Genomic DNA, 72089 nt, shown 5'->3' with positions numbered 1-72089 from the left:
CTTTATAGACTTCAGTCCTGGGCCTCCTTTCTGTCTGGGCGTGTGACTGGAGTCCCCACAGTCCCCCCATGATGGCTGCCCTGATTGCATCATCATAGCCCTGGCCTTTCAATGTTCAATGCCTGTAATATTGGCATTGTAAAGTGGAGGGCAGGGTTGCGATGATATGATTGTATATCCACGACCCTGGGCCGGGTATGGGCCATAGGGTTGACACTATGAAGGGCAACATATATTATGCTCTCATATGCTAGATCTGTTGTCTGTGAGTTCAACAATATCGTACCTAGCTATACATGTACAACGTGGGGAAATGATACAGTGACCTTATTGCTCTGTGCTTGCCCAGAACACTGGCCAACCCTTGCATGGAAACTTTAAGGGAGGTATTCAAGTGTGTGTTATAAACCTTGCTTAAATCAGTCCCAATTTTGGATTACTGCCCGTGTGTGCACTCCTGATACCTGTAGTATCCCATAAAAAACCAGTCATATAAAAAAAAAAACTCACCTCAAGTAATACCCCTTTTCCACTAGTATAAAGAACCCGTGTTGATGCGCAGGGACTAGAAATGCAAAATCCTGGGTCAACTAACTCGGGACTCCAACCCGGGTCCAGGGGCAGTGGAAACGGGTAACCCGAGTCGATGCGACCCGGGTCCAGTTCACTGCAATACAGAAGCCGATGCTTGGAGATGCTCTCATCTCCCAGCACCACCTTGGTCCTGCCTCCTGATGACATCACACACCGAGCCTTATGCTACGTGTGGGGCGCCAGTGGGAAAGGGTTTGCAAGCCTGGTCTCATCCAGGTACAAAAATTTTGGGTGCGACCCGGCTTGTCTAATGGAAAAGGCATATAAGTTTCAATTTCCCTGGTGGGAATGAGGGTGTACACTGGGGTCCCAGAGCAAGTACCGCTGTTTTTTCCTAAATGTAACAATTTTCGTAAAACTCAGACTTGGTCGGGTGGTGCATAAAAAAGACTTGGTGATTTTATAGAGATCACTAGGTCCCATCTTCAGTCCTGTAATTGAATACTAAACTCCCTTGGCTACAGGAAAAAACTGCAGTTACAAATTTTGGCAGCTGAATCTGACCCTAAATGTTAATTGTTTAATTGCAGTAAATAAGGAATGGAAAGCTGATGCTGTGTACACACGGGTGAGATATATTGCTCAGCCAAATATTGCTGAGCAATATATGGCTGAGCAATATATTGCTCAGTTTCTACTTTACATCAGCGACCAGAGATGGTCGCTGATGGAAAAGAAACTGCCGGGAGGATCCCGGCAGTGGTAATCAGCTGGTCGCAGGAGCATGTTCCTGCGACCAGCGATCACCACAGGGGCAAAAACGGGAGCGCGCACCCGGCGATATATCGCCGGTGCACACTCCCATTGCGGGCAATATGGTCGCTCAGCGACCATATTTCCCGCGATTTTGCACAAAATCGCCCCTGTGTGTACGCACCTTAAGTGACAGCTTTGACTAGAAGCTTTTTAAACTGAGCCAAAACATGTCAACTAAAACATACAGTAATGCTCACAAGAAGAAACAACTGTATGCTCATGTTCTCCTTAACTAATTTTCCTACCAGAAAACACCAATAAGTATATATCAGTTTGCACAGTCTTAATAACAATTACAGGATAGTGATTTTTTTGAAGAGTTCTCATTATTTTATATAATGCCTCCTGTCAAATTACCTGTTTTAGAAGCTTTAGGACTCTACTTACCAAAAAGGGGTGATGATATAGTATTTTCTATCACTGCATACTATACGCAATAGAAAATGTCGCCAATCAGTCAAGGTTCTGTGAATGCATGTCCCTGGTCACATCACACTGCACTGGAAACCATTTTCCTAAAAATAAAAAAAAGGAAATAAAATAGGTACAAAAAAACCCAGAATAAAATAATATTAACTTTAGTCAGTTTAAATTGGGAAAGAATTGTAATAATGTTGGGAAAGAATTGTAATAATGTTTCTTTATCACACCCTTCTGTCAATATCCTGAGATGGAGGTAGTTTTAAAGGATTACTACAGATCTACCAACAAAATATTTGTTAAATAAACATACCCATGGATTTAGTGGGGACACTAACATCTGAGGCAGCCGGTAATCTATCGCTACATGCTTTGGCAGTTTTGGGTCTTTTATAAATAATGGGAAGCCCTATCTATATATATCCCCAATGATCCCCAATGATAAGTAGGCACCATAGATTTGCTGTTTGACAACTCAATGACATCTATCTCTTCATTACCTTTCCACCCAAGTGCACCATTAACTGAGTGTTTCATAATGAACTAGCCAGGACGGACCGATAGTAGAGTTTATCAAAATGTGAATCAATAGTGTGCATGCACAGATGGAGGCTAATTAACTTGGTGCTTAATTGTGAAGGTGATTGGTTATTCTGTGGCTAATTAAGGTTTGTAAATACATAAGGGAGCATCTGAGTATTATTTCAGATGTGTTTTTCATAGTAATTAAATCTAAAAACCATTTTCACTTGAGAGCAGTGAAACAGAAAAGGCATACAGTATAATACTTATATATATTTTGGCATGCTACATAATTTTGGAAGTTATGCAGGCCCTATATATATTGCACATGTAAATAAATAAACACACATAAATAAAAACTTAGTAAAATTATCTACAGCAGGCAGGGCCCTACATTAATACACATGTAGCTCTCCTTGTAATGTTTATAAACACATGTGTATGGGCGCTCAGGGACTCAGCGTTAATACTGCCCATGCGCATGTAACAAAGGTTGTACAGCTGGCATGTAGGATCTAATGCTTGGGGCGTGTGCTAGAAGGCTAAGCCTGCCGGCTGGGGTTATAGCACACTGTACATAATGTAATGGTTCCAGCAGTAAGTTACATTGGCAAAGTCACCTTAAGATCTTTACCCCCACAGGACATCGGGAGGGGTGATAGCTAAGAAGCATGGAATAAATTAGGCATCTGCTGTCAAGGTGATCCCCCAGTCCTGCCGCCCTAGGCTGCTAGCCTAATTAGCCGAATTAGCCGATTGGTTTATCAGGCACTGATAGCAGGTACTATATGTTGGACAGCTTAATATGTCTTTGTGCATTCATTAGGAAACCCACATAGGGGCATGTGCAATAGCTAGAGACTGCGGGCACCTGCATATTTGGCACACACCGGAGGTCATTCTGGTTCATACTCCGTGTTGAGAATTCTCAACGGAGAGCGGCAGCCTGAAGCGTGGCGAGCGATGCGTGCCCCGCGAGGGGACACGTTATGCATCCTCCTGACCTTTTCATACCCCCACTATACATGTCAGCGAGGAGTTGATTACATAGTGTGGCGAGCGCAGCGAGCCACCGAGCCCGAAGCGTGGCGAGCCCTGCGAGGGGACACGGATTACATGTAAGGTAATCCACGTCCCCTCACTGCGCTCACCACACTATATAAAATCAACTCCACGCCGAAGTGGATAGTGGGGGTATAAAAAGGTTGGAAGGACGTGTACCACGTCCGCTCGCGACGCTTCGGGCTGCCGTGGATAGTGGGGGTGTTTCAGAAACACATTCACACCAGCCATATCATACATCTGAGACGGGAACACTACGCTACTTCTGACTGACTACGCTAACTACGCTGGCCGTGGGAACACTACGCTACTTCTGATTGACTACGCTAACTACGCTGGCCGCGGGAACACTAAGCTGATTCTGACAAGGACGCTACGCTGACGCTACGTAACTGCCGCCGTGAAACTACACAAGTTCCACTTAGACCAGGGCTGGGCAACCCCGGCCCTCCAGATGTTAATGAACTACACATCCCAGGATGCTTTGCATTAGTTTTGCTATGTGGCCATGCTGAAACTGATGCAAGGCATGCTGGGATGTGTAGTTCATCAACATCTGGAGGGCTGGTGTTGCCCAGCCCTGACATAGACCATTAAAAGGGGATACCCCTTAAATCTTTATCTTTTGCCCCTAAGTGTATTCAACTTTGAATGTGCTTCTTTATGTATAATAAACAGTATGTAGGCCTACATCATTATACAGAAATGTATTGAAATTTCATCATACCTCCCAACTGTCCGGATAATCATGGGACCATACCTTATTCCCAGAGACAGAGGGGCTGTGGACATGGCCAGCAGAACACAGAGCTGCTGGCCATGCCCCACAGCCATGGAAATAGGGCTGGTGTGATGCATTTTGCATGCCATGCGTTAGCGTCCCTACATATGTTTTGAAGAAGTTGGGAGGTATGCTTTTATAGAATAATTTTTGGTACTTGTGTATTATCACGGCGCCCACATTTTCCATCGTAGGGCATTGTACAACCAAAAGATTGCGTCGCATCGGATCGCATGCGATATGATTGCATGTGATGCGATGCGACGCGATTGGACCCGATCTTTAATTGTACAGGCACCCAGATGCCTGATTCCTATGTTAAATGCCCCCCCAGAACCGATTTTTGATTGTATACCCACCCTGATGGGTAATGACTATGTTAAATTCCCCCCACCCCCCCCCCCATTGTTAATGGCACCCCACTCAACGCCAACCCGAAGCGTGGCGAGCGCAGCGAGCCCGCGAGGGGTGGCGGTACGGGTCCTCCGACCTTTTCATACCCCCACTATCCACGTCGGCGTGGAGTTGATTTTATATAGTGTGGCGAGCGCAGCGAGCCACTGAGCCCTAAGTGTGGTGAGCGCAGCGAGCCCCACGAGTGGACGCGGATGACTTCACATATATTCTGCGTCCGCTCGCCACACTTCGGGCTCAGTGGCTTGCTGCGCTCGCCAGACTATATAAGTTCAACTCCACGCCGACTTGGATAGTGGGGGTATGAAAAGGTCGGAGGACGCGTACCGCCGCCCCTCGCGGGCTCGCTGCGCTCACCACGCTTCGAGTTGGCGTTGATAGTGGGTATACAATAAAAATTGGGTCTGGGGGGGGGCATTTAACATGGGATCGCATGCCATTATAATGCCATGCAATGCGACGCAATATTAAAATTGTATACTCAGCCTGTGGAAAGGCTCAAATCGGGTCCCATCGCATGTCATCGCATACCTTAATTAGTGGTATGCGATGCGATGGGTGCCGTGATAATACACAAGTACCTAAATTTTTTTAAATGTTGTAAATAATTGGCAAACTGAACTCATTGCTGATCTATTCTTGGGCAAAAAGCAATGTAAATGCGTGTTGGCATTTTTTTTTTTTTTTATCGAGCAGTAACATTAATTTTTTTTTTCTAATAGTACATTTACTTAGGGAAAATCGATAATGTGCAATTTATGCAATACGTGTATATATATATATATATATATATATATATATATATATATATATATATATATATATATATATACAGTATATATCACAGCCAGAAACTTATAGTTCCCTACATGCAGAGGACACAGTTTTCTATTTTTACTACTAATTTGCAGATTACTGGTTTATAAATCTCTCTAACGATCTGCAGAACAGCAGCGTGTTACATTTATAGTAGGTACATAAAATATATTTTGCAGATTATTGCATATATAGAAAAGGTAGTAATAGCGTGAAATCTACAGATCTCACTGGGCTTGATTCTCAGTTGGGAAAAAGACTAAAAGCAAGTAACTTTCGGCCTGATTCAGGCTTGATCGGAAGTTTACGGCCCCGTTTACGATGGTGGGGGTCTGCACAAGTGCAAACCCGCTGAGCGAACACCTTCCCAGGGCATTAGTACTTACAGAGGGCAGGCAGGGGGCGGCATCAGGGGAACACCCCTGGGAACACAGGCGTGGCTTTGCCTGCTTGGAGCCGGTGGTTGACTTCACATGACGTCAGCGCCCGCCCCATATTCTTCGCTCTAAATTTTTATGTTTTTAATTTTCTTATTTCCGAAGGGGAGAGAAATCATTTAATGGTCGTCATCCATCAAATTATTTCCCTTCCCTCCGGCTGCGTTCAGCAGGGTGGCAAATATATGCATTCAGATAGTGGTAGATGCTCAAATTAGTTCAGTAAAACTTTTCAGGTGCATGCAAGGGAGGGGTTAATACTTAGTAAGTAACAAGACATTGGTTCCCCTGGCACACTGAATAGTTTTAGCAACCAATCTTGAACACTACATGATAATAGAATTCAGAGATATTGGTTACATATACCTGCGCAGGTAGAATACACATATACCTGTGCCGGGGGAACCAATGTCTTGGCAAATATATGCAGCCTAGCAAACAGGTCTGAATCAGGCCCTTTGAAGCTTGGTGAAACCATGTCATACTTAGGGCAGGAATGAACTCCGGGCCTAATTCAGACCTGTTAGCAAGGCTGCAATTTTTGCAGATAGACAAAACTGTGCTGCACTGCAGGTGGGTCAGATGTAACATGTGCAGTATGTTACATATAATGTAACATGTGAAGCATTCTGACATTGGAAATTTGTTCGGTCTGACTGAGATAGTAACACAACTGCTTTGCTTTCTTTGTGTTCATTGTACATCAACTTTGAAAAATGAATGCACTACTGAGCAGACTCCAGTCTTCCTGCTCTCCAGTTAGGCTTCATGCCCTATCCCAAGATGGCCACCTAAATCTCTGCTGAGCATGTGTAAAGCCATCTTCAGACTGTGTATAGTGACATAGTGGGATACAGAAGTTCCTAATTAGCTCCTGGGCGAGATGTACTAAGCTTGAGAAGTGATAAAATGGAGAGTGATAAACAACCAGCCAATCAGCTGCTACCTGACATTTTTCAAACACAGTCTGTGAGATCACATGTAGGAGGTGATTGGCTGGGTGTTTATCACTCTGCATTTTATCACTTTTCAAGCTTAGTACATCTGGCCCTCTATGAGAGATCTGCTTATTATCTATTATAAAGCTATGTCAGCATCCCGGGTTTGGCTTAGTTTGAATTCACAAAATTCAGGTGGATGTCTGGAAAACTGAACTGCACATCTGTATTTCCAAGTGATAGGTAAATGGTTTCTTGGTATCTCTAACTATGCTAGACATATACTCCATGGTATGACCATTCTGCTGAGTGACCAAACAAATGGCTGTTGAACAGATTGATATAATTTGTATATTAAAATATATTAAGACATGATCTCTAAGTAGGTACACTTTAAAGACTTTTAAGAGTCTCAGCTTTGGGGGGAGATTCTCTAAGCTAAAAATGCTGTAAAAACCCCGTTATCGGGGTTTTTACCGCATTTTGGGATGCTGTAAGCATCCCCCGCCGGGTTACCGCGCCGGGGGGCATCGCCAGAAAAATCTGGCGAAGCCCCATAGAAGCCAATGGGCTTCTATCGCAACCCTCCGCCGCCCCGCCCCCTCCCCCCTCACCTGTGTCCGGGCAGCACAGCGCAGTGCTGCCCGGACCTGTGACCTCCTCCCTGCACTGATCCTCTTCCGGGTGGAGGGAGGAGGAGAGTCCGGCGCAGCAGCAGCAGCACGGGAGGGAGGGGAGAGCCGCCGGGACCTGCTGGGACCCGGCGACTCTCACCGCAAAGGACAGCTCTTAATGCAAGAGCTGTCCTTTGCCTTAATTATTGCATATGTTACAGCATATGCGATAATTAAATATGCGATGGGCGGCGAAGGGGGGCGGAGATTCTTAGAGAATCTCCCCCTTGGACATGAACACATATAAATATAGTATGAACCAAAAAGCACGTATTTAAGTGCAGGTCCACCAAATGTGTCTGACAGCATCTGTTTAGCCACAGTTTCTCCAGCAGACTTGAGACGATGAAGTATAGCTTATGTGTGACCTAGAGTGGAAAACCAGCGGCAATACATTTTATAGACATTTCCTTTATGTGAATGTACAGTATATTGATGATTTAGCTAGGCCACCTAATCTCAGCCCAGTAATCATAAATCATAGAGCTCTTAAGACTAGAGCAGGGTTGTTGCAGAGTCCGGAGTTGTTGATTGCTGTGTACATGAATTTCTATAAAGGAGGACAGGACAGTGAACAAAAGTTTATTTGAGTTTTTTTTTTTACATTTTTTCATGTTCATGTCTACTTATCCCAAACCTATAACAATATCTCCAAATATAGGGCCCATGTGCACAGACGCAAATGGTGAGTTTGGTTCTGGTTACTTTACAATCCATGTGGACTGCTATTGTGAATGGTGAAGTGCGCCAAGTGAAGCAGAGCACGGTGAGGCACCATGCCAGAAGTATGGCAAGCAAAGTGAGCCATGTGAGGTTACGCGTTACACTAATTGGGGTTCCATGTTGACAGATGTCGATGATAGACACAAAATAATTAGAAAAACTCATATCAACCTTTTCTAACTCCCAATTTCATGTCAACCTATTGCTTGTGTTAACCTTTTGTCAATGTCGACATACTGTATGTTGACCTTTTCATGTGTTAACCTTTTCACTGGTCACCCTAATGACTGTTGACCTATTAATCCACACCTTGGTGAGTTTTAGCATCTCTTCACCTGTCATAGACTTTTTACTCCAGAGTTTTGACTATAAAAATTATTAGAATAATAAAAATAAGATTTTTTTTAATATTTTGTTTGTATTTTTGACATATTTTAAGAATTCAAAACTCTGGCATATACGTTAGTATAGCCCCATACACACGGGGGAGATATATTGCTCAGCCATATATTGCTGAGCAATATATGGCTGAGCAATATATTGATCAGTTTCTCCTTTTCATCAGCGACCAGAGATGGTCACTCATGAAAGAGAACCTCTGCCGGCGGTGCCGCAGAGGTAATCAGCTGGTTGCAGGAGCAAGCTCCTGCGACCAGCGATTAGAATGGGGCTGAAAATGGGAGCGCACACCCGGCGATTTATTGCCGGGGCACACTCCCATCACTGGCAATATGGTCGCCTGCGACCATATTTCCAGCGATTTCAGCCCCTATCGCCCCCTTGTGTACACAGCTTTAGACAGGAAATGCTTTGCCTCACCTGCCTCACCCCACCACATTCCACTCTTTACATATTTTGGGCAAAATTTAATAAGATGAGAGATTCAGAAAGTGAGAGATTTGGGAAGAAATCTCCAGTTTTTTTAAAGTAGCAATGATTTATACTGCAAAATCAAACGGGTTTTGCAGGGTAAGATTGCCGCTTTAAAAAAACTGGAGATTTCTTACCAAATCTCTCACTTTCTGAAACTCTCATCCTATTAGATTTCTCCCTTTAAGTACAGATGAAATGACAATTGCTACACAAGTCGCAGTTACCATTCAAGTTTGTTGCATCTATGTCGTTTTGGGAATTGATGGCTTGTACAGCTGAGATGGCAAGTAAACAGTCGCTATTGTATCTTAAACATAGCTATACTGGCTTTGTATAGGAGCACATAATAATCCATCATTTTACCTTTTAAACACCTTCAACTCTCTCTGTTAGGCGAGTGCTCATACCACAGCTGTTGTAGGTGGCTGATAGTAGGTGGGTGGGGGAGGCAATAACAGCTGGAATCCCATTCAGTGATTCAAAGGAAATTGCTATTTCTGCTCTCATAAAGAAAAAAAATAGTAATTCTGTCCTTTGTGAAGTTTGAGTTGAAATTGAGTGTTTTTCTGCAAACGTAATCCTTCCCGATATTCCCTCAGCCTCATATTTACTATAACACTGCATTTGTACACGGTAGAAGTGTGGATTGTTTGTGATTTGCAAAACTAGGTGGAGCAAGAAATATATGTATACTTTCAAATGTATTTGACAGACAAGTAAGCACACTCGCAAAAAATACAGCATTACAGGTCCATGAATTTTGCAGTTCATAAATTATGTTTCGTAACACAATAATGTATATGTGCAGCAAAGGTTGAAAATGTTAACTGTTGTACTTTACAGTAGCAGCATACACATTTGATGCCCCTTTCAGACCGCATATATTACCCGGTATTTTGCCATTTTTTTATTGTTTCAAACCGGTAACATGTGCGGTCTGAAAGGTCCACAGTGAATTTACTGTTTCCAAAAAAATGGTATTTGGAAATGGTAAAAAAGCAGGGCCCTACCCGTTTCAGACCCTTTTTTTGCAGTCTGAGCGGGTCTGAAACGGTATTTAGGACCCAGCCAATAGTGAGCACAAGCTGGTCCTGCTCTGTGCATGTCTAATGAGTGGGACCCAGCGCATTCCATATTCAGGGGGCAGGGACCCGCTCATTAAAATTCACTGCACAAAGTGGGTCCTGCTCATTCCATATTCAGGGGGCGGGGACCCGCTCATTAAATATTCAATGCACAGAGTGGGTCCCGCTCATTATATATGCACAGAGCAGGCCCTCAGTGGCAGTGCTCAACATGCCATGTAAAAAAGGTTTATGCTGCTTTCACACCGCAAAACCTGCTTAAACCCGGTATAATACTGGGTCTGAAAGGGGCATAACCTGCTTGTACCCATTTTAAGAAACATTTTAAATACCGGGTCTAAGCAGGTTTTGTGGTGTGAAAGCAGCATAAGTTATGCAGCTGCACTCAACACTGGACTGGCAAAAATGTTATTTTATCTTTATCACTGCATAAAGTGGAAAAAATTATTTATCTAATCATTTTTGCCTCTATCAATAATTGTCTGTGTCACACTGAGGATGCCGCATGTTTTAGTTTGCAGTAATTTTGTTGTTGCAGTGGTAAAAGTATTTTAGAATTTATCTTCCATTTCTTTGCAGTGTATTTTTCCCATTTTCTATTTTGCTAATCTGATTGTCCTTTTACAAACAGTTACATCCATTTCTCTCCAAACTCCAGCATAGTCAACTTTTTTTTTCTAAGCTGTCAATAATTTCACCTCTTCCTAGCAACGGATGTTTCATATCAATGGGTGGTCATATTTTCATTAATTTTGACACATCTACCAAGCAATGCTTACACCACTCACGAGCTATGTAGCTTGATAGCAGCATGTGTGCCCCAAATGAGGCCACAATGCCTGATAATGATTCAAACAAAATCAATAGGACCATCTTTAATCTTGCTAGTAAATGCAATTTTTTGTTTATTTAACTAAACAATACTTTGTTCTAGCTTTACTAATGTCAGTTTATTTGCAGTTCAGAAGAACATATTACACCTGATTCAGGAATGGAAGAAAACCCAAGTTTGGAGCGCTAAGTTGAAAAAAAGCAGTTGCTGCGATTAAATAGTTGCTGCTCAGAAAGTAAGAAAAAATGGCCATTGCAGAAATTGCAAATGCATCGCAAAACGCCTTGGCACGCCTGCATTTTGACAAACACACCCACAAAACACCATGTTTCCTCTCTGTAATCACTCACTTCCGGACAATAAAAATGCAAATGCATTGAAAACAAAATGCGTACGCACAAATAACATACTTGCCTACTTTTGAAAACTAGTTTTAGGGAGATTATAGTTGGTAGTAGAATTTTGCACAGCCCCCCATTGAGGGGGCGTGTCATGCTCCACCCAAAGGGCTTGTCTAGTTCCATACATGGAGAGATTGTGAAAAGAGATTGTGAACATGGCACCTAGAAGCGTGGCTGTGTACTGCTACATCTGAGAGGAATCTTTTAAAATGACATATACAAATGTAGATGAGCCCCAAAGCAGTTAGTAAGAGTTACTATATTTGGTACTGATGATTCAATGTAAATGTATCTATCTCTCATTCTTTCCCAAAATAAATGTAACAGTGTAATGTGGGCAAGGTGAAATGAGGGAGATTGCTGCTATTTCAGGGAGTCAGAATGCAGGAGGGTAGGCAGCTATGGCAAATAATATGCAAACTGCAAGTGCTCCTCCGCAATGGGAATGATGCGCAGTCATTTGATAATCAACTGAATTGCGTTTTCTCAACTGTGATCCATGCAAAATTAGGCCCAATATCAGCTGTATATGCATTCAAGTCCCACCGTACATGTACTGCAATGGGGCATTTGTGGGTGGTATCACAATTGTTTTGGGGGCATGTTTGAGGCTGAAATTGCCTACTTGCAAATGCTTGGGGTATCTTACTTCCTGTGCCCATGCTGCATAACCATAATGCTACACAGAACTTTTTTTTTTTTTTTTTTTTTTATATATCTTTTTATTGAAATTTTCCAGGTATCACAAGAGAAAAAAACAAGCATAACAGGAATTACATCCATATCAAGAAAAAGAAAAAGAAATCTGTGGAAGACTTTTCAGGACATACAATGAGAGCCTTGGTTTCTTCTAACTGACCTATCAAACACAGGACAATGTTTATACTATGCTTGAATGCATTTTATATATATATGACTAAGTTTCTGTACATGCTCACCAATGTTGATACGCCATCTCATGAGAATTTAATTAATTATATTACTGCTATATTTTTCTAAGTACAGGTTGAGTATCCGGTATCCGGACATCCCTTATCCGAATTATTCCAAAAACCGTGGTTTTTGGAAACATTCAATTTTTTTTTTTTTAACCCCTAACCCTCTTTTCATACTTACCAAGTCCCCGGGCGTCCACAGCAGGCCTCCGGCATCTTCTCCAGGGTCTCCAGCGGTCCCAGGAATGCATTGCGCGAGTGTGCGCGCGCACCGGTGACGTCACCGGTGCGCGCGCACACTCGCGCAATGCATTCCTGGGACCGCTGGAGACCAGGAGAAGATGCCGGAGGCCTGCTGTGGACGCCCGGGGACTGCGCGGACGCCGAGGGACGCCCGGGGACCATCAGGGGACAGGTAAGTATGGCTGCAAAAAAAATATTCCAAAAACCGGAAAATTCCCCTATCCGAAATGCTCGCGATCCCGAGCATTTCGGATAGGGGATACTCAACCTGTATTAGATGTATTGTCTTAAACCTTGAAAATATATTTGTATTTCTTTAATGATCCGATACTAATAAAGCTGGACCTCTGGAGAGCATGACAGTCCTGATCATTTTGTCCTTCATCACCCAATAAAAGTTAACGGTTCTGTTACACTTATTTCGCTATATGATATTCTTAACTCTAAACCACAAAGAACGACACACGAGGTGGGGGGGGGGGTGTCGGAAAAAGATTATTCTTTCCTCGCCGGTAACCTGTATGCAACCTTCTGAGTGCTGGTTACCATAGAGTCTGCTGCTCTACTATCGCCAGATAAACCATTAACAGCCAAGAATCATTCATACATTGGTACAACCATAGGCATACTTTACAGAATCCTCTAAGTTGGCAGAATAATTTGAAGTGAGGAGTATCCTGCTCGCTAGTTCTCTAAGACTCGTATGTATCCGGATGTTCACTAAGTGGTTCGACTATGGGTCTTACTCTAGGCCACAGTTTTCTATCAAAGAAATCCAAAACTCGTTGTTTCGAAGTCTCATCCAATGAGGAGATGAATAATGACCATTTAGCCTGAAATGATCTGGTGGATTGAGGTTCATCCGATATCAGTAGTCTAATGTCGAAATATAGTAACTGTATGAGCTTTAGTGTAAGTTCTTGAATAGAAGGAGCAGTTTTCTTGATCCAATGACAAATGATCAACTTTTTTGCTAAGGTGAAAGTAGTAACCAAAAAGGGTACAAAGGAGTAGGCCTTTGGACCTAGGTTCCATTTTTCGAATGACAGCAGTAGGCAAACTTCCATCTGGGGTAACTTTTATATTCAGGATAGCATTCAAATAACCCACCACTTTATTCCAAAATCTCTGAATTTTAGTGCATCTCCAGAAACAGTGTTAGACATTGAGCATTTATAACACGACCCTGTTTCCTCTGCCACCATATATTTTCTTTGGGCGGGTGCTATGTACAATCTATGTATAAAGCGAACATGAGTCTCTTGTAGGTATGTTGAAGGTAGGTATTTCAGGTAAGAGCAATATTGTCAACTGCGGAGTCAGGAATCGGTTTTTGGTCAGACGTATCATCAGTCCACCTGACAGAGATCTGGTTCGCTTGAATTTTAGGGTTACATTTGGTTTCCATCAAAATTTGATAAAACTGGTTTAATTTATATTTTTTCGTTTTTCTGGAGTTTACTTGTGCGAGAATGTGGTTGGTGCCTGATTCTATTATTGCCTGCGATGGGATGCTCCGAACATAATGTCTGGTCTGAAGGTAGTAGTAAAAATGCCTTTTTGGGATTCCGTAGTCTTTACTGATTCAAAATATTGGACTGCCCCTCCTGGATCAAAAATCTTGCAAATCAGGTCAAGACCTTTAGTTTTCCAGACTTTGGATATTGGGTTTTCTTTTGAAGGAATAAATTTCGGATTGCCCCACAAAGGTAGATAAGGCGAGTATTGGAAGTCCTTTTGTATGAGCTTGTGAAGATTTATCCAATAAACATAGGTGTCTCTGAAAATAATATTGGACATTATGTGACTTGGAATATCCTGTTTTTTCATGTGGAGCAGAGCTGAGGGTGAGAACGGAACAAACAAGGCTGTTTCTACCTTATGGTCTGTGTAGACCGAACTCTCCAGCAACCAGTCGCTCGCATATCTAAAAAATATAGTGTTAGAATAAATTTTAAAATATGGAATTCTAAGGCCCCCCTGTGACCTCGGTAACATGAGTTTTGAGATTTTTATTCTAGGTCTATGTCCTTTCCATAGAAATTTTGACATTAAGGAGTTAAGGGTGTCTATGTCTTTATTTTTCAAAATTATGGGCAGCATTTGGATGAAGTAGAATAATTTTGGGAAAATTATGGATTTAATCGCTGCTGTCCTTCCTAAGAGTGATAGCGGTAGGGGAGTCCATGTTGTTAGGAGTGTGGACAGTTTGGTTATAGTGTGTGAAAAATTGGCCTTATACAGGTGTTCTAATTTCCTTGTAATATTTAGACCTAAATACTTTATTTGCGATTGGGCTATTTTTAATTTATTTATAGTAGGATTGGAAGATAAGTCATGGTTACTAATTCCCAGAGGCATTATTTCCGATTTTTCTACATTTATTTTGTACCAAGATTCTTTTCCAAATAGGTGTATAATGTTTAGTATATTTGGAATCAATGTTTGGGGTTTTGTGATGAACAGTATCATGTCATCCGCGAAGAGTGACAATTTTATTTCCTGTTGGGCTATTTTTATCCCCTGAAAATCATTAGATTGGCGAAGTAGCATGGCTAGGGGTTCTATCGCAATGGCAAATAGAAGTGGGGACAGGGGGCAACCCTGTCTTGTTCCCTTTTGCAGGGGGAAATATTCTGAGGTATGACCATTACAGACAATTTGGGATGAAGGTTTATGATATAGTCATTTTATATAGGCTATAAATTTGGGGGGAAAATTGAACTTTGCCATAGTTTTAAAAAGGCGGGGCCAAAGCACAAGGTCAAAGGCCTTTTCTGCGTCTAAGGTGAGGAGGTATCCTGGGGGTGTGGTGTCTGGAATATTTTGTAGGTGCTGGATGGCAGCTATTACTTTCCGTACATTGGTGACAGATTGTCTTCCTATTATGAAGCCCGTCTGGTCTGGGTGAATAATTGTGGGCATGAGAGGTTTTATTCTTTCCGTGAGGATTTTTGTTAATATCTTGTAGTCCGAATTTAACAAAGATATCGGCCTATAAGATGCCGGTGATGTCAGATCTCTACCTGGTTTGGGCAGTGTTTTTATGTGTGCAGTATTGAAATGAGTAGGGATTACATTCTGGTGGAGCATATGATTGAAAGCCTTAGTTAGGGGGTCTATAAGGTGAGGACTCATAAATTTATAAAAATTATTTCCGAAACCATCGGGTCCTGTGGCCTTTCCCTTTTTCAGGGATTTTATAGTCCTGGAGACTTCCTCTACAGTGATTGGGGTAATGAGTTTTTCTGTTGTGTCTTGGTTTAGTTTAGGGAATGTTACTTTAGAATACATTTGTTCAATATTCGATTGTAAGGGTTCCTCGCTTTTATTCATATCTGTTGGGTGTGAATAGAGTGTCGAGTAGAAGTCCCTCATCACCTCCGCTATTTGTTTATTTGAAGTAGTAAAGGATCCGTCCTTCTTTTTTAGTGGATGAATGACAGCTGAGGGTCTAGTCCCATTCAGAATATTAGTGAGTACTTTTCCAGTTTTATTCCCGAACCGATAATACCTATAATCTGTATTTTTCTTATATTTATGGGCTTTATTATTTAGGTATTCATTATAATGTGTCTGTATTGTTAGATATTTTTGTCTGTTTAGTTGTGTAGGAACTTGGATATATTGGGAGTATGCCTGGGAAAGAGATTTCTGTAAATCAAGAAATGAGTTGGAGTATCTCTTGTTTAATTGCGCCACATAAGAAACAATGTCGCCTCGCAGGACCGCCTTCGCGGCCTGGCAAAAAAGAGAGGGATATGAGGACGCGTGCGACTGGTTGCTGGAGCAGTACATCTCCCACCTTTCCACCACATATTTCTTAAAGTCAGAGGAAGTAAGAATATAATCAGGAAAACGCCAATGTGGAATCTGCGATCTCTCTTCAGATATAGTCAATTTGAACCATACTAGGGCATGATCCGAGACAGAGATAGGTTCTATCTCTGTCTCAGTGACCCCCGAGAACAATGTCTCGGAGATTAGTTGGTAGTCTATTCTTGATAAACTATGGTGGGCCGCTGTAATGGTTGAAGAGTGAATTTTGGTTTGTGTTATAGTGAATCTACCCTCTGGGTCCGTTATTGATTTTATAATCTCTACAGGTATTGTTTTTCTAATGAGGGTGGTTACTCCTCTAGCTTTAGAATTAAAAGCTGCAAAATCTGATAATTTCCACCCCAGCATTTGTAATTTGGCATATTCTCCCGGGACCAAGGAGGTTATTCTGATCGGTGCGGCCAAACGTGCGTACGTTCACTATTAACGTACGCTATCCGTACGCGGCCGTTGGGGTTAAGTCCACCCACAACTCAGCCGCATACGTACGGCCAGAAACAACGTCAAAGGGGAGTGGCGTACAATTGAGCGTACGCCAACGTACACGGACGGCCCAGCCCTTACACTCCGACAACTGGCGTACAACAGAGCGTACGCCGCCGTTTACGGACGTCTCTCGGCCGTCTTCCCACCGACTTCTTGCGGAGATCTGAGCATACGCCAGCTTGCACGGACGGGTCCCTATTGTTTTCAATGGAAAACTCAGCTTATGTCACCGCTCGTGAGAGTGAGCGTACGTCCGTGTACGCTGGCATACCCTTCACATATACTGTATGGACCTGCAAATCTTGCCTTTCAACTAGAATTCTGACAATTGATTAATTAATCTATTTGTTATTCAATTATTGTTTTCTATTAACTCAATTGTCTACCTTAATAAAGACCCTAATAAAACAACATTTTAACCCTCAATACATGTATATTTGTTATGTTCTAATGTGGCATTTTAATCACTATCTATGTGTCCCCATATTGCTGTTACTTTTAAATCAAGTTATGTTGGTGTTTCTGTATATGTACTAAATTATGTCCATAATTAGTTTGTCCAAAATGTGTAACATGTATACCTACCCTGATGTTATGTGTGATGTTTTAATCGAAAAACATTAAACATTCATGCATTTTCACTATGTGTTATTTTACTCAAAAACACACACATTTACACATCAATCATTACCCCTCACCTCAAATTACTAATATAACTTACATTACACATCTGTATGTACCTACCCTTACAAGCCCTCTAACATATTTATTATTAAAAACACAGGCAATTTATAACACAATATAAACTTTTATTTATAACAAACATAATAAGGGGGGGGGGGGATAAAAATAAATTAAATGCGGGCCTCCAGTAGGCCAAAAAGAAGTTGCAAATAAAAAAGGGTCAGGAAGATCTCCCGAATAAGGGCTGCCACCTCCTCCTGCTGCTGTTCAGTGTCTGTAGTGAAGGGATAAAAAAAAAAAATTAATATATAACATACACAAATGTTTGTTGTATTTGTACATAATAAAAAGTTGTGAGTTATGTGTGAAGGCCACATACATTTTTAAACTACATTGAAGATGGGTCTGCTGTAAACACAGTACTAAAAAAAAATATGTTAACACACACATACTGTACATAGTAAATAACATTAATTAAATTACTCCTTCTTGGATGAATGTATGCTGTATCCCAATTGGTACTTTGGTTTTGGGGGACTCTCCTCTAACCTCACAATTAGGCTGTGCTATTTAAGGGTTATGACATTGTTGTGGCTTAAGCACTCCTTACTATTTTAAATTTAGGATATTGCTGTACAAATTATAGGCCTACAGCTATGTTTGTAAAGCATGCATCCGCATGGCCTCACACACTATTAACAAAACAATCTCTACATTTATGTTGCACATCATGCTGGGAACTGGAGTTACCCAACACCTGGAGCCACATAACTACCACACCACTAATGTCGGATATCTCATTGGATGTACTGTTATGTCAATTATTCAAGGGGTGAGGCATGGCCACACTCAAAAAAACCACCAAGGGGACCCTTGTTCCTTGAGAAGGACAGGACACACCTCATGGTCGCCCTGCAGTGATATGTTGCAACTAATGTTGATGTTGGATACACATATGTGGTTGTTGTGATTGTTTATGTGTAGAAATGTGTAGGTAAACATTAGACACATTATTTACTTACGGCTACTTGAGCCATCCTGGTCGCCGCTGGTTGGGTGTGCAGTGGTTGGGGGGGTCAGGAGCAAGGGGGATGGGATTGGAATTTGGATGCTGGTAGTGGGTGTGAGTGGGGATTGGAGAGGTTTGGGGGTGGGTGGTGGAGAGGTGTAGGGGGGTTGGAAATGGGGTGGGGAGGGGGTGGGGGTAGGGGTGTGGGTGGGGGTAGGGGTGTGGGTGGGGGTAGGGTAGGGGGTGGGGGTGGGGGTGGGGGTTGGGGAGGGGTGGGGGTAGGGGTGTGGGTGGGGGTAGGGGTGTGGGTGGGGGTAGGGGAGGGGGTGGGGGTGGGGGTTGGGGAGGGGGTGGGGGTTGGGGAGGGGGTGGGGGAGGGGGTGGGGGAGGGGGTTGGGGAGGGGGTGGGGGTTGGGGAGGGGGTGGGGGTGGGGGTTGGGTGAGGGGGTTGGGGAAGGGGATGGGGAAATTGTGTGGGCCCCAGCTTGACCCATTGTCTCCTCCTCCTCTTCCTCCTCCTCTTCTTCCTCCTCCTCTTCCTCCTCCTCTTCCTCCTCCTCTTCTTCCTCCTCCTCTTCCTCCTCCTCTTCCTCCTCCTCTTCCTCCTCCTCTTCCGGCTGCTCCTGGGCTGCCTGGTCCCGGGCTGCCTGCTCCCGGGCTTCTATGCGGGCTCTTGCCCGTGCTGAAATGTTCATGTTGATGGCATAGAAATCGAAGATTGGGTTTCATAAAAAAGGGGGAAAGAAAAATTCACATTAGTCATGCTCATAACCTTCCAAATTATCATTGCTGTTATATTTCAGACATTTATCATGCAAACTAATTGATATGCTACACCCAAAAACTGAGCAACTACTTAAACCCCCCCCCTATACACCCATATACACCCCCTATACACCCCATATACACCCATATACACCCCCTATACACCCATATACACCCCCTATACACCCCATATACACCCCATTCACACCCCATATACACCCCATATACACCCCATATACACCCATATACACCCCATATACACCCCATATACACCCATATACACCCCCTATACACCCACATACTCAGGAACATATTTATAAAAAGTACAGAAAACATTTGCAAAAAAACGCAGACATACTAGTAATAAAAACTTACATCGGGCAATATGGCGGCGAAGTGTGCAAAGCAACACTGGCTGCCGCCGGCGCAGGTCAGACCAGCGCCGCTCAACTTGCCCCAGGCTTCTGCGGACGCCGGTCGTGGAGTATATTAGGCGGCGGGCAGCAGTATACGCCCGCCGCTTGTCCATATTTGAGACATATGGGCCCCTGGGCCCCAGGTGACGGTCCATGACCTCAACCAAGGCCAACAGCTCCTGGGTCGAAAACGGCCTAGCCCTGGTTGAAGTCATAGTGGCAATGGCGCAGTTAATAATTGCAGGTACATATATCACTTTTGGTGCTTGCTGATTGGTCTAAAAAATTGTTTGTTTGGTATTAACTTTATTAATCCTTCTTACATTAACAAACTGGATGCGAATAGAAACTTACGCGGACCGTTCCGATATACACAGACCAAAACCAACAGCATGCATTCAATGTATAGTGAGGAACTGTATATACAGTGTGCTGTACTGTACTATATAAAAGAATACACGCAACCGTCTACTAATAAATACGCTGCTAAAAGGGGCACAATACACCGATTTCCATGGAGAGACGTACTGTATATACAGTGTGCGGAAAATAATACACGCAACCGTCTACTTATAAATACGCTGCTTAAAGGGGCACAATGCAACATGTTGGTGTATGACAATTTCATACTCATTACATATGCAAGGAAAGCATTATAACGTGATGTTTTGAAATGTGACTCACAAAGCATACACGAACTCCAACAGATACCAGCTGACAACACTCATCATTGGAATGACAGGTGCACACATTTCACGATGTAGCACACAATGCTCCACAACCTGTGTATGTGCATATACAGGTGATTGATCAGGTGCGTTGAGACCTGCGTAATTTAAGCGGCATTTATCGGCGGGAAATATCGGCGTAAATGAGCAAATACATTGCGGGGAAAAATATACGCCCCCTTGTTCATGGCGGGAGATTAACATATAAATATTCAGTCAGATGCAGGCCACAATTGCTGCAAACATGTCTAGTTTAGACGATTCCGCAGCTGAGGACGCTCTCCAGAGAGCAAGAGCAGAATCCTTGCTTGAAAGGTTGAGGCAGAGGGAGCAGGAGAGGACAAGGAGGACCCAAGACCAAGCGGGCCCCTCAGTAACAGGCCCTGTTCAACCTCCACCAGCTCCACAAGGGCCAAGCAACCAGCCAGAACAACAGGTTGCATCTCTCCAAACAGGTGTGACCCAGCAGGTGCATGGTGAGAGAACTGGGGCCACCAGAAAACAAGCTGCAACATCGAGGGTGAGGACTGAGCAGGATACCACCACCAGAAAGAGAAACCCTGCATTTGTAGAGGCCGAATTGCGAATTCTAGTGCCCAGGGCACGCAAATGGATAGATCTGGCACCCAGGAAGCCGGGTGCCAGTGCAAGGAGAAACCTTTGGGACAAGATCACAGAGGAAGTGAAAGTTCCAGCAGGAACTGAGGCCCTTATTCTAGTTCACTCAGACAAAATATTTCTTAGATGGACAAAACCATGTGCACTGCAGGTGAGGCAGGTGTTACTTGTGCAGAAATAATCAGATTTGGGTGGGCTTTTACATCTGCCTCACCTGCAGTGCACATGGTTTTGTCCATCTAAGAAATATTTGGCCAGAAAGAGTGAACTAGAATAAGGGCCTCAGTTCCTGCTGGAGCCAGCTGAAAAATAGCCCTGGTGTTTGTCCCCCTGATAATGTCATATGTGTGTACATATGTTACATGTATGTTTTGAGAATAATAGAAAGGTGTGTTTGGAGATAGTGCTACACTTCAATGTCACATGTGAACACAACCATGTCTAATAACCCACATTGATATATGAAACATGCACCATTGGTGTGATGTGAGGTTATGGGCACAGTAAGTATGTGATGGGACAAGAGAAAGTGTGTTTTTGAAAGAGTTGTTGTAACATGTTCCATATGATGCTACTGAAACAAGAATGACCAAACTGTGCACATGTAGCTGGTGAGAAACTACACATCCCAGTATGCCATCACATAGTTAAATTACTCCATAATAACCACATTGTCAAGCTATGGTGGAATGTGTAGTTTTACAACAGGTGGAGGTGCATAATTTGGCCATGGTTGATGTCATTTCTGCATAGTGATGTATGTATGTGCATTTAGTGGCCTAATGAATGAGATGAGACACTGAAATGCCTCCTAATGGAGACATTAATGTGTGTGTGGGACACATATGGCTAAAAAACATAAGATCACCCACACTAGGAAATGTCACGTAGCTAGGGGTACCACAGTGGTGCACATATCTCATGGTGATATTTGTATTTTTAAACTTGTAGGTGGACTGACTTCAAAACGGCAATGAAGAGGAAGATGACTGACCGGTACAACCACAGCATGTCCACCGGGAGAGGGCCTATGCCCGATCATTTGGAGTATACCCCCCTGGAGCAGGACGCCTTGGACGTCATTGATGTGGCCGAGGTCAGGGGGATCTCCAATATGGACAGTGAGCTCCCGGCGGAGGTCTTTGATGCTGCTTTTGATGGTAAGTCACAGTAATGCATTGTATTTTGAAAGATATTTTTTAGTGCGTATGTGATGGTGACATTGTTTTCAATTATTATCCTAGCAGAAGCAGAAACCCAGGATGTACCGGCAGCATCTTCCTCTGCAGAGCCACAGGTGGAGCAAGTGGTCCAGCCTCCACCAAGAAGACACCCCCAGCCCCAGCCACAGGAGACATGGGATGAGAGCGTGTTGGTGATGCTGGAGAGGATCGAGCAGCAAGGGGTGGATGCTGCGATCCGTCAACAGCAGGTGGCGGAATTTCTGGCGGAGTGGAAGGCCACAAACAGGCTGCAGTGTGAGGCCTTGAACCGCATTAATGACACTCTGGCGGCTGGCATGCAAAGCATTGGCCAACACCTCAGCCGCCAGAATGAACTTCGTGCGGAGCAGCTGACCACCGCCAGGTCCCTAAGGGACAATCCCCCATCTGCTGGCCCACCCCAAGCTGCTCCCCAACCTTCCACCTCTGCTGACCCTCCTGTGTCCACTAGGGGAAGACGCCGCAAGCCAGCTGAGCCAAAGGCCCCTGTCCCCAAGGCCCCATCTAAAAGGGGGAAAAAAGGGCCAAAATAATGAGACCTGGTTCACTTCCTCTGTGGTTGGACCCCAAATGTTTAAATTGCACTGGACATCCACTTCCTGAGTTGGCCATCTATCCATTTGCGTGCCATGGGCATTAAAGTTCGTATTTTGACCTCTACAAATGCAGGATAAATTTGTGGTGGTGTGTATCTTGCTTAGTATTCACCCTGGTTGTTGCAGTACGTATTCTGGTGTCCCCATTTCTTTCACCATTGCATTTGCAGGGTAACACATGTTTGGAGATATGCAACCTCTTGTTCTGGCTGTTTTTTTATTTTTGTGTCTATTTTATTTGTTTATTTGATTTCTGACATTAAAGTGTGAAATAAGCTGTGATGCTGAACAGCAAATACATTTATTTTACAAATTAAATCAAAATTGTGGTATGTGTCATTTCTTGTGTGAAAAAAATACTAGATTTATGTGTACTTACTGACCAGGGTATTTTTGAACATTTGTTGAAGTGTGGTCGAAGTTTCCCATGTGTAACCCTCTCCATGGCCATTCCCATGTTCCTATCCAACTTTTCCCTGCTAATTAGTTTGTGTCAGCACATGTGCAGAGCAACTTAATAGGTGAGAAAGCAGTTTGTGTGCAGGTGAGGTAGCTCCTACAGTAGTAGGTAAAAGCAGCTCCAGAACAATGCTTTCCTCATGGAGTGGGTGAGGCAGACAAACAAGGGTGAAAAGGTAAATTTGTGTAGGAATGCATATGTGTCCTCCCTAAAAAAAGATGTGTGAATGGGCCAAACATGATAAAATTGCTTGTGAACAAACATGTATAAGTTTTTAAATATATATGATTTTACAGTATCATAAGCAGATGTAGGAATCCTTTGTTAGAGAGATGTGAGTGCAATAATGTGATTGGTGGCATCTTACATCCAGAGTGTAGTCAAATCCAATTCATAGCAGATGAGATAGTGGTACAGTTCTGTATTTTGGGTACTATACAAAGATTGTGTGCTAAATAGTGGGCATGGGCTTAAAACATTGCTGAAACATCCTTTGTAGGTGTTAGATGTGGTTTATGTTATTGTATCCTAAATACAAAACCTATGTTTGTATTAGAGTGAACACGTTGACACATGTCGACTTGTGTAGATTGAGTGTGCTACTGTGTAAAGTCTATGAAAGCACGTAGTGAATGTGTCTAACTGTTTAGCAAATACCTACCTTAGCATATATAAGCAGGTCTTAAAAAGATTCTTACCTTAAATTAAACAAACCTTTAAATGTCGAGAAGTATAGAAAGATAAGCTTCCAATGTGTTTGAGTGCTGTGTGTGGCTTGCAGGTAGTGAAATCATGGTTTGGACTTAATAGACTGCAGCATTGCTTATTACATTCAGGTGTATGTGTTTGAGTAGGAATCAGCGTTAATTAGCAAACTCAGGCGCACGCTGGCATGCGGTATCTGTAGGGGTGGTCTGAGCTGGCGGTTGGCGGCCGCCTGTCTGGTGTCCGAAATGAACGGTGCTTTAGGCGATCGTGCGGTAGTAGCACCGCTCATTTTTGGTGCACACACCCGTGTACGCCCATATTTACGCCCATTTTCCCTCATTATTTCGGCCGCTCCCCTCAACACGCCCCTATGCCGCCCCCAATACCCGTACACTCGCGTACAGGTTTTTTCGCACGTAGAGACCCGTCCGTAAGCGTTGGTGAGTGGTCGCGCCTGCGCATTAGCGAATCTGCGCATGCGCAGATCATGAAAAACCCCGGAACGTACGCGTACGGCCCGGCCGCACCAACCAGAATAAGGCCCCAAGTGAGCCTCCTGAATAAAAATTATATCTAATTTTAACTTGTTACAATAAGTAAGAATCTTCCTTCGTTTTATTGGTGAATTGAATCCCCCAACATTCAGGGTACCAATTTTAAGACTAGCCATAGTTTACCTTACACCTGTAGTATAGTTGCATACATTTACCTTGATATAATTTAGTTGAAACAAAGATTGAATAATCTATATGGGAGGGAGACACATTAGGAAGGGGGGGACACATACAACAAACATCAAGTAATATGAACATTTTAGCGCTCTGCGCTACATATTGACATACTGGGTGACATTCTATGCTTTGCGCTAAATGCGCATGTTTTATTCGCGCACCACATCGCCGCAAATCGCATTTTTCTAAATCGCACTTTTCAGTCACAATTCGATTATTTAATGTGATGCGCATTTGAGGCTGAAAAGTGCGAAGAGGTGCGAATTGCGGCGAAGAGGTGCGATTTTTAGTAACAAAAAAGTGCGATTTAAAGTAACAAAAAAATGCGAGTTCTTCCGCCGGTCATGTGCGAGTTTTGGACCAACCGGAGTGCGATTTACAAAACTGTCTCCGCATGACTAAGAACCCCCAAACCTATTGGCCCACCTATGTCCCCTCCATTATGCATCACACCCCCTATATAAAGGGGCATTGGCGCCATTTCACTCTTTGATAGGAAGTAAGGAGCATGGAGAGGAGCAGTGGAAGCGTGAGTTCAGGAAGAGGTGTTGGTGGCAGAGTGATGAGTGGCAGAGGGAGCAGTGGCAGAGGAAGCAGTGGCAGAGGGAGCAGTGGCAGAGGAAGCAGTGGCAGAGGGAGCAGTGGCAGAGGGAGCAGTGGCAGCAGCCAGTCAAGTGTGAGAGGCAGCAGTGTGGCAGGCAGCATGGCCACAGCAAGGCCAGCCTCAGCCCAGACCCTGGCCGTCCAGCCCCAGCAGGAGGAGGTGGAGGATCCGCTGGCATCCCCATCCTACAGCCAAGCCCTAGACCATACCCCACACCAGCTGCAGGAGGGCCACATGTCAGAGGTGGAGGAAGATGCTGGTGAGGAGGAGGAAGACACTGGCATGGAGGAGGAGGAGGGCGACATGGCTGGTGGTGAAAATGAGGAGGAGGAGGAGGTGGTAGCTGGTCGCACCAAAAGTGGCCGCATGGTCAGGTTTTCCTATGAAGAAAATGTGGCACTTGTCCGGGCTATCATGCCAGTGTGTAACGCTGTCTTCAGCACTGAGTATGTATAAGCGAGTTTATGTGCCTCCACCCCAAGCTTTGATGGTATAAAGATAGGTTATATCAATATGTATATATTTCTATGAGGGCGAGCTTGGGGAAACACCCTTTGAACTATCCAGCAACCAATAAAGTTAACAAGTTAATTTACATAACAATAATATTATTTACATAGGTAATTTCAGACAACAAAAATAGGTGAAATAATGGCATTAATCATCACAACCAATTTTATTTGACTGGAACTTAAGACGTGTAGTCGTGTTCAGTAATATTTCTGGAATGCCTTCTTCAAGTAAAAAAGATTATACAAGCCTACCTTAGTCGGCTGAAACAAATAAACATATTATACGTCACATGCAAGTGAATTAATATCTTCACCGTTTAAACAACAATTTCAATCAACAATAAAAAAAAACATATAGTAATAAACCTTAAACTATTATTGCGCAATAATATGTATTTTAGTTAGTGTACACTAGTCTTGGTGTTACTATAAGCGCTGTTGTATTTTATGCCAGGTTCCTTTGTTAACCATATACTGCAGTTCCTGAGCAAACTAAAGTTCCCACCTGAGTCCTGTAAGGTGAGTTTGTAAGTAATAGGAGTTGAACTTATATGAAGTATTTGTAATCCAATATAGGAATAGACTGCAAGATATTTACTGAAGGATTCAAGAAATGAGTTCCCGCTATGAAGGATCCGTTCTCTCCTAACCGGCTGTACTTTCCTGAATGGAATTTGTGTTATTAACAATCCACACTTGTATTCAATGTTATATAGTTCTACTATATTGGTTTGAATGAACTGTTGCTGCTGTATGCAAAAAGGAGTATATTCTCTTAGATGCTAGATAGAATTATGTTCTGTTAATGAAACAATATCAGCTGATACTAGTGTAATAACAATGTCAGACACTTTTCCAGTCCGCAAAGTGTCAGTTTCATAGCTGTTTGGAGTGAAAACTTTAATAATGCTCTAAGAAGAAACTTTTGTATCCTGCTAGTAACACTGCACTGTTACGTTCCCAAAGATCTACTGTATGCAGCTGTCTATTATTAAATACACCATTTTTATTCCGCATGTAATTTATCTGCAGTCTCTGGAAAGGTTTTCCCCAAGATCATCTGTAGTGTAGTCTTTCTGTATAAAAGCCCACAGTGGTATCCTTTATATCTATATCTTAGCACCTTGTGCTCCTTACAAATAGGACTTCTGTACTTTCTCAAATGTTCCCTGTATACAGCTTAAACCTTAGTCTGTCATTCACAATTTCTCTGCTGCTGAAGTATAAGTAGCTGCTCTCTTTATACCCAAATACAATGTCTCGGTATTGTACTTAAACTCCTTTTCCCTCTCACTCTCCTTCTCTCACTTTTGTGCCATTGGAGCTGTAATGATCTTGTAAACTATTGACTGTCAGGATGCCTTTATTATTACTTCACTGTGAGCACTGAAGGGGTTAATAGTTCTTTATTCAGGGGTTGCTGATATAAAGATTTGCTGAAAACCTGTGCAATGTTTATGATACTCTAACTTAGAGTAGTAGCCATCTTTCCCGTGCTGTAATGCAGCTGCAGTGAGGTGTCATATATCACCTGTCAGTCTGCACTTAGGAATCTTTCCCTGTGTAGCTATGAGAGATGCAGGGGTTTGGACAGCACTCACCAATCCCCGTTCTTTACTCTTTAGGCCTCCGCCCAATCTCCTCCCAGATGCCACCTCCAGTGATGATGTGCAGCACCTCTGGTACCTCTCACCGGAATGTACACTATCTGCCCAGCCAGAGATTTAGGCCACCTGTCAGCATCTGGTCAGCTGTAGAAGCTGCCATCACACGGAGCCTCTGGTAGTAGTCTTTTCTCCCTCACAGGTCAGTTCTCCTATCTGCCAGGGCTGCACACTTCTGCCCTCCTCAATCTCCTCAGGAGAATTTCTTCCTCACTCTCTCCTGCTCCCCCTTTTTATACATTCAGTTTGAATCTACAACAACTTTATTTAACTGTTTACCTGGGGTACAATAAGTTCAATCCAACGTCTCTCCCCCAACTGCCAGGAAGAATAGAACAGTCCTTTTACCAACTGCTATGCATATACTGGAAGGGCAATACCACCTCATTATAATGGAGGGGGGTTTGTTCCACATGCATTTTCCAACAAGTACTAACTATTTCACATCATTTTCTGTGAAAAGTTCTGGTTATAGGTTGCTCCCTCATGAGGGATAATTAATAATCAAGCCATGAAAGAAGTTCATATTAACAGCATAACCATGTACAGTAACAGAGTGTACAAAATCCTAACACAGAGGTCATGTATCTTGTCCAATGTTTGGTAGATATTATAAAACTGTAAACAGTTATTTTTTTTCAATATTTATACACCTCCAAAATACACCATACACATATTTTTATGTATTATTCAATATCCCTAGTTGGGACCCTGACAATATGGGGTCACACTACTCCCCCTGGAGGTCAAGTTTGCAATTCCTTTTAAAACTTGCAAATCAGATCTCCACTTACCGATACATGAATACAGTCATGACATATAACAGATTCATAACATTGTAAATACTGTACATCAAATGTTTACTGGCAGACTCCCAAAATATGGCCAAGAATATACAATATTCGGGTGTACCACCCTATTAACAACAGTAGGACATCCCAATTGGTCATATGTTAGTATTCGTGGTGGTCTACGTACTCGGGCTGGTAGAGGAAGTTCACTTAGACAATCAGTTACAGAAATGTCACTCCCCCAACTCTCATCCGGAAATACGTAGTTCTCAATTAATTCTGGCTCTCTGTTTATGGCCTGCGGAGTTCCTGTATCTGTTTTTTGGTTAAAGTTCAATTCCCACGTGGATGCTGGATTTGTATTTCCATCTTGGTAGAAATATCCCATTTCTGTGTCAGTCTCATCCTCTCTGGCCTCTTCAGTTACCGGACCAATAGAAGAGGTAATTTTATTTTCTTTAGCAGGAATTGGTGCTGATTCAAGACTCTATTTATCCACACTGGAAGGAAACACAATATCCTGGGTAATAGGTAATAGATGTTGACGATGGTAGGTGAGTATAGGTCCATCTGCATTTTCAGGGGCAATTTGATAAACTGGGATATCAGGCAATTTCTTTAATACTCTATAAGGAGTTTCTCTCCATCTGTTGGCCAATTTTTGTTTGCGAGGACTGCCCAGTCTCTTGAGAAGGACTCGATCCCCCGGCTTTAATACTTGTTCCTTTACTTTTCTGTCATACAGGGCTTTATTCTTTTCATTTTGTTTTCGGGTGGAGTCTTTTGCTAGATTATACGCGTTATTGAGTGCTTTTCTCAAATTGGCGACATACTTTGAATGGGATGGTGCTTTGACAGTGGTGGGAGAGGTGCCAAGGCTAATGTCAATAGGAAGTCTGGCCTCTCGTCCAAACATCAACAAGTAGGGTGAATACCCAGTAGCTTCATTTCGGGTACAATTGTAGGCATGGACTAAATGACAGATGTACTTTTTCCATTTAAATTTCTGAGTGTGGTCAAGGGTTCCTAGCATATTCAATAGGGTTCGATTGAATCGCTCAGGTTGTGGGTCTCCTTGGGGATGATATGGTGTAGTTCTCGATTTCTTTATCCCACAAAGCTGGCACAACTCCTTAATTAGATGGCTCTCAAAATCAGGTCCTCTATCAGTGTGGATGCGAGCAGGTAGGCCATAATGCACAAAAAACTTCTCCCATAATGTATTGGCCACTGTAAGAGATTTCTGGTCGGTGGTTACAAAGGCTTGTGCATATCTAGTGAAATGGTCAGTGATGACAAGTATGTTGCTATCTTGTCCCGTAGGACTTTCTAAGGATAAGAAGTCAATGCATACTAGATCCATTGGGCCGGAACTCTGTAGACTGACCATACCAGCAGCATGTTGGGGCAAGGTTTTTCTCAGGATACAATTTCTGCAATTTTGGCAATAATTTTCAATGTCCTTGTTCATTAACGGCCAATATACCCTTTCAGCAATCAAATGTTGAGTTTTATCATAACCCAGGTGTCCATGTTGGTCATGAAGTGCTTTCAACACTATAGATACCAGTTCAGAAGGCAACACTAATTGGTCTTTAAACATACCAGTGGGTTTTAAAATTCTTCGGTACAGTATTCCCTGTTTGACTACTAAGTTTTTCCTTTGTCTACACAACACTTTGTACTTCAAGGTCACTGGAAATGGGCCTGACGACAAGTTCGGCTTTTGATATAGTCTCAACATTGCCCCTATCTCAGTGTCAGCATTCTGTAATTGACGCATCTGTTCTTTGGACCACTTGGGTAAGTCTCTCATCTCGTCCTTGGTGATCCAACAATACATCAGGGGTAGGGCCTTTCCAGAAGCTCCAAGTGCACTAACCTGTTCTGGTGAGTGCTGTTGCATGTAGGACACTTGATGACATAATCCTTGTAAGGCAGGAGCTGGTAATTCTATCCAGTCATCATTTTCGCTGATAGTGCCTCGTTGAGGTAACCGAGATAACGCATCGGCATCAACGTTATTGATACCAGGTTTGTATTTCAGACTAAAATTGTAATTGGATAAAGCAGCAAGCCACCTATGTCCAGTAGCATCAAGTTTAGCAGTGGAGTTTATGTACGTTAACGGGTTATTGTCCGTATGCACTGTGAAGGTAACTCCATATAAATAGTCATGGAACTTTTCCACCACTGCCCACTTAAGAGCAAGAAATTCAAGTTTATGCACTGCATAGTTCTTCTCACTAGACGACAGACTTCGACTAACATAGGCTACTGGTCGTAGGAGCTGGTCTTGCCACTGGTAAAGAACTCCTCCAATACCCTCCATGGACGCATCTATGTGGACTTCGTATGGTAACTCTGGATTTGCATAGGCTAATACTGGGGAGTGAGTCAGAAGATGTTTCAAGTTGTTAAAAGCCTCTTCACATGAAGCCGTCCAGCGTTCCCCAAATTCTTCTCGGGGCTTATAATAATTTTCCTGGTGCTTTCGTTGTTTTCCCACTGGAGGGTATCCCTTTGTTAGCTCCGTGAGGGGACGGGCAATCTTGGAATACTGTGGAACAAAACGCCGGTAATATCCACTGAATCCCAGAAAGGAACGTAGATCCTTCAATTTCACTGGTCTAGGCCACTCTTGCACTGCCACTATTTTATCAGGGTCCGTGGCGACGCCTTCTCTGCTGACTACATGCCCCAAATACTTGACGGTGGTCTGGCATAGCCGGCACTTGTCGATGGAAAGTTTCAATCCCTTTCGTTGTAGTCGCTCTAATACTTTCAGTAGCCGGAAGTTGTGCTCTTCCAATGTTTTTCCAAATACAATAACGTCATCAAGGTACACCAGCACTTCCCTATAGCACATGTCACCAATAACTTTCTCCATAGTTCGTTGGAAAGTGGCTGGAGCGCCTTTGATGCCTTGGGGCATCTTGAGGAACTCAAAAAACCCAATTGGACATATAAATGCGGTCTTCGCGCAGTCTTCAGGATGCATGGGAATTTGATAATATCCAGATCTCAAATCGAGCACCGAGAACCATTGGCTCCCTTGAAGGCAATCAAGGGCTTCTTCAACTTTTGGCACTGTATACTGGTCTTCAATTGTGCGATTATTAAGAGTCCGGTAGTCTATGCATAGTCGTATATCTCCATTCTTTTTCCTAGCCACTACAATAGGAGACGCATAAGGACTCTGTGATTCTGCGATGACATGGTTCTCAAGGAGATATTTTAGATGGAGACGTACATCTTCAAAATCGGCTGGGGCCAGCCTTCTGGACCTCTCTCTAAACGGTGTATCATCATTCAATCGGATCCGGTGCTCTACTCCCGTAACTGCTCCTAGATCCCACTCACTTAATGAGAAAACCGACTCCAGTGCTTTCAATTTGTTGATAAGCTGCTCTCTGTCTTGATAAGAGATGTCGCTTCCATCAAAGCATTCGACTATTCTTTCTTGGAAGGTAACTCTGCGATCTTCAGACTGACTGATGTTTTCTTGATAGGCCGTAGAGTTAAAGGAGTTGGCATCTCTTTCTGAGGAAAGGGAAGTCACTTTATCTTGATTTAGACACCAATTAGACAAGGTTTTGTATAGGTGAGAATTTGTGCCCACAATCACAGAAACTACGTCTTGCCCAGATGGAGAGTCAGGACACACTAATGCCAAAAAAGGTACTGGAGGTTGGGGTTCTGTGGTGTTGTCCAGGAATTGAATATGAGTGGTCACATACCCCAAATATGGGTATTTTTGATTACTTAGCCCCCAAATCACTAGGCCATCGATAGGATTTATTGGTATTTTAGTCAGGTGTTTATAATACCAACTCTCAAAGATGATCGATACTTGTGACCCACTATCCAATAAGACGTTACAATAATGTCCATTAACTAATGCTGGGACCATGGGGGCTTCTCCAACAATACCTCCTTGACACAGCTTAGTCCATTGAATACTCCCCATTGCTACCATCTCAGTTAATTGGGAGTCCGTGCGGGGTTCACCGACGTCCCTTGCAAGTTTTCCGAATGAGTAGATGTCCTGGGTTCAGTAGGATTCATCCTTCTATTGTATCCTCCCCTTTGAGGGCATTCAAAACTACGATGGCCTAACTGTCCACAACTGTAGCAAGTGAACTGTCCTTGGTTATCAGATCTCCTATGGTACCCTCGTCCACGATTCATAGATAACCCTGACGTCATAGGAGGGCTTTGCGCATGTATTGCAATGAGTTGATCTAGCTTTTTATTTTGTTCTTCCATGAGTTTATATAGTCTATCATTCATTGGGGGTTCTTCCGGGGTTGGCAGTACGACTTTGACCCTCTTGAGACTTTTATCTCTATTTTCAATTTGTACTTCCTCGAGTTTCACCTCTTTAATTAATTCACTGAGGGTAGGAACTGGAACTTTGGACAGACTACATCGAAGCCTCTGGGCTACTGGGTTAGAGGTCAGTGCTCCCCTCAACACATATTTCATTCTCCTCCCATCGATCTCCTCTTCCTTAATGCCTCCTTTTTCTAGTAATTTATACAGGATTTTATCAATTCTGTAAATATATGTAGTGAGAGTTTCGTTTGGCTCTTGGTATGTGTGGTTCAATCTGGATAGGATGTCTCCTACATCCTCTAGGGTGCCAAAAGAATAGTCAAGTGCTTCAAAATAGTCTTTCAGGGTTGCTTGACTGTTGCTCCTTCGGGTAGCTTGAATGATGCCCATGGCGGGACCCCGAAGGCTTTCCACAATACGTTGTTTTTTTACATGTTCTGGGCATCTCCATTCCTCCGAATGTTGAGTAGCAGCCTCTCTCCAAGCCTCATATCCCTCCTCTCCAGTAGGTATAGGAAATATCCCAGAAAAAATTCGTAATCTTCGATATCCACCCTCATAGTGCCATCTTTCCATCTGACTAACAACTCTATCCATCATAGCATCTACCGGGGGCTCCAGCACCTGCTCCATGGTACTATTGGTCTCAGAGTTAGGTTCCTTATTCCTTAATCCATCTCCAGTGGCACTTCCTACACGGTCTACAGTTATCTCTCGCTGATATTCAACGGGAACATCGGGCCATAGTAGCTTCCACCGCCTTTCAGGTAGTTGCGATATGATAATATGGGCAGGGATCAAGTTTCGGTCCAACTTATTTAAATTGGTGATCAATACTGTAATCACTTCCCCCGTATCTCCGGTCTGTTTATCAATTAACTTGGGTCTCTTTAACCCATATATTTTATCCACTCCCGTCAATATTTCTTCATCAGACATGTCATCAAAAGAACCCTCAATCCCAAAGCTGCATTCCATATCTAGTCCATAATCTTGACTCCACCTCTGTATATCGTGTTTGCTGGCGCTTTCCATTGTCGCAGCTGGATCTCAGCAGTGCCTCCAGAAATGTAACGCTGTCTTCAGCACTGAGTATGTATAAGCGAGTTTATGTGCCTCCACCCCAAGCTTTGATGGTATAAAGATAGGTTATATCAATATGTATATATTTCTATGAGGGCGAGCTTGGGGAAACACCCTTTGAACTATCCAGCAACCAATAAAGTTAACAAGTTAATTTACATAACAATAATATTATTTACATAGGTAATTTCAGACAACAAAAATAGGTGAAATAATGGCATTAATCATCACAACCAATTTTATTTGACTGGAACTTAAGACGTGTAGTCGTGTTCAGTAATATTTCTGGAATGCCTTCTTCAAGTAAAAAAGATTATACAAGCCTACCTTAGTCGGCTGAAACAAATAAACATATTATACGTCACATGCAAGTGAATTAATATCTTCACCGTTTAAACAACAATTTCAATCAACAATAAAAAAAAACATATAGTAATAAACCTTAAACTATTATTGCGCAATAATATGTATTTTAGTTAGTGTACACTAGTCTTGGTGTTACTATAAGCGCTGTTGTATTTTATGCCAGGTTCCTTTGTTAACCATATACTGCAGTTCCTGAGCAAACTAAAGTTCCCACCTGAGTCCTGTAAGGTGAGTTTGTAAGTAATAGGAGTTGAACTTATATGAAGTATTTGTAATCCAATATAGGAATAGACTGCAAGATATTTACTGAAGGATTCAAGAAATGAGTTCCCGCTATGAAGGATCCGTTCTCTCCTAACCGGCTGTACTTTCCTGAATGGAATTTGTGTTATTAACAATCCACACTTGTATTCAATGTTATATAGTTCTACTATATTGGTTTGAATGAACTGTTGCTGCTGTATGCAAAAAGGAGTATATTCTCTTAGATGCTAGATAGAATTATGTTCTGTTAATGAAACAATATCAGCTGATACTAGTGTAATAACAATGTCAGACACTTTTCCAGTCCGCAAAGTGTCAGTTTCATAGCTGTTTGGAGTGAAAACTTTAATAATGCTCTAAGAAGAAACTTTTGTATCCTGCTAGTAACACTGCACTGTTACGTTCCCAAAGATCTACTGTATGCAGCTGTCTATTATTAAATACACCATTTTTATTCCGCATGTAATTTATCTGCAGTCTCTGGAAAGGTTTTCCCCAAGATCATCTGTAGTGTAGTCTTTCTGTATAAAAGCCCACAGTGGTATCCTTTATATCTATATCTTAGCACCTTGTGCTCCTTACAAATAGGACTTCTGTACTTTCTCAAATGTTCCCTGTATACAGCTTAAACCTTAGTCTGTCATTCACAATTTCTCTGCTGCTGAAGTATAAGTAGCTGCTCTCTTTATACCCAAATACAATGTCTCGGTATTGTACTTAAACTCCTTTTCCCTCTCACTCTCCTTCTCTCACTTTTGTGCCATTGGAGCTGTAATGATCTTGTAAACTATTGACTGTCAGGATGCCTTTATTATTACTTCACTGTGAGCACTGAAGGGGTTAATAGTTCTTTATTCAGGGGTTGCTGATATAAAGATTTGCTGAAAACCTGTGCAATGTTTATGATACTCTAACTTAGAGTAGTAGCCATCTTTCCCGTGCTGTAATGCAGCTGCAGTGAGGTGTCATATATCACCTGTCAGTCTGCACTTAGGAATCTTTCCCTGTGTAGCTATGAGAGATGCAGGGGTTTGGACAGCACTCACCAATCCCCGTTCTTTACTCTTTAGGCCTCCGCCCAATCTCCTCCCAGATGCCACCTCCAGTGATGATGTGCAGCACCTCTGGTACCTCTCACCGGAATGTACACTATCTGCCCAGCCAGAGATTTAGGCCACCTGTCAGCATCTGGTCAGCTGTAGAAGCTGCCATCACACGGAGCCTCTGGTAGTAGTCTTTTCTCCCTCACAGGTCAGTTCTCCTATCTGCCAGGGCTGCACACTTCTGCCCTCCTCAATCTCCTCAGGAGAATTTCTTCCTCACTCTCTCCTGCTCCCCCTTTTTATACATTCAGTTTGAATCTACAACAACTTTATTTAACTGTTTACCTGGGGTACAATAAGTTCAATCCAACGTCTCTCCCCCAACTGCCAGGAAGAATAGAACAGTCCTTTTACCAACTGCTATGCATATACTGGAAGGGCAATACCACCTCATTATAATGGAGGGGGGTTTGTTCCACATGCATTTTCCAACAAGTACTAACTATTTCACATCATTTTCTGTGAAAAGTTCTGGTTATAGGTTGCTCCCTCATGAGGGATAATTAATAATCAAGCCATGAAAGAAGTTCATATTAACAGCATAACCATGTACAGTAACAGAGTGTACAAAATCCTAACACAGAGGTCATGTATCTTGTCCAATGTTTGGTAGATATTATAAAACTGTAAACAGTTATTTTTTTTCAATATTTATACACCTCCAAAATACACCATACACATATTTTTATGTATTATTCAATATCCCTAGTTGGGACCCTGACAATATGGGGTCACAAGTGTTCGAGCGTCTGCTTGGCAAAAGTAATTACAAGACCACTGCCCAGCGCAAGCGGGCTATATGGAAGGACATCACCCAGGCGGTGAACACTGTCATTAATCACAAGCGGCTGGTCCGCAATGTGAAAAAGCGCTTTAATGATATAAAACGCCAGTTAAAGCATAAAATGGCCCTGGAGATGGAGGAGGCCACCAGGACTGGAGGAGGAAGCCCCACCACTGTCAGCTACAATGCTTATGAGGTGAAGCTGAAGCGCATCATCCCCCCTGAGGTCCTGCCTGGCATGCATGTGGCGGATTCCGACAGGCCACAAACGCCACCGCGAGCTGGTAAGTGTGACCCCATGCAAACTTTAACATACATGCCAATGTATTATACCTGTAATGTGCACTTGTATTGTTATGCTTTGTAAAGTGCTGCTGTGGAACTACATAGCCCAGCAAGGTCATGTACAAGAAAATGGCTGCTCCTACTTTGAATTGCTGATAATGCTGGGCCTTGTAGTTCCACAACTAATCTGATTGATTAACAGTGTACCATTCTTTGCAGCAGACTAACATGTATGTGTACAAAAACCCTGTGGTGTACTGGTGGTTTAGCTGCCATGCCAACATACCACCGATTATCCCATAGTTGTCATGTGTACACTAGTTTACTACTAAGTTTTAAATTAAATATTTAACTTAAAACCAAAAAAGGTGGTCCAGATATAATGCAGTCCTTTTCCATTGGGTATTGTCCATTATTGTCATTTCAATGCATGTTTTCTGAAAATGCTTATCCATTGCAAGGTCCATAATGCCTGCCCGTCTTTCCTTGTACAGATTGTCCGTCCCGAAGTGCTGCGGCATCCAAGAAAAGAAGGCCAGTTGCTGCGGAATCTGCGGAAGCAGGTAAATGACTAAACAACACCCCATTACACATACAGTACACACACCCATGTCACATCAACAATATCTCACACTACATTCTGCTCCTGCTGCTACATTGCAACGGAAATGAATGTAATCTGAGCTAGGCATGTGACATATTATTACTGTCAATGTTGCATGCTGTATCGGGGTACATGTGTAAGTGCATAACACCCCTAGGTATGGGCGTCAGCCATCTATAGCCCTATGTAAAAAAGTGTAGACGACAGTGTGGCCTATATATGCATCAATACTTACCTCTTCATCTGTATCCACAGGTGCTATACAACTAGGGAGCAACACAACAGATTCTTCAATAGTGGTGCTAGACGAAATGGACATCATTCTTGATCCGGTCGACACCTTTGCGGCAGAGGAAGAAATGCAGACCTCATCCCAGAGTGATCTTCCCCCAAGTGGGGTGTCTCCCAACCCACCCCCAACCACCCAGCAACCCCATACACCAGCTACAGCTTCCCAAGTAGCTAACTCCTTGGTTAATTTCAAGGACAAACAGCTAGAATTCATGGCCTCCCAAAGCCTCCAAATTGGTAATATACAGGGGTACATGCGTGACACCTTCCTTCAGTTACGAAAAATTGCACGTAGTGTACGGGTAGGTGTAGGCACTCAAGTGCGCATTGCCAACAGTATTGACACCCGTTTTGCAGAACTAACTGCTGCAATAAGGGAGCAGAATAGCCATATTGGGAGCCTGGCCCAAAGTCTCACAGCACTAACCCAAACATGCACAGCGCAGACCAATGCCCTACTAGCTATGCAGGCCCAAATACAGCAGCAGCAGGAAGGCATTGTGGGAGGTGGCACTACCTCAACCCTCAGCAGTGTATCCAGCACCCCAATAAGTGTCTCCCCCACTTCCCCACCCCGTCGTAGTGTGAGGACCCGTGGTGGGCATAGTGCCGGCTCTAGAAGTGGTGTAGGGCTGCCTGATGCTGGCCGAAGGTAGCTGCTACATCAGTGTTTATACTTATTAAAATGCCAAAGATCTTTGTACATGGCCCCACAGTTGGTATTTTGCACATGTAAAAATGCAGAATGCTTTACACCAAAAAAAGTAAAAGTTGCTAACCGCATACCATTGTTTTTGTGTCTTTTTCTCAATATAAATTAATGTGTGAATTATAACATATTGTAATGGTATATGACTATGGGATTGCAGTAAAGTCGTGTGGTATAACTCCTTGCCTGCCAAAGGTTGTGGATCTACATTTTCCAGCAGGCTCTGACACTCATGGTTTGGACTGTAATCAGTGGCGTAAGTTCATCCAAGATGCCCGGAGGCAAGATATAAGCTGGTGCCCCCCCCCCCCCAACATATATACATAGCTATAGAGAGGGAGAATGAGATAGGGGGAGCAATGGAGAGAAAGAGAGGAGAATGATAGATACGGAATCATGGAGAGAGAGAGAAACAAGTGTCAGAGATGGGTGAGAGGGGTGTCAGGCAGAGACAGAGGGGGGTTAGGTAGAGAAAGGGGAGTCAGGCAGAGAGAGAGAGGGGGCTAAGGCAGAGATAGAGGGATGATGGCTCAGGCATATAGAGAGGAGGGTGAGGCAAAGAATGAAGGGGTTCAGGCAGAGAGAGGTGGTTCAGGCAGAGAGAAAGACAGAGAGGGGCTAAGGCAGAGAGAGAGGAATGAGGGGTCAGGCACATTGAGAGGGGGTGAGGCAGAGAACGAGTGGGGGTCAGGAGAGAGGGTTGAGAGAGAAGGGTCAGTTAGGTAACATGTAACGCATGTATAGCTCAGGGTTGCCCACTTTTGAAAAACCATTTCAGGGAGAAAAGTCAAAGCCAGGGAGCGCGCCTTGCGTCCCCAGGGGTGGGGCTTGTGAAACCAGGGGGTGTTGGAGGCGCCATTGCCGTTAACTAACGCATGCGCGGCAGCTGTGGGAGAAAGGGGTCCTCTAAAGGGAATCCGTGAGATGTCCCAGTATTCATAGAGAGTCAGCATTTATTAAGAAATAACATTTATTTATAAACTACCAATAATTTTAGGTCATATGCCTGAAAAAGTGCAATAAATGGTCTATATGAACTTGAGACCTGACAATCTATATGCAGCAAAGTGACAGGAAAAACAAGGCATGGACTAGAACCTTACCCCACTCCCTAAATGTAACCCCCCCCCCCTCCCCTTGGAAGTACCAAACCCTAAACCCCCCTTTTCACTGCCTAACCCTAACCTTCCCTTATACATGTGTGTGTGTATAGCTACAATTAAGCTGCCCTGGTGGCTGAGGTTTCTGCCCAGCATCCAGTGTGGCAGAACTGCCTTAATGAGGAGAGAGGTGGCCAGTAAATACATGAAACAGGAACCAGCCATTGTACAAATGATATAGGCAGCTATAACTCTTCTTCTCCATTCACCTTACCTAAGCCTGACACACGTGGCATCCCCTCCATCTTGCAGCCACCCGGCAGCAGTCTCTCCCCGGGCCGTGCTGCACTCTGCTAGTTGGCCTGGTCACCGCACCACCAGCCAGCAGCAGCAGTATATAGCCGGGACCGGGCGCCGGTGTATGGGGACAGGGCGGCGCAGATCACGCAAGGACAGCAGTACAGCCTGCAGCCCCATGACCTTAGCCACACCGCTGGAGCCGAGGTGCCGGGAGCCGCAGTACCAACCGTGCCTCTGCTAGCCGCCATCTCGTCATGGAGCCCGGGGCTGCAGGTTTGAAGTTTCTCTAGACAGCCGCTAGCTCTGCAGCGTCGGCGGCTGTCTATCACCGCCTGCTTAGGCGGTGATAGACACTCGCCGGCGCTGCAGAGCTAGCGGCTGTCAGGAGGCTGTCGCAGACGGGGGGGGGCAGTGATCGAGGGATGTGCCGGGTGAAAGAGCGATGTGCCCCTTCAGTGCTTAGCGCCCGGCGGCTGGAGCCTCCGTTGTCTCCCGGAGTTCCGCCACTGACTGTAATGGTTGTAGTGTGTCTGGGCATGCTGGCACATGTAGTTCCACAACACCAGTGAGCCATGTTTCACTGCAAACTTCATTCATACATGTACCAAGAGTACTTACAAGGTAGATATCAGCAAGGGATAGGTCAGCACCACCATGTGCATCCGTTGTGGACTGGTGTTGGGTTAAATGTGGGTGGAAACAGATGATATTGGTCAATAATTTGTTAATGAGGATACTTACAACACTGGTACATTTTGGAGTACAGGCCACATGTGCTTACCAGATAAGTTACGCCTGCTGATGTATGTCCGCAACAACTTCTTTATAGCAAGTAACAGTTGAGTCAAATGCTTGGACAAAGTGGCCTGTGATACCACCAAGGCCCATGAGGTCACAGACTGAGTGGAGGCTGTGGACAAATAGGAGAGGGCACACATTAATTAGTGCTGGCCAGACACTACATAGTTGGCACCCACAAAATGGGACAAATCATATCTCACCTGCTCATATAACTCCTACAGGGTAATGGGGTTCAGCGTAACCATCCCCACAACCTGTTGATCCGACAGGTAGTCCAGGTACAGGTGAGCACCATACATACGTGGGGTACCCAGTAGTGGGGGGGCTACCAGCATCTTTTGCCCACCTTCCTCCCTCCTGCGTTGCTCCTCCAAATGGGACACATCACAGATAAGCAACTTTAAAATAGTCATAAAAATCTACATGATTTAAACCCTCACAGGTGTCCTTACTGATGTTGGGGTTAATGTAGGGGGGTTTGTGAGTGATAATGAAGGCACCTGTGTTGAAATTAACCATGTGTGCACTTGACCAAAATGAGTTCTGTGCAAATGCGCCAAACAGAACCAGGTCTGAAATAAGTGCGATAAATAGACACCTAAAAAGTGCGAATTGCAAATGCGCATAGCATTAAATAAGCGGTTTGTATACTTTTGCATTGGAAAACATCTGGATGCGCTAAAAGTGCGAATTAATCTCGCACTTTTGGTCCGCATACCTTTACGCACATAATATGCGATTTCAGTCCCTTAGCGCATCACATTAAATTTGCGATTTCTATGAAAAATGCGATATCGCCATTTTGTGGTCTAAATAACGCCAAAAAACGGAAATCGCATCCCATAGAATGTCACCCACTGCTTCTTTAGTGAACTTTCGGGGGTTAATATATAGGGAAATCATCCCTTAAGTCTTGCTTAAAACGTATAAGAATTTGAATATGTCCGGATTAGTACTCCATCCGGTACCGGACTTGGAAAAACTGGAGCGAGCCAATATAAAGGAAATCTATAACAGATTTTCAACTACTCATAATCGTGGGTTGGGCAGATGATTTCACGGGTCTGTTATGTCCTCACTTCTATGGGATTCCACATCTCTGAGAAACTCAGTAGCATCAGTTGGAGCTGAGAAGTAATAATATTTATCGTTTCTGAAAATCCTCAATCTCGCCGGATAAATTAGGCCGAATTTAAGCTTCTTTTCAATCAGACTGGTACAAACAGGTGAAAAAGCTCTACGTGCCTTAGTGACAGAGGCTGAGAAATCCTGGAATAATCTCAGGTTGTTGCCCTCCCATTTAATTACTGGCATTTTCCTGGATGCTTTCCATATGGCCAATTTGTGTGTGTAGCTTAAGGTTTTAAATATTGTGACTCTCGGGCGGGAGTCATTGGGTTTGGGAGTCGGGCCAATTCTATGGACCCTCTCAACCGTCATGTTGTTGCAGTCCTTTTGAATGCCCAGAAGCTGCGGCAAGGTATGTGTCACAAATCTCTCCAAGGCTACACCGTTAATAGTTTCAGGCAGTCCTACTATCCTTATATTATTTCTTCTGGAATTATTTTCCAGTTCCTCCATTTTGTTAATTAAGGTATAGTTTTCTTTCTCTAGCCTTTTGACTTCCCCCTGTGTTGTAGCCAGGTTATGAGCTAGTGCCCCGATTCTGTTTTCAGCAGTGTCCATGCGTAAAGTGAGATTTTGTATTTGCATAGAGATGTCACTCACCGCTTTTGCTAGAAGGGGCGCCATCGTGGCAGTTATCGCGTCAACCATGTCATCATAAGTTAGGGGTCCTGTTTGTCTCAATTGCAGGGTGCTTAAATCCTTTCCCTGCGCTGTCTCAGAGCCTCTCCTCGACGCTGGATTGTGAGGTGCGTCTCCGGTGGGCACCGCCATGTCCTGGGACGGGCCGCGCTTCACTTGTCTCCCCTGTTGTTGCTGGGAGCGTGGCGGCTGTTCTGTCCATCCTCAATGCGCTTATCTGTCAGAGGGTGTCGGCTGTGGCTCTTGGAGGCTGATAAAGCCGTGTAAAAAGATTTGAGATGCCGGTTACCGAGCGGAGCTGCGGGGCTAGGCTGCACTCCCCATGAAACCGGAACCGCTACACAGAACTTTAAAATTGACTGATTTGCAATGAATGCTAAATTAATGCTAAACCACTGTACGCATCTTAAAAAGCAATAATGACTAGGAGTGTGTTAACGATGCCGCTACACAAAGCACAAAGGCTCTTAAGATGGCACCTTTGTTGCACCTTGGCCTTTGTTTCTGGCTAGAAGGGTGCTGTATCTAAGATATCTGTTGCTGCCCCATAGAATCCTATAGGCCTGCCTGACAGAACATCCTCAGAATACCCTGGTTAGCGATGCACTTGCTGGGGCTGCCAATCCCGCCTCTTCTGCACAACATAATAACATCATGTGCTCAGGGGGTAGGCTTGCATATGGCACATCTTTGCCCTGGTACAGCTCTGACAGGTGCTGTGATTTGTAAAGTCACTGCTGGTCGTCTCTATATAATTCAGCAGAGACATTTTCATATTTTCATAGCATTGACTGCATTTGGCTACATCTCTGAATTAGGTTGTTATAAATCTTCTAAATGTGCCCATACATTACTGCGAGGTATTGCATGCCTCCCTTGTATGCGATACCCCACCAAATGGCCGCCAGGCTCCCGGGCAGCAAGATCGCACAATATTTTATATGCGGTCCCCTTGCCTATGATATATAATATGCAATATCAGCATGGGCTGCGGGATACAACAATCTTATGTGCAAACCTAGACCGGTACCACACATTGGATTGGAATTGGAGGTTAGGCACATACAATTTTGGCACTTTACACATGATTTCTCACCACCGATGTGTCGGAATCGGGTAAAAAGTGCCCAAATCGTTTATGGGCACCTTAAATCAGTAACTGGTAGATATAGATATATTTCATATTGGCAGAATCATTTTCTTGAATTATTTACACCCAGGGGCGGATACAGGATAAAATGACAGGGGGGGGCACCATGATAAAAGAGGGTTTAGGTGGGGGAGGGCCAGTGTTAGTGGTGCCAGTGTACATGCTAAGAGAGCTGCAGAGAGAGGGTGGCAATGGGATTAAAAATAGGTCCTTGCATTTAAAGTACGCAGGCCCACCATGGCAACAAAAGTGAAGGATGTAGTTGTACGCACGCCGAAGGCGCGCTCAGGAAAAGGGGGTTTGGCCTTGAGTGTAGTGTAAAACACCATATTTAACTTCTACACATTATGCAACAAAATACTAGACCCCATTATACTTGCCCCTTACACATGATGCCAAATGGAATGAGCCAAAATTCAAACAATGCCACACGGATTGAGCCAAAATTTACATAATAAAACACGGATTGAGCCAAAATTCACATAATGCCAAATGGATTGAGCCAAAATTCACATAATGCCAAATGGATTGAGCCAAAATTCACATAATGCCAAATGGATTGAGCCAAAATTCACATAATGTCACATGGATTGAGCCAAAATTCACATAATGCCACATGGATTGAACCAAAATTCACATAATGCCAAATAGATTGAGCCAAAATTCACATAATGCCACACAGATTGAGCCAAATTCATAAAATGCTATATGGATTGAGCCAAAATTCACATAATGCCACATGGATTGAGCCAAAATTCACATAATGCCACACGTATTGAGCCAAAATTCACATAATGCCACACGGATTGAGACAAAATTCACATAATGTCACACAGATTGAGCCAGAATTCACATAATGCCACACAGATTAAGACAAAATTCACAATACGCTTCAGAAACAGGGACATTGTCCACCAAAGGCGCGCATTAAACATTTACACCATAATGTCCATTGCACGTTAAGTTACACGGCATGATGTCCATTATGTATTATGCCAAACACCATAATGCCAATTAAAAATGATGCTACAGCACAGTAAGTACATGCTCATTGCCAAGGGTTCCATGCTCATTGCCAGAGGTTCCATGCTCGTTGCCATTTGGGATTACATGATCATTGCCAACGGGGAATACATGCTCGTGGTAAATGGGGGACAGCCGCCGCCAGGCAGAAGTGATAGCCACTGACAGTGGCAGAGCCTGGCTGTATTCCGAGCAATGCAGGTCCCAGCTATTTGAAATAATACCCATTTCACACCAGAAAATGCATTCCCAGGTTGGTCCCTTTTACACCAGCCTAGTCCCTGCATTTTCTGGTGTGAGGGGGAGAGAAAACCACCCCTCCCCCCCTTTAACCAGTTATCTCATTTAACCGGCTATATCTTCGGAACTAACTGATCCATTTACATGAGACAAGTATCATATTGAAGAACTTTTGAATGGGCTTTGAATGATTGTGGTCCAGTAAAACTGGAACATTTGGTTCCAGAGTAATCTGCCCTCAAAGAACATAAACAGCCATGAAATTACATTTCAAAAATAAAAAAATCGATTTACACGCTATATCTCTGGAACCGATTGACCGATATGGACCATCCTGGTATCATATTGAAGGCCCAGCGATTTGAATTGAATGACATCAACCAAAAGCTCCTGTGATGCCAGGGGGGAACTGGCAGCCGTCGGAACCGGGTGGGGGTCGGAATTGACGGGTCCAATATTATCCTATGGGGAAAAAATGTTACAGCTTTGCCAGGCAATATCTCCGGTTCCCGGGGGGCTAGAGACATAGGGCTGGGCTCATTTGAAAGCCCTGGTCCTCAGCTACAAAATGACAAGGGGGACGCGTGCCCGGGTGCCCCACCCCCCCTGAATCCGCCACTGTTTACACCTAGTTTCCAGTAATTTTTGGGACTCAAACATTCTGAAAATGTGCATGGAAGTATATATATGTTTTTTAAAATAAAATCCTTATCTTAGAGCAGAGGTTCCCAAACGCGGTCCTCAAGGCACCCCAATGGTCCAGGTTTTAGGTATATCCACTGCTCAGCACAGATGGTTAAATCAGACTAACTGAGTTACTAATTAAGTCACCTGTGGCCAAGCATGGATATACTTAATACCTGGACCGTTGGGGTGCCCTGAGGACCGTGTTTGGGAACCTCTGTCTTAGAGGTTGGTTTTCCAAAAAGTGTTCATTGCACCAGTGCTTACTTTCCATTACCCAATCTATTTAGGATAAATTCCTGATTACATTTTTGAAGTGATCTCTACTAAAATGGCATATAACTATGTATAACATATAACATATAGTCTATTCAGTAGTGGGCTGAAATCAATCAACATTTTTTTTTTTTAATTTTCCAAATCATTTAATTTTTAAAACTAGTTTCAAAATCTAAATCGATTTGTGCCAATTTTGACCAGTTGTTTCTTCTACGTATTTGGATGTCTATTTCAGAATTGAACATCAACGCACCTAAATATAAGCATAAACTCAAATAGAGTAGAACAAAGAATTCCTATGTGTTTCCATTGGACAAAAAAGAGACTCCCCAAAAATGGGCATGACACATCTGTGTTTGTATAACCACTCAACACCCACAGACAACACCTGACTGTCAATGAGGTAAGCGATGCAAGCTTCTACGCTATTGTACTTTGGCGCATATGCAGTGCAAAGCATGTATATGAACAATTATGACTCCATTGTAAAAACATTTGCATAGTGTCCATCATCTCTACTTTTATAGGCTTAATAATAAAGGTTTGTTGAATAGAATTTTGTCTAGAAGCTAAAATCAACTGTCTGGTAGTCTTGTGGATTTGTAGTTTGACTTTGTGTTTGATTTGTTTTCTATTTTTAAATCAAATGTTAGTAAATCAGGGGATTTTATAATTGCCTATGTAAAACTACAGAATTTTTGACAGTATAAGTAATGTTGAATGGAATAGGTTTTATTTTCGAGTTTTCCCTCGATTTTGATCATAAAAATACATACCTCCCAACATGACCCATTCCAGGTGGGACACAATGCTCTGTTTCTGTACTCCCCTCTTAATTTATGACTGCCACCACCTGTTTTAAACACGCAAATGGATAAGAAAGGTGTTTCAATACAGATGATAGCAATCATAAAGGGAAAGTCAAGGAAAAGAGTGTCATGTTGGGAGGTATGCATATACCCCTTTATCTGGCAAAATGCTTTAGTAAATAGACCAATGTTGCATAGCTCCCAACATGACCCTCTTTACATCATCTGTTCCAAACAGGGTAATTGATAAGAAAGGGGTTTTTCAACACAGGTGATTGCAGTTATTCATTCAGAGGGAAGTTCATAAGCAGAGCATTGTGTCCCTCCTGGAGAGGGACATGCTGGGAGGTATGGGTTTGCATACCTAACCATCTCCTTCAGGGAGAAAATGCTCTGTTTCTGGACATCCCTGGTATTGTACGATTGCCATCACCTGTGGTGAGCTAGTTAATTGATAAGAAAGTTGTTTCACCACAGGTGATGGCAATCCTACATTACCAGGGTACTCCAGAAACAGAGCAAATTCTACCTGAAGGAGAGGGTCAGGTATGCAGCCCTGAAATAGACCAAAAAAATACCTTACGTGCTATTTCTTGGCCTGACCCCTATTGGATCCCTCTTGGCACAAACCAGTATTTAATTTATACCCAAATCTATCAATAGGACATCAAGAATGAAAACTATATATTGTAAAGTTTGGTAGGGTTAACATACCATTCTTTTAAACTAGGACATTTATGAATTATACAGATTTTATGGGTGATTAAGACCAGGTGAAACTAGGCCAGCTAGCCACAGAACCTGTGCAATTCAAAAGTGTCCCAGTTTAAAGCGATAGTATGGAAAGCCTACATAAAGGTGTTGCCCAGTACAAATGCTGCACATTTGCAATAAAGCATTTTAGATAAAAAAAAAAAAAACTTTTCATATTCCGAACAAAAAAACATGTGGTATTCACGTTAATATAGTTTTAGTGGGCAATAATCCTAATCAATATGACTATATAGATTTGTAAAAAGAACCATAATTTAGTATACGTATAAAAGTGTGGTTTCATTCTGTATAACAAGGACCGGGAGGGGTCTGGAGCAAGCATTGAAAGGGAGAATAGAGATGGTAATGGCTGTGAATGCCTTTGCACCATACGGGTGTGGTTTGACATAACATTTTTAAAGCTGAACCAGTTGCAGACATAGAAGTTGAGTGCATAAATCAGACTTCAGGTCAGTTACATAGTAGATTTATTTATTTTATTTAACATTGTTTAAGAAAATCTTGTGAGGGGAAAAAGACGGAGAAGGCATGAATAATATAAGGTAAGCATTATCTAAATGAAAAATTCACAAATATAAAATTTTGGTTATCCATTTCATACATCTTTGATAATATAGAATTTCAGGATGTGTGTGGTATTTGCCTATTAACTACAGGTGTTTAGAAATATCAACTATGTAGCAGACTGCAAATAAATATGTAAAAAACTAACTTTCCCCCCCCCCCCTGTAATTAAGCTGAGCACCTAATTGGCTTTCAGCAGTTAGCAGCTGTGTGTTTCTGGCAGATCTCTATCACAGACTGGAGTTAAAGTTTAGGACTGCAAGGCTAAATAGTGAATGAGGGACTTTTTAACTGCAGGTAGTGTAATAGCCTCACCTGTATGTTGTTATGGGCTGACAACCCTGTAGTATCCAACATGCTCACATAAGTGTATACCGTTTAAAATCTACTGCTGGGAAATGCTTAAAACATATTTTTGAAATTTGATTTGGAAATTGAAGCTGCGTCTCTCCTTTTGTTTAATTTCAAGGTTTCTCATCAGCATTTTTGTGTCTGTGAAATATTTTATCAAGTTCAGCCATGGTAAGTAAAATAGCCGACCTCCTATGTATAATGTGGAATAGTGTACTCAACCTGTAGTATGGCTCAAAGCAATATGTCATTTTCTGCTGCCTGATTGTATGGTAAGCCTGAACATAAACTGATTGCAACAAATGTGTGCAGTATGTATATTGCATATATAAAACTTTATTTATAACTGGTGAGAACCTTAAATGTAATCTATGTGAAATCTCTGTCTCTCTCCCCCAATAAATATTAATTAGACTTTGGTCCGCTGTCCATAACCTTAAGGTGCATACACACTGTACAATTTATTTATTTTTGTTGAAATTTCCCTTGAACCCAGTGTCCTGGACGAAAGATGTTGATGAAAGATCTAGCTACAGTTTATAAGCTTATTATTATTTTTTTTAACGCTATCCCAATTGAGCTGCATGCGCATTTGACTAACAACCTTGGTGAACAACTGGTGGGTATGCGCATCATCGCTCGTCACATAAACACTGAGAGATATGTTGACCAATATCGTTCAAAAGGGTCAAAAGAATTATACAGTGTGTATGCACCATTTAAATTGTGCTCTTGTACTATCTGGCACACCTGAATTTATACAAGTTCTGTGATTCGTTAGATGCAAGCATTAAAATTAAATTCCAAGGTCTCCTGCTTTAGATCAGCCACATAAATCATACGTGTCTCAGATGACAGGGGTATTATGGCAAGGCTATAGATGGGGGGAGAGGTGTAGTTGTGTAAACATGTCAAGTTTATAAGGTAAAACCCAATCAGTTTTTTTTTTTTTTTTTTTTTTTTATGACAAGAGCTGATTGGTTGCCATTTTTCTTGCAAAGCTTTGATAAATATCCCCATAGTGTAAAATATAGATATACAGGTTTTTTTCCTTTTGAAGAAAATTTAGTAAGTCAGAAGGAGGGATGGTGCATTGCTTGTCTCTCATACCCCCTGTTATGCTCTCTAAATAGGAGGTAAATGTATCAATATGGAGGAGAAGCAGTATCAGTGCCGATACCACTTATCCACCATGTAATAATGAGAAGAAGCATGCTAGATTACTATGCACCCATGTCATTATCTGTGCTGTTTTCTACAAGATTTCCCACCAACAGCAGCCAGGTGGCTATTTATGGAGGATCAGTAGCGCTGACCATTCTGACTTCAGCAGCTGTCAAGTTTTCCACTGCAGGGTCATTGCCCATACATCGCTGCCAGGTTTGGGATGCATATGAGATCTTGTGCATGCCCAGTGGAGCTGGCGGGGCAGTGAAACATAGTACATCAACTCTAGGCTGATGCGCTTTGATGGGGATCACTGGAGGGGGCAATTTTCACTCCCTCATTTTGGCACCCAAGACGTTAATACATCTTGGTGATACTACTTTCCCTCATTAACGAGATGAAAAAGGAAGAGCTGTAGCCACACAATCTGTACCACTGTAATACTTTTACCCCATGGTCCATTCATTGGAATGGCCACCTAGATGGTTGACAGACAATATCTAGTTCAACACTGACAAAAGGTCAACACGAGCAATGGGTTGACATGAAAGAGGTTGACAAAAGAAAAGGAAGCCGTAGTGGAGCAAGGCACTTGGCCCAAAGCATGGTGAGCATATGAGGAATGCTAGTTGGAGGGCCGTGTGCTCAGGTATTAACATTGACACCAAATTTTTCTGAAAAACTCATGTCAACCATTTGTCAATGTGGACCTAGACATTGTCTGCAAGTCATCCCACACTCCAGGCATTACTACAAAACTGACATTGTAGTAGTTTAAACTGCATAAAAAATTGGGGTACAGAACTGTGCTTTTTCAATGTGAAATACAAACTTTCCTTTTATTGTTTTTGTTTTATTACAGGTGGACCTTGTGAGGGTTTATTTTGTCATCCAAGAGAACTTTCCCAATCTAACCATAGCTCTTACGTCGCTCAACTTCTGAACAATAAAACTTCTAGAAGTCACAATGAAACGGCAAATAAAATACCCTTTCAAGGCATCGCTGAGAGTAAGAGTAGCATCTAAGCTTCGGGACTGAATTACTGTACATGGGCATTTTTTTTTATTTTTTTTCAACGCAGTTGAAAAAAAAAAAATAATGTGACCATTGGTCAAGATCCACTGATATTAATCTCTTATCGTACCACTGATAAACCAATTATGGCCCAACAATTCCTACATTCTGTCACCAGACATCTACTAAGCGGGGAATCCTAGAACTATAATTTGATGGATTTTTTCTTTAAAATAACTTGTGGTACACGATATACACAATAGAAAATGAAGCTTCTGGTGCTATCCTATTATGTGTTTATTCAGATGCATCTTTCCATAGAAATAAGTAATTAATAGAATGCCTGTGATTATATTATGTGTTTAGTCAGATGCATCTTTCCATAGAAATAAGTAATTAATAGAATGCCTGTGATTAATGTGCCAGACACTTGATTTAGGATTTAACTGCTCTTACAATGTTTACAGGAAAAGTAAATCTAATGTGATAAGTAGCAGATCGGATTGAGGAATATGATTTGAATGTGCAATAAACCAGGGCTGCGGGGCTGTCCGGTGTTGCAGAAATGTAATTTACTTCCTGAAATATTAATGAAGTATAACTGTAAATTGGGTTCAAAGCAGCTTTCAGAGACTTCAAAATTGTTTTTTTTTTTTTGTAGTCTGCATGTTTTTTTTAATCTAATCACTTGATGTTCAAGGGAGGTAAAAATGTATTCCTTTTTTTTTATTTTTATTTTTTTTTACTTTTTTTTTTTATTCATAGGTTGGACATTAAACAAGAAATGTTGTTATAACGGAGGCACTTGTTTTCTGGGATCATTTTGTATCTGTCCTAAGCAATATACTGGACGTCAATGTGAATATGAGAGGTGGCCACAGTAAGTATAAACTCTTAGGGGCATATGTATTAATATCAGTAATATTATTAACACTTTGTTTCACTGTGGATAGTATCATCTTTAATGACAAAATCCCTGTTACAGGTATGTAGGGAAACAACAGGGCCATAAAAGAACTCTGTGGGCCCCTTAGCTACGTTGTAAAGGGGCCCCTGTTCCAATGCTTCTAGAGAGAAACTTATATGTACTGTAGCAGTTGTTCATTTTATGCCCCATACTAATCCCCTAGCTCATTTTATGAACCATAGCAGTGTATTCATTAATGTTATGCCTCCATTTATTTATTAACAGTTTCTTATATAGCGCACACATATTCTGCAGCGTTTTACAGAGTATAGTTGAACATTCACATCAGTCCCTGCCCCAGTGGAGCTTACAATCTATATTCCCTATCACATGTACACACGCTCACAGACATTCTAGGGTTGGAAGCCAATAGACCTACCAGTATGTTTTTGGATTGTGGGAGGAAACCGGAGTACCCGGAAGAAACCCACTCAAGCACGGGGAGAATATACAAACTCTGCACAGTAAGAGCCATGGTGGCCTAGTTTATTTGGTCAACTATAGCAGTGCTCTAGTTCACATTGTCACATTATAGGGCTGTCAACACACCTTATGCAACACAGTACCTTCAATTCCCCGTATGACCTACAATGTCCAAGTTCACAATAAACCACATTACAGTGCTACCCCCAGTTCATGTAATGCCCCATTATAGTGCCTCCACTTATTTGCCACATTACAGTGCCCCAGTTAATATTATGTAACATTATAATTCCCATTTTATTTCACATTACAATGATCAGGTCCAGTACAAGGCAAATGTTTATAAGGACCCTAATGTATATGTACAGTTTAGAGCAGAGAAGGGAAGGTATACCAAGAGTTTTAACGATTTACAGGAGGGAAACATTCTTCAAAGGTAGGAAAGAACTCAACTACATACCCTGAAACTTAAAGGGAGGTGGATGTGGGTAGGTGTGATAATTTTGACAGGCGCCCAGAATTAAAGTAAAATTCAATTTATTGATATGTGAATATTCAATGAAAAACAATCAATAAAAAGCAATAAAATGTAGAGCAAAAAAAGGATATAGATGTTTGTAATATAAAAATCAGGTAAAATTCTTATTTCTTGTAGGAACAGATAAAAGGTGAATCCTTACCCCTAGGGGTATTTGGAGCCAGCAAGGGATGGAATGTGGCAGGGATGCAGTCCGGAAGTGACTAACGGACTGACGGATTCCAGGTGTACCTACCACAGTGCTTAGGTATTTGGGGCCACAGCAGGGTGCACTTCCGGACTGCATCCCTGCCACATTCCATCCCTTGCTGGCTCCAAATACCCCTAGGGGTAAGGATTCACCTTTTATCTGTTCCTACAAGAAATAAGAATTTTACCTGATTTTTATATTACAAACATCTATATCCTTTTTTTCTCTACATTTTATTGCTTTTTATTGTTTTTCATTGAATATTCACATATCAATAAATTGAATTTTACTTTAATTCTGGGCGCCTGTCAAAATTATCACCCCTACCCACATCCAAGTATCTATACAAGGTCTGAGGGAGACCTAACAAGTGGTAACTAAGAAGGCTGCCTGAGAAGGAGCGCAGGACCTGAGACTCAAATACACTCTTTCCAAATTAAAGGGAGGTGGGTTTCAGGGGAAATTTTAAGAAAAAACTGTCTTCACAGATCGCTTGGTGGAATAACCTCCCATTAGAGGTGTTAGAGGCTAAGACAGTCGAGTAATTTAAACATGCATGGGATAGGCAGATGAATGTTTTTGAAAAGCCCTAAGGATCAAACTGGGTTGAGGTTATACCTAAAAGACAAAAAGGGGGCAGACCAGATGGGTCAAGTGGTTTTTATGTACCACCTAGTGGTGAAAAAAAAGGCATATAACACATGTAACTTTTATTGCTAAGGTGGCCCCTTTCCACTGTGGGCACCAGCAGCTGCACTCCCTACACCCATGTTAACTATACCTTTGGGCAGCGGCTGTGAGTAAATACTTACCCATCATTTTTGAGGAGTTTATTAATTTTTGTGAAAAACTTCTCCAGGGGAATCTGACACTGCACGGTGTCATTGTGTGCCCTGTGCTGATCCAGCATCAGCGGGCTCACAACTACTGTATCCCATTATAAGGCACCAACACCTATACAATCTACTGCATGCACTCTTGTGTTTCCCCTAGAGTTTTATGGGCCAATTCCTGCCCCATTATAATGCTCGTACACCTAATTAGTATAGTGCACATTTTGGCCCCTAGAATCCCAGTGCCATCGGACTCTTATACTGTACTTCTGGGGGTTCCGCTGTAATGGTTGGCACCCAAAGGTGAAGCACCAGTGGCCCCTCTCAGTTTCAGACTCATTCATCTGGATCACCTGCTGCGCTAGTGCTGGGTACACACCAGGACGACTAGGGCCCGATCCCATCAATCTAGATCCAATTCCGAATGGATGTAGATTGTGTGGTGATCGGGCCCTTTTCTGTCCCAGTGTGGACCGATACCGATCCGATGCGCGGTCCCGCTGGTCGGTCATTCCTCAGGTCCCACCTGCTGCAGGTAGGATCTGAAGGATGTCCATAGTCCCGGTGCGGGTTACCATCAGATCGTGCACATCGTGAGCGGGTCGTGCCCCCCCCCCCCCCCCCGCGTCATCGTGAGTGGGTCGGAAGAAAACACTGACGACCCGCTCACGATGTCCTGGTGTGTACCCCACATAAGGCATACAGATTTCCCACTATGTGTGTCCAAGATTGTTGACTAGTGGGACTTATACACATGGGAAGAAAAGGGGAAATTATCTGCACTTGTAGTGTAATATAGGATTATTATAATAATTGCTGGCCAACGTGAAATAAATATAAGACCACAATTTTATTATAACAAGAATAATTATTTATCTAGCAGAAATGACCGGTCATAAATACAATAATGCATAAATATAAAGAATAATAAACATAGAAAATGAAAAATGATGAAGATAAAAAAAAAATTATATCAGAGTATATCATGAGGTCATGGTTTCAATTCTCACCATGGCCCAACTGTGTGGAGTTTGTATTTTATCCCTGTGCTTGCGTGGGTGTCCTCTGGGTACTCCGGTTTCCTCCCACAATCCAAAAATATACTGGTAGGTTAATTGGCGTGTGTGTGTGTGTGTGTGTGTGTGTACATGTGGTAGGGAATATAGATTGTAAGCTCCACTTGGGCAGGGACTGCTGTGAATGTTCAAATATTCTCTGTAAAGTGCTGCGGAATACGTATGCGCTATATAAGAAACTGTTAATAAATAAATTGCCACACCCAAAATGGGAAGCAGTTTAAAGGTCTTCATAACCAGTAAATAAGTTAATGCTAAAAGGTTGACCTGGTCAAAAGGCTGGTTGTTTGTTAACATGAAATAAGTTGACACATAAAGTTGACATGAGTTTTTTCATAATTATTTTTTCTTAATTACTGTATTGTGGACATTTTCATACTTTACCATCCATGTGGACTACAATTGGTAGTGTGCTGAGCGAGGACCAAGGTCCAAAGCATGGTGGGCGAGGAGTTGCACTAATTGGGGTTCTATGTCGATATTGACAAAAAAACATGAAACTCATGTCAACATTTTCATGTGTTGACATTTTCAATGTCGACCTGCACATTGACCTTTTGTCTATGTTTTTGTGTCAACCTATTGACTGTCTAACAAGACACTGGAGACCATTCAATCCACTTCCTTCCCCACTAAAAAAATCCTATTTTACGCACAATAGGACTGTTGGCTGCTACAGAAAAGGGACCCCTGGTAACAAATAGTTCAATCCTGTTCTTTCATTAATATCCTCTAATTTCTGAAATGGATTCCGTATAGCATCCACCTATACAGACCTATAACAGAAAATGGTTAAAGATTGGTCCGTCAATGATGCAGTAGAAAACCCAGGATTATTGTCAAACATTACTGGTCCTCACTACCAGTCAGGTCTTTGCAGAGAGAAGGCAGTTTTTCCTGTTTGGTAATTTCAGTGTATTCTTTTTCCCCCTTCCCTTTGGTCAATAATGTGCTACAATATAACCAGCTTCTATGTTTCTGTGTTAGACACTGTGCTAATGGTATCCTTAATGGAGAATGGGTAGTCCGCGGATGCTCGCTGTGCAGGTGTTTCTCAGGAGAGTTACACTGCTTGTCTCCTGTACCAGAATGCGGTAAGCAGAGATAATGCAAACTGAACAGCATTTCAAAATGATACAAATAATCATGTGCATTTTTTACTGTATGTGTATAAATATTTAATGTCCGTAGTGGTCCATGACTATGGAAAAGAGATACTTTATACACACATGCCCATGTTTTCCTCAATTATGCTATAATAGCGTGCAGCACTGGGAGGTTGTTTTCAACTCTTTTCAGCAGAAGTTCTATTCTTGTCTGTGCATTGTTGGGATTTTTGAATCATTCAAGCATTTCATTTCAAAATAACTCTTTAAAACAAAAAGATCTCGCCCATATATTCACTTTGGCAGTGTGATGGGCGTTGCTTTGTTTTGGGTATATGTATTTTATTGCCTCTTTCACTAGCTTAAGGCCCCCATACATTAGGCCGACTTGTTCGAAGGACAAGTCGGACCTAATCTACTGACAACTCCCCTGGGGGGGTCACATACGATTTGGCACTTGATGTGCCAGGTTTTGCATGTGATAAATTGCATCCGATTTATCACATGCAGTCCCCCCGGGGAGCTGCTGTCAGCGGGAGCCGGGAGCTGAACAGGGCATGGGGGCTGCAAGCAGGCAGCAGATGCAGCCTGTAGTACCTGCGGTGGAGGGAGCCAGATGCCGAGCGGGGGACTGCAAGCAGGGAGCCAGGCAGGGGACATAGAAATGAATTATCAGTCAGTGATTGGCTGAGAGCTTTCTGTCAGAGAGCTCTCAGCCAATTACTGGCTGTCCATTCATTTCTATGTGCCCGGCTTCCCCTACGCTACCCGGTCTCTGTCTCTGATCCCCTTGCGGCGTTCACCGCCTGGAAGTATCTATTTGCGGCACCCCCCCCCCCCCCCCAGGATAGTGCACCCACTACCTCTCTAGCCTGGCTCCCTGCTTACAGTCCCCCGCTCGGCTCCCTCTACCGCACGTACTATACGCTGCGTCCCCTGCCCGCCTTGGGCTGCACATAAGATTTAACAAAACTTATGTGCGACCTCCCGAATCCGACCCGATGCGCATCGGGTCGGATGGGTTGTCTGCACATGCGATTTGGCCTGATTTCACGGCCCGATTCCTCCAAATCGCATAGTGTATGGCAGCCTTTACTGTACGTGATAAAAAGGAGGATATTTATACCTGCAACTTCTTGTATACGTTTGTGACAATTTTTTATTTGTTTTACTTTTTATTATTCTATTTTAGATGAAGGAATGAATCTTGAAAGATCTTCAAGCTCAAGGCTCAAGCATTACAATGTGATTGCATTTCCATTGATTCTAGGAATACTTTTTAAATTCAGTTCACCGTTTTAAAAAATCAGCAGTACAGATCTTTCTAGACTGTACGGTCTGTGTCCACTGCACTTTCAGAGCTTTTCCCATTTACAAGTCATTTTTGGCTGCAATATGTTACAGTACATGTTAAAAACATTCATACACTATGATTTGGGCAAAATTAATATTATATTGTGAATGCTCTTAGAACCCCACAATAAATATTTGGTTGCTTTTGTCTCATGGGCACCTAAATTGGGTCATAATGACTAATAATTCACGTAGCAAATATTTCCACGGTTAATACTGCAATTGTATGTCTTGTACAACCAGGATGAGCGCTATGCAATATATAACTTCTTATAACCATTGTACTGCTTTTTCAGTTACTTATTAGATAGAAATTGGCACTTACTAGAATAACCCCATTATATGTAACGTAAATATGGGCTGGATTAGTGACATGCCATGTGATCTAGAACATCCGTTGTAAAGAATATGGCCCATTATTAAAGTCTACTTCTGGTATCTGCTGCACAGCCCTGCTGGTCTACGTCTTAGAAAATATTGTATGTATGGCCGATCTCGGTGGTCTTCCTAAATCTCCAATATAACTGTGCAATTGTATGGCAAACGGATGGTTTTAAGTTGAACCATATACCTTTTACAGACGTTCAGAAACCATCATTAATTGTTATTGTATAAATTAATTTATTTTTATATCTTGTTTTGTTTGCAATTATTTTAAATTTTCGATGTCATATATTTATCTGACAACTGAAGTAGGTGACTGGGCCACAGGTGTGTGTATAACATAATCTAAAGAACTATAGTTTTCTATACAGTGTTCTGGGTGGCAGTGTTTTCTCCTGTACTGCAGCACAGGCTGTAAGTCAAATACAGGCGCTGCATTGTACTATACTGTTTTACTTTTAAAAGTGTTGCTGTTAGAGACACACAATTATGTTTCACCTGTACTTATGCATGTTGCACTATTCATACATTTGGTGTGAAAATATTATTTTACCTCATAATGAACCATAATTTGACTTTTTAATTCTTTTGATGTTGTTTTTTTGGTTTTTTTTTGTGATTAGTTTGTTTTTCATATTGTATTTCCTTCTGTATATTACAAATACTGTATATCAATTTTGTGGTCTCTAATAAAAAAAATATATAGATGTGTGTGTGTGTGTGTGTGTGTGTGTGTGTGTGTGTGTGTGTGTGTTGGGGTCTAAATATTAGAGAGCAGCATCACATGTTATTAAGGTACCTAGTTATGAATGTTATTATCCCTGAAAACTATCCATAAAAAAGAGATGCCTTGCTCTGCTCTGATGATTTGCCAAAGATTATGCATTATAGTCCTATATTAAGTTACATTTCCTTTTATTTTTTCTTCCATAAAGCAAATGACTACCTTTCCATGCACATTGTAGGTAGACATAACTGCACAACTTGTCAACCTTGCTTAGAAAAACTTTTATTGTTGTTTGTTGTGTTAAAAGCCATCAAAAATACATCCTAAAAGAAAAAAAAAAGCCATTATTGTATCGTAGAGCTTTGTGATCATACAAAGTGACTTGTCTTGTGTAGGAGTAAAACTGCAAAAATCTGAGAGTGGGAAGAGTCTCCAGGAGAACATCTGATTGTTGCACTCATGCAATGTAATTATAAGAATAGGCATGAAACAGCAAAAAGCAATGAAAGCACTTTAGTAAATAGCACATATTAAAAGCTCCCTTTCATTAGCTCTTCAGCTGCAGATCCTTTCTTTTGCCTTTGTCTACAGAACTCATTAGCATGCACCCCTCTATCAACACAAGGCATATTTTCTTCATTTTAATGAGAACATTTCTTTATAGCTTTGTGCAAGCTGCTCTGCTTTGTGCTTGTGGGTATCGCATTTCCAGCTCTCTATTCATTTTTCGAGATGGGGCAGTTGACAAACATCCCGATAACTATTGAAATGTGTTTGTCTTCCATTCTTCTGAGAGCTGTGCAGGTAGTTTGCCGTGTATTGATGGTTTCAATAACATAGCAGCACAACTGAAACTGCAGAGTTGTTGTCTTTCATATTTAAAGCACCAGCAACCTAACCTGTACCAGAGCCCTTGTGGGCTAGATTAGTGGAATGAGCAGTGACACACAGGCAGGGGCGGATTGGCCCGCCAGGAAACCGGTGCAGATTTCCCCCTGGCTGGGCAGCCGACAGTTGTACCAGGGCCAGTGCTAGTGGCTTCATCCCACTGGGCGGAATATATGCGGTGGCCGTACTTGTTTTGTTTTCGGCTGTGCTGCCCTTCTTTGAGACCCGGATGCGGCCGTTGTTTAGGTTGGAAGCAGCTGCAGCGTGAATGGAAGCTGCGTGGAGCGCACCCCCAGGTCAGTAGTGTTAAACCCCACCCCCCGAGCTGCTTCAATGTTGTTTCCTGGGCCGGTTTCGTTTCCAATCCGCCCCTGCACACAGGTAATGTTTTGTGATAGACAAAAGAACAAAGAACACACTGTACATGCAAAATAACTTTCCATTATTATTGGTGCACCGGCCCCTCTCTCTCACACACACACACACACATTGATTGATTGATCATAAAAAGGACTACTAACAACTAGAGATGTGCGGGCTAGGATTCCTCAGATCTGAGCCAGCACGGACGTCATCAATCCGGGCCCGGACATGAGCAGCGCTCGGCGCTTCCCGCCTTACTCGAATCCGGGCGCACGGGCAAAACGTCATCGGATTCCCGCGAGATCACGGAACCCTTAAATTCCGCAACCTCGCGCCGCCATCTTCACTCCAATCTCGGAGAAGGGTGTGCTGCTGCTGTGTGTGGTCTCTGCTGGGGCCCGTGCTGCTGTGTACTGTGTCTCTGCTCAGTGATCAAGACATCACCATTGCAAGGATGACTGGTGCTGTGTTCTGTCTCTCCTTTGTGCTGGGGCCTGCCTCTGCTGAGTCTGCTCCTGTATAGTCAGTCACAGTGTGATAGTCCACTGGTGCTGCTAGTGCCACTGTCTGCCCTGCACTGCCTAGTGTCTGCTGCAGTCTGCTCTCTGCTGTTGCCACTGGCTAGTGCCTACCAGTACCTATTGCAGTATATAATTCCAGTGTGCTGTTGCCCCTGGCTATCAGTACCTATCACAGTATATAATTCCAGTTTGCTGTTGCCACTGGCAGTGGCTACCAGTATTTTATTTATTGCAGTATATAATTCTAGTCTTCTGTTGCCACTGGCTACCAGTATTTATCGCAGTATATAATTCCAGTCTGCTGTTGCCGCTGGCTACCAGTATTATTTATCACAGTATATAAAAATCCAGTCTGCTGTTTCCACTGGCTACCAGTATTTATCGCAGTATATAATTCCAGTCTGTTGCCACTGGCTACCAGTATTTATTGCAGTATATAATTCCAATCTGCTGTTTCCACTGGCTACCAGTACTATCAGTCCAGGGGTGCCCACATGTGTGCTGTATCCATCCAGGGGTGCCCACATGTGTGCTGTATTTGTCCAGGGGTGCCCCCATGTGTCCTGTATCAGTCCTGGGGTGCCCGCATGTGTGCCGTATAATTCCAGGGGTGCCTCATGTGTCCCATATCAGACCAGGGGAGCTGCCCTTTTTTTTAATGAAAATAAAATTAAGGTGTTTTTTTTTTTTTTACTGCAAGGGCTGTTAAATGCGCTGTAGTCCAGGGGTGAGCCAAGAGTGCTGTATAATTCATGGGGTGTTGCTAAATAAGGTGTGCTGCTCTTTTTTATAATTAAAAGAATACACATTTTTATTTTTACTGCTGGAATTTGTCTGCCGTATAATTCCATGCCTGCCCCCATGTGTGCCGTAACAGTCCAGGGGTGCCGCCATCTGTGCCGTATAATTCCATGTGTGCTGTATCAGGTCACTGTGCCATATAATTCCTGGGGTAAGCCAAGTCTGCCGTATAATTCATGGGGTGCTGCCAAGTGTGCTGTATTAGTCCAGGGGTGATGCTAAGCGTGCCATATCAGTCCAGGGGTGATGCTAGTGTGCCGTATCAGACTAGGGGGGATGCTAAGTGTGCCATATCAGTCCAGGGGTGATGCTAAATGTGCCGTATCAGTCCAGGAGTGATGCTATCTGTGCCATATCAGTCCAGGGGTGATGCTAGGTGTGCCATATCAGTCCAGGGGTGATGCTAAATGTGCTGTATCAGTCCAGGGGTGATGCTAAGGTAGCAGTGGAGGCTCAATGGAGAGAATGCTGCACTGACTTTTAATGGCATTTGGCCCACAGTGAAGGGGATCAGAGCTGCGCAGGGAGGTGCCACCTAGTGGCTGGTGACCTGTGTTGCAGGGCCAATGGTTGAATATAATGAAACTGGAAGTGGGGTTTCCAGTGCTACCTTGATCTCTAGCACATCTTGGCAGATGTGATTAGGAGGATACTTACCCTTAAGGTGCGTACACACGGGCTATAATCGCTGGCAATATACCATATTGCCAAGGATTGGAGTGTGCACCGGCGATAAATCGCCGGGTGCGCGCTCCCCTTTTTAGCCCCCTTATGATTCCCTCTGAGGCTCCCCCGGCAGAGGTTTCCTTTCATCAGCGGCAATCTCTGGTCGCTGATGAAAAGGAGACACTGAGCAATATATTGCCCTGTGTGTACACAGCTTTAGAAAGGTAAAAAGATAGAGTGGCAGTCAGATCTAAAGCTCCATACACTCAGAGCAATATATTGCTCAGTGTCCCTTTTTCAGCAGCGGCCAGAGATGGTCTTTGATGAAAAGCAGACCCTGCCGGGGAAAACAGCTGATTACCGGGGAAAGCCGCTGGTCCCAGGAGAATGCTCCTGTGACCAGCGACACACCCAGGGCTCCCAGCGCCAGTCCCCCATAGAGCCGGGGATATGCTAAAAATCCATGTTCCCCGTGATAATGGCTAAAATCGCACCTTGGGCATGGGGCTTTATAACGGCAGCAACAGCTAAACAAAAAGTGTGGAGACAGTGTTTGTTCCATCCACACAAGTAAGGTGAGCGGAGCATAGTCCAAGGGAGAGAAGAGATTTATGCCTGAAATCACCTCCTTAAAATTAACACAGCTGTTTCTGTTTAGTTAAAGTGATGCTGCGAAGAGGCATCTCACTTTACAGCACCGGGGGTCACAGAAGGAAGAGTATCCTATAATTGGAAGCTCTTCTGCAGCAACGGTTCCCGGATATAGGTGAGTATGAGCAGCTGTGAGTGCAGAGAGAGAGGAGTGTAGCGAGAGGGTGCATAAAGAAAGGAAGCAGAGAGAGCGGGAGTACAGAGGGCCTTATTCAGTACCGCTCATTAAGCAGCGGTCGTTCGCTGCTTAGCAAGTGGCTTAACACACCCCTCCCCTAAGAGCAGGAGAGCCGAAAGAAAGAGTGCTCCCCTTCCCACAATTCACAGCCCCCTGTTATTCGTGACCCACCTGTAATTCACAAACCCCCTTCCGCCCGATCGCAGGGCCCTCATGACCCATGGGAGGAATGCCATGCCATCCTCAGCAGGTGCTGCCCTGGGGCCCGTGCCTAGTGGAAAATCTAACCCTGACCATAGCCTTCAAAATACACTAAATGCCAGATGTATTAAGCTTTGAGAGTGATAAATCACTATCCAATCAGCTCCTACTTGCCATGTCACAGGCTGTGTTTGAAAAATGGCAAGTAGGAGCTGATTGGTGGTTTATCACTCTCCATTTTATCACTTCTTAAGGCTTAGTACATCTCCCCCTAAGAAGACAAGTGAGCCTAAAATATGCAGTGTACAAGAAATATATGAAGATTTTATTTGTTATATATAGTTGACTGAACTTCATTTATATATTTTATTAATTCATTATTTAATTTCACAATGATATCTGTGAATATTAGAGATGTGCGGCGGCCACTTTTTCGGGTTTTGGTTTTGGATCTGGATCTCCCTTCGTGTTTTGGATCTGGATTGGTTTTGGCAAAACCACCCTTGTGGGTTTTGGTTTTGGTTTTGGATCTGGATTTTTATGAAAAAATGCTAAAAATGGCTAAAATAACAGAATTTGGGCCTGTTTTTGCCCCTAAAGTATTATTAACCTCAATAACATTAGTTTCCACTCATTTCTAGTCAATTTTGATCACTTCACAGCTTACAACATTTTTTCATTTACTGTAGTTGGGCCAAAAGGGTATACCGAGGTAGCTGGATGACTGAGCTAAGCGACAGCAGTCGGCATCACATACATGTGGACCTTACACTTCCAACCTGGCAGAGCGGCACTGCAGGGGCAGACAGGGTGGTAGTTTAATAAACCACCCCAAAAAAAGAGAAATGCTCCAAACAGCAAATACAAAGAGGTATCGGCCTTGTCATGACTGGTGGTAGCAGCTTCAGCACTCCCACTATTTCCTCCTCCATCATCCTCCAAAAATGTGTTTTTATTTTATTTATTACTTTTATTTCTTTTCTTACTTTACACTGGACACAGCCTGTCACACTGGGCACAGCCCCTTGGACACTGGACACTGCCCCTGGACACAGCCCCTGGACACTGCCCCTGGACACTGGACAAAGCCTGTCACCCTGGACACAGCCCCTGGACAATGGACACAGCCTCTGGACACAGCTCCTGTACACTGGACACAGCCGTCACACTGGACACAGCCCCTGGACAATGGACACAGTTGTCACACTGGACACAGCCCCTGGACACAGCCCCTGGACACAGCTTCTGTACACTGGACAATGGATATATGTCACGCTGGACACTGGATATATGCCGTCACACAATGGTTAGATGTCACACTGGCCACTGGATATATGTCGTCGCACTGGACACAGGATATATGTCATCACACTGGACACAGGATATATGTCGTCACACTGGACAATGGATATAGGTCACGCTGGACACAGGATATATGCCGGCACACATTACATGTTACACTGGACACAGGATATATGTTGTGACTTGTGACACTGGACACAGGATATATTGTCATCACACTGGCCACTGGATATATGTCGTCACACTGGACACAGGATATATGTCGTCACACTGGACACAGGATATATGTCGTCACACTGGACACAGGATATATGTCGTCACACTGGACACAGGATATATGTCGTCACACTGGACACTGGATATATGTCGTCACAGTGGACACAGGATATATGTCGTCACACTGGACACTGGATATATGTCGTCACAGTGGACACAGGATATATGTCGTCACACTGGACAATGGATATATGTCACGCTGGACACAGGATATATGTTGTCACACTGGACACAGGATATATGTCGTCACACTGGACACAGGATATGTCGTCAGTCGTCACACAGGACAGGACACAGGATATATGTTGTGAGTGACTCGTGACACTGGACAATGGATAAGATATAGGCCGTCACACTGGACACAGCCCCTTGTATTAATGCTGCCCCTGTACACAGTGTACTACTCAGCAGCACTGCAGCCCCTGCGTGTGAGCACTGCAGCACTGAGTTAGTTAGTTAAATCACAAAAAAAACACAGGGTTCAGGGCTAAATAAAATAAATCACAACACAGGGCTTAGGGCTAAATAAATCACAACAGGGCACGGGCCACAGGACAGCCCCTGGACAGTGGACACTGCAGCCCCTGCGTGTGAGCACTGCAGCACGACACAGGATATATGTCGTCACACTGGACACAGGATATATGTCGTCACACTGGACACAGGATATGTCGTCAGTCGTCACACAGGACAGGACACAGGATATATGTCGTGAGTGACTTGTGACACTGGACAATGGATAAGATATAGGCCGTCACACTGGACACAGCCCCTTGTATTAATGCTGCCCCTGTACACAGTGTACTACTCAGCAGCACTGCAGCCCCTGTGTGTGAGCACTGCAGCACTGAGTTAGTTAAATCACAAAAAAAACACAGGGTTCAGGGCTAAATAAAATAAATCACAACACAGGGCTTAGGGCTAAATAAATCACATCAGGGCACGGGCCACAGGACAGCCCCTGGACAGTGGACACTGCAGCCCCTGCGTGTGAGCACTGCAGCACCTAGTTAGTTAAATCACACTACAGGGCTCAGGCCACAAGTCTACAACACAGGGCAGTGAGGGCAGGTCACGGAGCACAGCACGGAGCACATGGCACGGAGCACAGCACAGGGCAGTGAGGGCAGGTCACGGAGCACAGCACAGCACGGAGCACATGGCACGGAGCACAGCACAGGGCAGTGAGGGCACAGGTCAGGTCACGGAGCACATGGCACAGAGCACAGCACGGAGCACACGGAGCTTCCCAACTACCCTCTTCCCTCTCCAAGATTGGAGTGAAGATGGCGGGCGCGCGTGCGTTTTTTATAAGATCCCGCTCCCGCGAGAATCCGACAGCGCGATGATGACGTTCGGCCTCGTTATTGGTCCGGAATTCAGGCAGGAACTCCCGAGCCGGCTCGGATCTGGCCCGGATTCCCGATATTCGGATCTGTCGGATCTCGGGAATCCGGACCCGCTCATCTCTAGTGAATATAGCATTCAAATTACAGTAGGCTTTGATATTTATTACATACTGAACATAACCAATAATACACCTGGAAATATTTCCATGAAAGTATGACTTACCATGACTAATTGTAGAATATCCATAACAAACATTGCTACTGCTGGAGCCTTCTAAAAAGTAAGACTTAAATTGTTTACTGCAGCAATTCTCTCCAAATAAGTGCAGTCAATCATTCTGTTCTTTAAAAATAACCTTTAAGTCATATTTCAAAGAAAGCAAGCGGCTGCAAAATAAGTGAGTGCTGGGAAGCAAGCATAGGACTGCAATTAGGCACCTGAAAAACGGTTTGTCTAGTTCAGGAGCAGTATATACCCTAATCCTCGATGAAAAGATAAAAGAAAACAACCACCATATGTCAGAAATTATGTTGGCCACCAGTGCAGTTAATATAAAGCACTATCATTCACCCCAGTACATTGGATGAGTGTCTGAACCAGCCCCAGAAACCACCCATTGGAAAAACAGCTCCTGGTTATCACGGAGATCTAGACATCTCAACACCCCTCCACCTGCACAGATTAGGCACCACCACCTGGTTTTCTACAATCTCAAGAGATACTGGCAAGCCTATGCCTTTTGCTGCACAATGGTATGCATGGCCGCCAATAGGGGGTTCTGTGGGTACACCAGGCTTAGGCCTCTGGAAGGGCCCGGGCAGCTCATTTTGGCAACCGCAACCCCTCCTCAACTGCCTCCACTGCGCTGCGCTCATTGTGCTGAACAAAGCAGGTCCCGGAGTGCAGGCTTATTCAACCCAGGATGCCAATTAAAATGCTGCTCCGGCTTCTGAGCCAATCAGAGCTCGCGTACCGGCAGCTGATCAGTATACTGCATATTGAATGTGTTTTATTGTTACAAAAGAAACAAAATTAATATACACTAATACCGGAGGAGGGTCCGAGTAAGTACCCTTACAGGAACCAGGGGGGTTCCTTTATAAACCATTGCTCGCCCCCCCCCCCCCCCCCCCATGTCGCCTGCCCTGAATCCCACATTAACAGACAGCTGGTTCACACTTGGGTGACCATACTGTATTGAACATTTGCTTTTGCCCAAATTTTCATGATAGACCTATATGTAGCAATACAGCCAGTAACAATTGGTAGCAAAAGCACAATACAATTAAAACTGTTAAATTAAAACCACATTTTCCTGCTACAAAAATGTTTATATTTTGGGGAGGGGACAATGCACAAAGTAAAAATGCAAATACTTTAACATGATATAGGTATGATATCTGCACATACAGACAGCCTATAGGGGTGTACACACTCTTCGATTTTGCCAGGTTTTCAATTCGATTTTGCTTATAGGTGCAAAATCGAATCAAAATCGATTGCCATTTAAGATGCTTTCGATCTGCATTCGATTCGATGCGTGCTCCCATTTTTCTGTATATCGAAAAGAAAAATATACTGTGCAGGCAAGGACATATTGAATTCGATCCAGTAAATCGAATGTGTACACTTTACCTTGAATGTAAATCGAATTCGATATTGAATGCAAAAGTGCAGATCAAATGTGAAATTGAATGGAAAGCAAAGGCCAAATTGAAAGGGGGTGGAATAGGGGAAATTGAAAGCAAATCAAATCGAAAGTAAATCGATACATGTGATACATTATGATTGATCAGGCCTTTTGTTATAATTTCCTCTTGGGATGTTATGTGTAAATCACCTTCAAAGTGCTCACTAAACACTGACACAGAATCATATGACAGGGAATCTAGAAATGTATCCAGGCTAGATAATGATCTAGCACATTTAGCAGATCTGTGCTGACCTTGAGATAAATCCTCCATACAATGTGTAATTGGTTGCTTTGGACTTTAGTTAATTGTTGCTGTGGACTGTAGTGTTCTGTTTTCTGATTTTGGCTTGTCACCATAAATGTGGTAATATTGTGGACTTCTTTTATGTACCATAACAGTAAAAGCTGGCTAAATTAGATATGATGAATATTTCCAGTTTAACTATTTTTCTCTTAAAAAAAAGATTATGGGGGACTAGGGCACTTTAAGAGAGAAGAAAACCTACTGCATGTGGAGCCTCCTTTGTCCGGGCACCCTCCTCTCTCCTGGCAATAGAACAATAGAGTCTGAGCGCTGAAGGGCTCAGACTCTATTGCACATGTGCAGATCTCTGAAAAATGGTGCTGTGGCCATTTAGGGTTAAGTATTAAAAAATGGGTGCAGTGTACAGTGTGCATTGCACCTATTATAAATAAGTCACTGTGGAGGACACAAGCATAGAATCATAATCCAAAATAGAAAGCGTGAATTTAGTTTCCTAAAGTCTTAATAACTCACTACAACATGAACATTGCTATTAGACTAGTAAACTAGCTGAAGTGAAGTAATAGTGGACATTTTGTGATTGATATGTTCATCGAGATTCAGACATGTATGTAATGCAGACACAACTTGTTTTAAGTGTATTCTAAGAAAAGGAAACGCACAACCAGCGGGTCAGTGTCTAAAGTCAATTCCCAGAATCTTGTTTTGGGGTCTCCTGGTTGTCTGATTTGATATATATATTTTGGAGCTCAGTGGCGTACAGTAAGTTCGTACCAGTTGCCCAGAGGGAAGATAAATATTGGTGCCCCCCCCCCCCCCCCCCATACACACCAACTTCTATAAATATATGTTACAGTATGTATATTATGTTTAAAATAAAGAGAGTGTGACGTCTATGGACCTGCTAGGAGGGGGAGTCAGCCACATAACTGTTATCGACGGCTTTCAATTAAGTGATTCAAACTTGCAGGGGAGGAGAGGTGCCCCCTATGGAGCAGGAGCCCGGCGGCCAGCGACGGACTGGGCTGCCGAATCGGTCCTGACATGCACGTGACCTTTGCATACCAGGAGGGACACAATGCCCTGCTTCTGGATGTCCCTCTTAATGTAGGATTGCCATCACCTGTGGGGAGCTAGGTAATTGATAAGAAAGGTGTCACCACTGGTGTTGTCAATCACACATCAAGAGGAAAGTCCGGGAGCAGAGCATTGTGTCCCTCCTGGAGAGGGCCATGTTGGAAGGTGTGCTTTTGTCACGCGCGTGCACATGCACTGCGCATGCTGCCTTTCCCAGCTTGCAGGAGAGAGGGGAATAGCAGCGTGTGATGCCTCCCTCTCTCCTGGACCTCAGCAGTGCACAGAGAGAGCCACCAGACCCGCTGCGAGTTCTCTGTGTGCACTGGTTGGAAGGTAGAGCCTCAAACTTGCAAGAAGAAATCGGCCCACCTGGCTATCGGCCCCTCTGGCATTTGCCAGAAGGGCCAGATGGCCAGTCAGGCCCTGCCGGATGCAGATGACTCCATTGTCTCCCAGAGTCCTGCCTCTGTTGGGGCTGATACAGAGTTGTCAGTTGTTGAGGAAGTATTCTCTGAGCACATTTCCTTGAACCCACCACATGCAACTACAGGTGCTACTGAGTTGTATTCAACTCAGGGGTTAATTACTAAGATGGGAGTTCTGTTGAAGATGGGATGTTGCTCTGGGCAACCAATCTGAATCTACTTCTTATTTATTTATCACCTTCTATAAGATAATAGATAGAATCTGATTGGTTGCCCATCTGAAATAGAACTCCCATCTTAGTAAATAAACCCCTCAGTGACATCTTCTCTTGTGGCCAAATGGCAGAGCTTAACAAGATTGTGTCAGAACTGCAGGCAATGCAAAGTTGTGCAGACCCATAGATTCACCTGTTATTAGATGACTCTCTGGCACAGTGGTTACCAACCCTAGCCCTCGAGAGCTACCAACAGTTCACATTTTCCAGACAACCTAGCTGCTGCACAGCTGCACTCATTAATCACTGACACATTTTAAAAGATCCACAGATGGAGCTAATTAGCTCACTTGTGATTCTGTGAGGAGACCTGCAAAACATGCACTTTTGGTAGCTCTCGAGGACTAGGGTTGGCTACCCCAGCTCTAGCACCATTACGCTCAGACACAAATATCACCATTATTATTTTAATAAAAAAACTCTCCATATTTTCAATGGAAATATCTATGCTTTTGGAATTACTTCACAGCAGATCAGTCAAAATTGACTAGACAATATAGGGGTGATATTACAAGTATCTGGATCTTCGTAAAACTGGGGTATTCCATACTTGGTTCACATCAAAAATCCCATTGAATCCTACTTGAATAGGAAAAAGATGTGACTGGACAAAGCCAGGATTTCCCTGACCAGGGCTCATCAGAAACAACCAGTGGCAGATGTGGGCTGCAATGAAGCTCCCAATTCAAAGAGGGAGTCCCAACCAGTGGTGTCTCCAGAGGAGGAGCTGAAGTACAATTTCAAATTCATAAAGAGCAGTCACATCAACTGGCATTCACTCTCCGGCAGTTGGTGTTGCTCCCCTATTTGAATTTTGAACTGTGCTGCAACCCCACCTCTGGACCCACTGGCGGGAACCATCAATATTTGGAAGCATTTTTAGATAGAAGCAGTGTCGGACTGGGGCATGAAGGGCCCACCAGGGAAATGCACTCACAGGGGCCCACCAAGGGGCGTTGCTTTTTTGAAGGGGTGTGGCCACCTGACCAGAGAGGAGTGGCTATACACTATGCGATTTTGGGCCAATTTCATCCGATTTCGGCACTTTGGGACGATAATCAGGCAAAATCAGGCCAAAATCGCAGGTGTGTAACATCTGATCCTTAAATCCCCCCCCTGATAATAAAGCACATAGGTCCCACAGATAATAATACAGCAAATAGCCCCCCCCAGATATTACAGCACATAGGTCCTCCACACACAGATGATAGTAGAGCACGTAGGTCCCCCCACATATAATACAGCACATAGGTCCAGGGCCGTTTCTAGACAATTCAGCTCCCAGGGCGAAGAAATAAAAATGCCGCCCCCCAAATACATAACATGGTAGTGAAGAAATTGCGCGCGCCGCAGGCGCGCCAAAATAGGGGGTTTGGCGTAATTCCCGCACTTAAGTTGGCGGGCTGAAGGCCACACAGTGACTTAGTACGCCTCACAGATAAAGACCAAACAATGACATGCTACTTAAATCATTATACACTGTTTATCCCTGATACCAATTACACATTACGCCGCACACTGTGATGAAATTACACATTACGCCACGCACTGTGATGTCAATTACATATTACGCAGCACACTGTGATGACAATTGCACAATATGTCGCACACATGATGCCCATGACATACTATATAACACTCCGCAATGCCCATGACATACTATATAACACTCCGCAATGCCCATGACATACTATATAACACACCGCAATGCCCATGACATACTAAATAACACACCACAATGCCCATGACATACTATATAACACTCCGCAATGCCCATGACATACTATATAACACACTGCAATGCCCATGACATACTATATAACACACTGCAATGCCCATGACATACTATATAACACACTGCAATGCCCATGACATACTATATAACACACCGCAGCGCCCATTACACATTTGACACATAAGTGCCACTTACCTACATGCTCAATGCCAGGGGCTTCATGCTCGATGCCAAGGGGGTCTGAATTTGCTTGTTGCCAAGGTGGACAGAACTGTACAGCGGCCTGCTCCCGGCCGGTATTTTCAATTCAGTGCACCGCCGGTGGTGTGCAGCAGGGAGGGAGGATTGTGTGCAGCAGGGAGGGAGGGTGGGAGCGGTGGTGTGTGCAGCAGGGAGGGAGGGTGGGAGCGGTGGTGATGTGCAACAGGGAGGGAGGGTGGGAGCGGTGGTGGTGTGCAACAGAGAGGGAGGGTGGTAGCGGTGGTGGTGTGCAACAGGGAGGGAGGGTGGGAGCGGTAGTGTGCAGCATGGAGGGAGCGGTAGTGTGCAGCAGGGAGGGAGGGTGCAGCAGGGAGGGTGGGTTGCAGTCATGTGCAGCAGGGTGGGTTGCAGCAGGGTGGGTGGGTGCAGCAGGGTGGGTAGGTGGGTGGGTGCTGGGTGGATGCAGCTTGGTGCAGGGTGGGTGGGTGCAGCTTGGAGCAGGGTGGGTAGGTGGGTGCAGCTTGGAGCAGGGTGGGTGCAGCTTGGTGCAGGGTGGGTGGGTGCAGCAGGGTGGGTGGCTGCAGCAGGGTGGGTGGGTGCAGGGTGGGTAAGTGGGTGCAGCAGGGTGGGTAGTTGGGTGGGTGCGGGGTGGGTAGGTGCAGCAGGGTGGGTAGGTGCAGGGTGGGTAGGTGGATGGGTGCAGGGTGGATAGGTGGGTGGGTGCAGGGTGGGTAGGTGCAGCAGGGTGGGTAGGTGGATGGGTGCAGGGTGGGTGGGTGCAGCTTGGAGCAGGGTGGGTGGGTGAGCCAGCCGCCGGTTAGCTGCTCACTTCACCTCTCCCCCTGCCTGTGTTGCATGCTGCGTGCTGGGCCCAGCCCCTGAGTCCCCCGCTCCCCGCTGTGTCTGGGAGAGACTCAGTGAGACGTGCTGCTGCTATGTAAAATTCACATCTCCCGCTGGACCGCTAGCCAATAGGTGCTCGCGGTCCAGCAGCCACCAGTTGATTGGCTGCTGGACGGCAAGCGCCCATTGGCTAGCGGTCCAGCGTGAGACGTGAATTTTACATGGCAGCAGCACGTCTCACTGCATGCACCCTCCGCCTCCAGCTGCCCGCCCCGCCACCTCCAGCTGCACGCCCCCCACCCTCCGCCTCCAGCTGCACGCCCCCCACCCTCCGCCTACAGCTGCCTGCCCCGCCGCCGGGTAAGTCATCCGCTAGCTATTGACTACCCGGCGGCATATCATGTGAAGCGTTAGGCCCCGCCCCACTGTAAAAGTGGGCGGGGTCTTAGATGACAGGGGCCCACCGGGAAATGCTCCGGTTACCCCCCAAAGCCAGTCCGAGCCTGGATAGAAGTAGGAATGGCTGAATTTTGAATATTGGACTGTACTGCAGTCCCACCTTTGGTTACGACATGTCATATCTCCCAGC

At 43.6% G+C, this 72089-nt stretch overlaps 2 protein-coding genes across 2 annotated transcripts; one reads left to right on the top strand and one right to left on the bottom strand.

Annotated features, from left to right (window-relative positions):
* Nucleotides 1–32325: 32325 nt before the first annotated feature.
* On the bottom strand, nt 32326–33714 carry LOC146076857 (paraneoplastic antigen Ma2-like). Its single transcript, XM_083185992.1, has one exon. It carries the CDS (start codon nt 33712–33714, stop codon nt 32326–32328), a length of 1389 nt encoding a protein of 462 aa, XP_083042118.1.
* A 13349-nt stretch (nt 33715–47063) lies between these two features.
* LOC146080217 (cryptic protein-like) lies at nt 47064–57710 on the top strand. The gene is made up of 6 exons (XM_083187227.1): nt 47064–47637; nt 48129–48181; nt 50040–50186; nt 50958–51072; nt 55207–55313; nt 56518–57710. The coding sequence occupies exons 1-6, from the start codon at nt 47624–47626 to the stop codon at nt 56625–56627; spliced, it is 546 nt and encodes a 181-aa protein (XP_083043353.1). The 5' UTR covers nt 47064–47623; the 3' UTR covers nt 56628–57710.
* Nucleotides 57711–72089: the final 14379 nt, after the last annotated feature.

This window comes from Crinia signifera, chromosome 1 (assembly GCF_055691185.1).
Source record: "Crinia signifera chromosome 1, ASM5569118v1, whole genome shotgun sequence".
Classification (NCBI taxonomy): domain Eukaryota; kingdom Metazoa; phylum Chordata; class Amphibia; order Anura; family Myobatrachidae; genus Crinia; species Crinia signifera.
Note: the sequence above shows the minus strand (reverse complement) of the source record. Positions and strands in the feature narration are given on the sequence as shown.

Bases quoted from the DNA above. Each gene is read 5' to 3' on its own strand.
- LOC146076857 (XM_083185992.1), bottom strand. From the start codon at position 33,714: ATGGAAAGCGCCAGCAAACACGATATACAGAGGTGGAGTCAAGATTAT.
- LOC146080217 (XM_083187227.1), top strand. The intron at 48,182-50,039 runs GTAAGTAAAATA...GTTTTATTACAG, and splicing joins TTTTATCAAGTTCAGCCATG to GTGGACCTTGTGAGGGTTTA. The intron at 51,073-55,206 runs GTAAGTATAAAC...TTTCTGTGTTAG, and splicing joins GAATATGAGAGGTGGCCACA to ACACTGTGCTAATGGTATCC.